The following is a 72,089-nucleotide window of genomic DNA, read 5'->3' as shown; positions in this document are numbered from 1 at the left end:
GTACATAAAGTTTATATCCTTATACTAAACAGGCCGGCATAATTGTGTCGACTGTTGAAGGGTAACCATCTCTCGTCAGTCGACACAATTGGACCCAACTCCGCTTTCCGTCAGGTGCAGTGGGGTCACTTTGTCGAGCCGGCAAAATAAATGTATTTTTAGAGTTCCTACTAATTATTTCTGGTAGATATAAGCAGATCAGGTATTTGAATCTACAGGAAAACATTCATTAATTTAACATTCGACTTTAATGACGTCATGTTAACCAAAACGACTTCTCATCAAATTATGTTCCAAATTCAAACCCATAACAATTTTACAACTATGGCATAACATGCGTAAAATATGAAAAAAGATAAAATTTTTGACCTCCGACCCGAGATTCTCAGACACGACCTATCGATGTGCCGGGTCACCTTGAGATTATAATCACTTTCATTGGGACTGTATTATGCTGTATGTAGTCAGCGATATGAGTTGTAAATTTAAAAAAATACCCTCGTGTTTTAATATTCTCATACGTGGACTTGTTTTTGTGATATCATCAAGGGTTTTTTTTTAATACAGACCCTGCAGTTAACCCCCAGAGAAACCTGCGAACAGTATACTGGTTCTCCACGGCTTATCTGACTGTAGGGTTCTGGGAAGGGATAGATGGGAAGGAAGTTTGGGGGAAGAATAAGGAACCGTCTTAGGATGTGCTGAGGGGACAGGGCCAGGGAATGTTCGCGATCCTTATAGACCTCAATGTGAAGTTGGCAACCAAGAGATATACACATTCCACTATGTGCCTATGACTGCGGCATAATGTCCCGCCCGTGCATGGGCGTGCATTCAGTATGGAGACCGAGCGCAACCCAGCGAACCCGGTTTTATCATCAAGGGTTGCGAACGCCTAAAGCCTTCACCCAAAAGTCCGGTGTGTTTATATAAACCGGCTCTTGCCAGTCTAACAAATGTACTCAGGACACGGACCTCAAGACGTGAGAGACGAAGTGAGGATTGTTAGACTTCACATGCCTCGAAAATTCTTCGAAGAATTCTTAGGTATGTCTATCACAACAGTTTCACCGCTAAAATGAGCCATAATTAACAATACTGCATAATAATAAACTTTGTTATTTTTTTATATTCATTTTCTGCACCTGTAAATACCATTAGGTATGTAATCTTAATGTGAGTCCATTCAAAATCATTTTTAAATGTTTTTTTAATAATATTGTTTCGGATATTTTTACAAACAACCCATATTATAAAATAAAGCTGCAACATAGATAAAACTAATAAAATTTAAGATGTCATTATAATTTAACGACGTCTAAATAGTTGTCAAGTTAATTTATTCTCGGTTATTCGTGCTTCGTTGTCAATATTTGAAAATTATAATATTAAAATAATAAATCATAGGCACACGAGCTGGTTATACACAGAAGATATGGAGTAGAGCAGGCTTTTGACTATAGATTTAAAATTTACGAGGAACATTGAATATTTCAATAATGAAACTCAAGACGATATTTCGGAAGTTACAAATATTGAATTGGAAAACAAACTCTCGGCCATTTCTGCCGCAATGCTGGTTGACTAACGTTCTTGTATTAATTTGTTAGTATTTATGCATACCAAACTATCTAAATGACATGCATTGGCTTTTAAAAGTCTATTCGACTTGATTATTATTCAATATTTGTATTCCAGTTGAAAATTTCCAATTAATTATAATAAATCAGCATGTCATTATAACTATTTTGCATACCACCCGCAAAAGACCTATCTGTCATAAAAAACAGATTACCTCCTATAAGTTGTAGGTTTTCTTTTGAATCAAATGTTTTTTCCAACAAAAACTACTTTCAGTTTCATTGTTTACTAATTACACTATAAGGTGCGCGTAAAGGTCATCAATTTGTATTAGCTAGTTCTCCTAGAACGTTGCATAAACAAAAATGTATTTAAACTGCATGTTATTAAACTCAAATTTACAACGGCGTTTTGAAATCTATGACGAAGATAAATTGTCCTCCAATGTATTGAGGGCGATAAATATATAGACATAGTTATAAATCGTCTGATTTGAATTAACTTGCAGAAAATGGCTTATAATAATTTTATATATTATTTGCCCTGTATTATATACTGTCCCACTGCTGGGTACAGGTCTCCTCTACTACTGAGAGGGATTAGGCCTTAATCCACCACGCTGGCTTAGTGCGGATTGGTAGACTTCACACACCCTCAAAATTCCTGTAGAGAACTTTTCTGTTATGCAGGTTTCCTCACCATTTTTTCGTCCATCGATAAAGCATGCGATAAATCACAAAGAATACACATCATTTTTAGAAAATTCAGAAGTGTGTGACCTTGGGATTTGAACATTCGTCTCAGCAGTCCGCACCCAACTAGGCTATCGCCGCTTTCATACTGCAGCAATTGAGAATTTATAAAACAATAAAAAAAATTATTAAAATATGCAGCAATTGAGCGTTCAAAATTAATGAGGTATAATTTCTTTAAAACTATTTATTAATTCCAAAAATATTTATCAAACAGAACATGAGCTAGTCTACCAAACTTTTCTCCACTATTATGCTAATCGGATGAGAACTAGTTTTTTTTAAATATTACTAATTAGCTAAGCGTTTACGCCTCACAATTTAAGACTTCGCAACAAATGGCTGGGACGGAGAGAAACGCAGTGGTGTTTCGTGTAGGCTGTTTCGCTACGTGTGATTATTTTGAGGAATACTCATTATTTGTGAATGTTAAGAAATGCCTGTAACTAGCATCATAACAGCCAACTGTTTACAAAGTTTTCTGTACTTAAGGATATGTATATTGGTGTACCATATTAAATAAATAAACAGCGCCTTTGTAATTTATTTAGTCATATAGCATGAACATTTTTTTTTTTATAATAGAAATTATAAATATTATTTTTGTACCTTTGTACTTCATTGTGGTTTTCGTAATAACTCCTAGAATAGGAAACATATAAATATTTGTTACTAACTTGTTCATTATCGTTTAAAGCATACCATGGATATATGACGTCTTCTCAACATAAAACGAACACGTTTTATTTGACAAATAAATTTTATTATTTCATTTGAACTTCCTTCATTATGCCGTCCAGTTAAACTAGTTCCAAATCGTTCCGTACAAAAAACTTTGTCTACGAGTTGTTTGTACATCATTTTTTATATCCTTGCTTTTTATAACATGCTAATATGGATATAGTATGCTTTAATCAATATGAATAAAAAATTAAAATCAGTTGCAACATTGTACAGGCATGGAAAAGTGGTCCTACTACACCTGATAAGTGAAGTAGGGTCCAATAGAATGTCGACTAACGAGAGATGATTACACTGGACAGTCGACAAAATTATGGCGGCCTGTTGGAACCGGATAGACACAGGCTGATCCCGGAACGCGACACACTTACGTGGCCCACTGATTCTTTCCCAATCGAATTTCGGCCACGGCAGCCAATTTCAATGGAGATCAACCAAGTACGCAGGAGATATTATAGTGCACAAGTGTGTGCGCAATACACAGGTGTACTCTCTGTTCCTTTAATCTCATAGTCCAGTGAGACGGCAACCTGACATAATCGCAGAGAGATCAGGCGCAGGAACAACGGCTCTACGTACTTTCCGAGGCACGGAGGTTCCACTTCTGTTCTCTGCACCTCTAGGCCACTATGGCGGGTTTTAACGCCTCGTGTACGGTGTTCGATGTTCGGGCGGATATAAAATATGTCCTACCACTAGCAAACATGTATGTAAGAGCATCGCTAGAGAACGTGCCAACTGGCTTGACTGATTCCTTTTTCGTTGCGTTCCTAATTATCAGTACTTGTATTTTTTTTTTGGCCATGCACTTTTTTATGCTGTCATGAAAAGGATATAAGCATTTTAAATATTTGGACTGGTTGATAAGCAATGAGAAACGTTGCTAACATTTCGTTTAATTTTAATTCTAAAATTCTAATCTCTATTACCAGGCCCTATGGAAGCGAAGCCAAGGGAAAATCTAGTATAGATAAAAACCAATTAATACCTTTGTAATAAAGAACGACATAATGCCCGCAACGAACCAAGACCAAATAAAAAAAACTAGTTTATTTAATTGGTTATTAATTCTACATCTTCGCATTGTGGTCGTTTACATATCAAATTAGACTTTTCTTACGTGTGGACGTCGAATTGGTAATTGCTTAACGTTTTGTGAGGTTTTCACAATACATAGATCTATAAGAGGTTTATTACACTATTGCTCGTGGTATTGCTTGCGTGAGAGTTTTCTGGAACAAAAGTGTCCTTCCCAGGGTCTCAAATTATCTCCATACTAAATTTCATAGTAATTCGTTCGGTTTTTGAGTCTATAGTGTTCAGGCAAACAGATGCAACGGGACTTTGTTTTATAATATGTAAAACTAGGTATTGATCCCGGCTTTGCCTACGTGAATCTGTTAATACTGCCTTAAAGACCATCTGTGCAATTTGTCGAAATTATCAAGAGCGTATTTTGTTGGTATAGGATTTGTTCTATCTGTCGGTGCAAAATTACCTAAAGGCGGGCCATACGTATAACATTCAACCTAGAAACCCTGCTTTAGATGCGCTTACTCTTAATTTAATACAAAACAATCACGGGCCATAAACAGAACGTTCGCGGGCCGCGTGTTACCGACCGCTGCTCTAGGTGGTTAGTCTGTTGCAACCGTGTCTGCTTTGGTAGGCAATATTTCAGCCTCTCAGCAGTAGGTTTTAAGGATATCAATCCAGTTATACTACTGGAAATTTTTAATAATATAATTCTTTTTACTGGTGCTAAGGTCTCTCATATGTAAGAGTCCGTTTGGGTAGGTACCACCGCAACGTTATTTTCTGCTGGCAAGCAGCAGTGTATCACTGTTGTGTTCCGGTTAGAAGGACATTTTAGCCAGTGGAACTACTGGACATAATAAGACTTAATATGTCTGAGGATGGCGAGTGTAGTCGAATAACAAACCATAGTTTATACTTCAAGGTATTGGTTGGTGTTTGTGCTGTTTATTGGCGGTCGTATCGCTTACCATCAAGCGAATGGCAAGCTCGTCTCGTCACTCAAAGCAATAAAAAAATAAATCTAAGGATCAGAATAAATCTTGGCGACGTGTGTAGTGCCTAGGTAATTTTGTAGACGATTTAATAAGCATTACATTTTACTAGACAAGTGTACTGTTATTACGGCATCCTGTTTCTCAAAAAATGTGAAAACAAAAATATTGAGCCATGATATTTCATTAACTCTCCCAAATCATCATTCCCTCCGTAAAAAATCGGTAACATGACCAACATTTATCTTGGATTTGTTGGTAATTCTCATGATGAGCGCTTCACAGTAGTCTTGCAGAGATCTTCCTTACCTTCAAGCAATCGACCTGCTAATAACGTCATAAAAACCTGCATAGTAAAAATATCACCTCTAAAGAAAAGGTTATGATTTTAGCATTTAAATATTTACATAATTAGACATCGGAATTCTATTTATAGCTCCGTTTCTTTCCAATTTATTATTTTATGTTTAAACATGTAACTTCCAACAACAAAAATCTTTTTTTATATATTTGGATTTGAAACGCTTATGTGCTGAACATTCTTCTTTTTAGTTTTTATCTTGAATGAACATGAAACAACCTTTGTCTAGAAGGAATCAGTGAAGCCATACCGCGTATTAAAACCATGTAGTATGGATTAAACTTCTTTTATGATTTTTTTTTACATCAAAGAGTTATATTATGTTATTATCATGAATAACTGCTAGCAATTTTAACACTAAATGCTATATCCAGCTGTTTATGGCATAATTCACCCAAAATATCCATAAGTGTTTAGCTAAGTGTTTGGAGTTTTAATAAAGCGGGATAAACGAGGCAGTATGATATATCTGGTTAATACAAACTTCATGAATTATTCCTATAATAACCCCACCCTAGGGGCAAGTGCCCATAAATTGTTTCATACCGTGGAGTACTTTTTGTAATTTATTAATGTTCCGGTTTTTGTCTTTAAATAAATATGTTGAAGCATTTAATTCAGTTTAGAGACTTTGATTTAAACTTATTCTCAGATGATCGGAAAAGAGACGCGTTTTAAAAAAGCGTGAGTGTCTTTTTTTTATTATAAGTGTTTATTATTGGATTGCATACAGTCGTATAGGTATAGTTCAACTAGAATTCATGGAAACCGGTCAATCTAGACATTTAACATTCATTTTATTGTATCTATTTATATAATTTTATTGTACAACTAGTTTTATATTACTAAATATAAAAAATTGCATTATCTGCTTCCATTAGTGAACACATATATGACCATAATTAATATGTAAAAAAGATTTTTTTTTTTTTTAACGTAACATAGATTCATAATTTTGTTTTCTACCGTCTATTATCCAAACATCGTATCTAATAGTATTCACTGTCTTATTGTAATTCATTAAATTATTATAATCTCGTACGTATATTTTGTATTTTTTTTATACGTACACAACAAAGTAACCCCACTACACCTGGTAAGTGGAGTGGGGTCCAATAGAATGTCGACTGACGAGAGATGATTACCCCTCGGCAGTCGACACAATTATGCCTGTTGGAACTGGATATACACAGGGCAATCCCGGATCGCGACACACGTGGGCCACTATGGCGGGTTTTAACACCTTGTACGGTGGCTATACGGGCGGATATAAAATATATCCTACCACTAGTATATATGTCAATTCATTGATGAACGTCAATCTGGCATATGATCTCCATAGTATCTGATGTATCCATAATTTGTATGCAAGATTTATATAAATTTCAACTCGTCATATCTTTGCTATTAACATATGAACAAAAATTCTGACTTACCACCGTCTTACCACTTCTACATACCTTATTTATTTGGGGCAATCAAAACTATTGATGCATAGAACTAGACTCCAAATTCTACGCCTTATTTAAGTCTATTTTCCTCAGGATATAGCCTAAATGACTCCTCAATTTACACATCAGGTACCAACTGTATTTAACATGTAGAATATAATCATACTGGAATTTTTTGTGACAACGTATTTAATACTTCGCTAAGGTGAATGACTATATAATAATAATAATAATGATATCAGCCCTGTGTTACATACTTGCCCACTGCTGAGCACGGGCCTCCTCTACTACTGAGAGGGACTAGGCCTTAGTCCACCACGCTGGCCTAGTGCGGATTGGTAGACTTCACACACCTTCAAAATTCCTATAAAGAACTTCTCAGATGTGCAGGTTTCCTCACGATGTTTTCCTTCACCGTTAAAGCGAACGATAAATTCACAAAGAATACACACATGATTTTTTAGAAAAGTCAGAGGTGTGTGCCCTTGGGGTTTGAACCTGCGGACATTCGTCTCAGCAGTCCGTTCCACACCCAACTAGGCTATCGCAGCATGACTATAGAAGGTGGCAAGTAATTGGATTAGTCTAAGCAAAGGTTGAGCTCAATGATAGCATTTTAAGAAGCCATGTATGCGGTGCGAAATTATATCGCGGCTAAAGTAGACTACAACATTATCTGCAAGTATTTATTTTAATTTGGAATGATCAGTATAATGTATAATTGTAATGTCAGTCCTGTATTATATACTGTCTCACGGCTGGGCACGGGCCTTAGTCGACCACGCTGTCTTAGTGCGGATTAGTAAACTTCACACACCCTCGAAATTTCTACGAGAACTTCTCAGATATGCAGATTTCCTTACGATATTTTCCTTCACCGTGAAAGCAAGTGAACATTTAAAATATATAAAAAATCCTTAATAAAAAAATACAAAGACGAAGTGTAATAATTTTGCTGTGACACGTAAAAAAAAACTAATTTCTCGATGGAAAAATACTGTATATACAACACCAACAATTATAACTCGGTTAACATAAAAATAACCTAAATGTTCAACGAACAAAAGTTACGTTTCATAAAACAAATTCTATTCATGTTTATGACGTTTGAAAAACTGTCCCGCAAAAAGGTAAGATTTATCAAAGAAAGAAAACCGCAAAGGAACAATAATTATTCAGTAGCATTCAACTGAAGTCAGCCGGAAGCGTTATAAATCATGGACAACAAAGGCGTGCGTTCGAAAACCATTGTTTTGACAAGTGTGGCATAGACAATGGTTAATGCAGAAGCACTGAAGAAGGCATTGTGTGCCGTTGCTTTCTTTGCTCTATGGTGTGACTTTTTATTTTTTATTCGTTGAAAATGGCAAAGGAATTCTCGTTGGCGCCGCGTGACCTTTATCTATTACTAGCTTTTGCCCGCGGCTCCGCCCGCGTTACAATGTTTTTCGGGCTAAAGTATTCCGTTATAAAAGTCACGCTATATATTTTCCCGGGAGCCTATGTTCTTCCCAGGGTTTCAAACTGTCTCCATAACAAATTTCATCTTAATATGTTGGGTAGTTTTTGAGTTTAACACGTTCAGGCAGTCGGATGCAGCGGGGTACTTTGTTTTATAATATATTTTTGTAGAACTTTTTAAGAGATACAATCCCGTCATACATCATTGTTGCATAACTTTAACTGTTTACGCAGCGCACGCAACGGAAGGTCTCAAAACTAATAAATTTTCCCCGTTTTTGCAACATGTTTCATTACTGCTTCGCTCCTATTGGTCATAGCTTGAAGATATATACCCTATAGCATTTCAAAAACAAAGTGCTATCCAACACAAAAATATTTTTTTCAGTTCCATCTGATAGTTCCGAGATTAGCCATTACTGCTCCGCTCCTATTGGTCATAGCGTGATGATATATAGCCCATAGTACTCCACGAACAAAGAACTATCCAACACAAAAATATTTTTTCAGTTTGAACTGGTAGTTCCTGAGATTAGCCATTACTGCTCCGCTCCTGTTGGTCATAGCGTGATGATATATAGCCTATAGCACTACACGAATAAAGAGCTATCCAACACAAAAAGAATTTTTCAGTTCGAACCGGTAGTTCCTGAGATTAGCCATTACTGCTCCGCTCCTATTGGGTATAGCGTGATGATATATAGCCTATAGCACTCCACGAACAAAGGGCTATTCAACGCAAAAAGAATTTTTCAATTAGGACTGGTAGTTCCTGAGATTAGCGCGTTCAAACAAACAAACAAACAAACAAACTCTTCAGCTTTATATACTAGTATAGATGTGGTACGTGTTTTGTTGAATTAGTCTAAGTATGATTTTATTGTTCTAGGAGTAGTTATGACGATAATTATAATTTATGGGGACTATAAATATGGTTTCTGGTGGGAAAACAATAATGAGTTCTTATAATATGAAGGTGTTATAATAGGTCAAATTATTCCATTTAACAACAAATTAAGTATTTAAAGTAATTTTGGTATTAAAAACAAAATTATTCCATGATCGTTTTAATATCTGCTCACAGTTCGTGTTACGCATGTTGCAGAATACAACTACTTAGATTAGTTTTACATTTGATTAGTCGCCTGGTCCTTACATCCAATGGATAATGCCCAGGGAATCTTATTAGAAAATAATATTTATATAAAATTATATAAAAATGCTAAATTATTGTATCACCGTTTAATATCGTCTCACAGTTCGTTTTACGCATATTGCAGAATACATATAGGTTAGTTTTTACTACTTAAATCCTTTAGACAATGGCTAATATCAAGGGAATATAGGCTAATATCAGAAAATTATATAAAAATGTTAGACGTCTAAATCAAATCCACTACAGGCTGCGTTTTATGTTGCCACCTGATATTAAACCAACAGGTAAGGAGGTGAAACCGTATTTCCCTAAAACTTTATTTTATTGCATTTGATGTAGTTTAATATATTATGGACATATTTTCGCTAACGATTATTATAAACATTGGTGACAGATTGACGCAAAAGCATCGGTTTCGGGACAAGTCAATAAACGCCTACACTATTTTGTTAGCAATGTTGCAGGTCGCTGATTATCTTCAACTAAAAAAAAGTTCTTAATTACTCGTAGGAGTTTCTAATGGTTAGTAAGATGAGTGTAGTCATTAAAATATTACATTAGCTAGATAGCTTTATATATATTGTTACTATATTTCTTCTTGATGAAGCAATGTGAAAGAACATGAACTATGTGAAGGAACATGAACTGTGGGCAGAGATTCCCGAGATGTCTGGGCTCGATTCTTGCCGCAGGTACGACTAATGCATTTTTCACATCCTTTTTCTTATTGGATCTTTTGAATATTGAAGTTAAGAATAGAAGTGAGGCCAGTGCCCTTGAGCGTTGACCTTGGGCGCTACACCAAAACTAACTAGATGGCGGTACGTGTAGCTACACAGTATTGTACAATTACATCCTTGATTGACAAAATATTAGGTGTGTCAAAGTTACGTTTGAAAATATTATCTATTAGCTTTTGCCCCGCCCGCTTTATAAAGTTTTTCGGGCTTAAGTTTTCCGTTATAAAAGTCACGCTGTATATTTTCCCGGGAACCTACATTCTTCCCAGGGTCTCAAACTGTCTCCATACCAAATTAAAAATCCCATTTGTATAAACTTATAAAACTATTTCCGCTAAGATAAACGTGTCTAAAAGTTCTTGTGCAATATAGTAAGTACTGCGAAAACTTGCTAGTCTAAAATCGGCTCTAGTGTGTATTAGACTCTCGTTTTGTGGTCCAAAACATGTCCAGGAATCGACTTTAAAACGGAGCCCAAAATAATAATATTTAAAATGGTGGCCAGCAATACCAAATATAACATATTTTTCTGTCTAGTGACCATTGATCCATAATATCAATATTTGTAATAAAATAATTCAAACATCCACCCACACCCAAATTCCAATTATTGTAATATATCGCAACACCGAAAATTACTCTTAGTAACCGAGTGACAAAATATACATAGTTACCTAAAAATATTGAAGTTTGTCAAAAACCTTTAGTATGGAAGGGTAAGGCATTTAATATAAATTAGACGAAGTTCAAATCACATGTTAATATTTTTTAATTCTTATTTGTGTTTTTTAATTTTACATAGAGTGTATACAGTATTTTAGAATATTTTATGTTACTTAGTAACATAAAATATTTATATAATACATGTTTGTTTGAGTAGGCGTTTTTAAAAATAATTAAATATTTTGTTACATATAACGGTATTAAAAAAAAACAAGATGAGTGTATTTAAAAATAGAGTATAGTATTATTTCAGAATATAGTTAACTCAAGTAAATAAGAGAGATATCGTAATGTTAACGATGTAAAATTCTTACCGTTGAGCGATGTTTGGCAGATATTATTTATGATTTTATTCACGGTATCGTGTTTAATAAAAAAAAAACCCTGCTATGCAAAAGACCAAAAGCCAAACTACTTATTTCTTGAAAAATATTTACATAGAATGCTTACATTATTTTTTGCAGGACGCCCAAAGTGGACATAAAGTTGAGTTTTACATATCTTAACCCCTTAATAAGACGGCTAAGCTTAAATTAATTTTGCAAAGTGTTTGTGTGCAGAACATTCCGTACAATACAGGAAATAGGAACACAGAGGTTTCGACACCCGTGTGACGACAGATATAAACATTGACATTTAACTACGTACTTAATTAATTTCCCATACGATAGATCTTTTACCTAATAACCTATCGCTAAACAGAATAAGGCGTTTTCAAAAGACATTTGAATACTTAATTAAACACTATATTCGTTTAAATGTCAAACGCGACGATGAAACTATAAACAACAACGTACAACCTAATAAAATATTCAAATTATAGATATATTTTGGAGCTAATAATCTATCGTGGGTACCTGTTTCGAGTTTTATAAGGCAAATATTTTAACTACGTTTATAAATATACCAATAGTTACTAGGTAATAAAATACGAATTGCTGAAGTATAGTTTTAATCGTCTTGTGATTAATTAATACATAGGTTGCAAATATCAGTAAATTGTTAATGTATTTCAAAATAAAGAGGTTTGCTAGGCTCCCAAGACAAAAAAGTCCAAAAGTTCCAAAATTAATATCACGCCAGGGTAACAAATTTGTGGACTAATAAATTGAAATCAAATAAAGGCACTGAAGATGATTACTTTTTGAAACTTGAGATACCCCAAAAATTATTAAATACATTCGTAGACAACGGGCAGCGTCGCTCGCTCCTTATAAGTCTCATTCACACCACAATTCGCTGACACAACATTCGTATGAATGTAAGTATTTACATTGTCCCTACAGTCTCTTACCCATATCAATTTTATACAATAACTTCCACACAAATTAAAAACTAATAAAATACAATTACGACACCACTTAAAAATTACAACGTAAAATTTAATATGGGCCCAATTAAAATTCAACTAAAACGCCAAGCCTCTGTAATTGATACAAATTCAATAAATTGACGTCCTTAGAATTCAATAAGAGTTTAAATTGAGACCAGTGGTGTAATATAATCAGAAAGGAATTTATTCTAATTAGGGACGAATTCAAATTCAAATGGGAATTAAAAAACCTTCACGTTTCTATTGAGAATACTTGAAATTGCTATCGGGTACTTTCCACGTTTAATGGTGCGATCTTGCCTTTCGTAATCTTCTATTTTCGTGTGTTATGGTAAATTAGATTAAGTTTAGAGATCTGCGGTATTTATAGGTATATAAATATACTAGCTTTTGCCCGCGGCTCCGCCCGCGTTATAAAGTTTTACAGGCTAAAGTTTTCCGTTATAAAAGTAGTAGTTTCCCGGGAGCCTATGTTCTTCCCAGGGTCTCAAACTGTCTCCATACCAAATTTCATCTTAATACGTTGGGTAGTTTTTGAGTTTAACACGTTCAGGCAGACAGATGCAGCGAGGGACTTTGTTTTATAATATATTTTTTAGAACTTTTTAAGTGTAACAATCCCGTCATACATCATTGTTGCATAACTTTAACCGTTTACGCAGCGTAGTTAACGGAAGCTCTCAAAACTCATATTTTTCTCCGTTTTTGCAACATGTTTCATTACTGCTCCGCTCCTATTGGTCATAGCGTGATGATATATAGCCTATAGCACTCCAGGAACAAAGGGCTATCCAACACAAAAAGATTTTTTCAGTTCAAACCGGTAGTTCCTGAGATTAGCCATTACTGCTCCACTCCTATTGGTCATAGCGTGATGATATATAACTTTGAGCACTCCACAAACAAAGGACTATTCAACACACAAATATATTTTCAGTTCGAATCGGTAGTTCCTGAGATTAGCCATTACTGCTCCGCTCCTATGGAATATAGCGTGATCATATATAGCCTATAGCACTCCACGAATAAAGGGCTATCTAACACAAAAAGATTTTTTCAGTTTGGACCGTTAGTTCCTGAGATTAGCCATTACTGCTCCGCTCATATTGGGTATAGCGTGATGATATATAGCCTATAGCACTCCACGAACAAAGGGCTATCCAACGCAAAAAGAATTTTTCAGTTTGGACCGGTAGTTCCTGAGATTAGCCATTACTGCCCCGCTCCTATTGGGTATAGCGTGATGATATATAGCCTATAGCACTCCACGAACAAAGGGCTATACAACACAAAAGAATTTTTCAGTTTGGACCGGTAGTTCCTGAGATTAGCCATTACTGCCCCGCTCCTATTGGGTATAGCGTGATGATATATAGCCTATAGCACTCCACGAACAAAGGGCTATCCAACGCAAAAATAATTTTTCGGTTTGGACCGGTAGTTCCTGAGATTAGCGCGTTCAAACAAACAAACAAACAAACAAACAAACAAACTCTTCAGCTTTATATAATAGTATAGATATGGTAATATATGCGGTGTTATATACCATATTATTATCACCATCGAAAGCAGTAAGAATAAAATAATTGCCTAAACCAACTTTTAATTTGAAAGATGCAAATTTATTGCACCCTACAATCATTTTCTACTAAAGATGTTAAATTGAGACACACGTGACATAATCGTGGACCTGTTCGGGACGGCGAAATTTCAAGAGAAGAAGAAATTACAAAATTAAGGACTTATATTCGGTGTATGCCGTTAATGCATATACTTTGTTTAACTTACAACTGATAGAACATGACACGATCCAAATGGGTTCTTATTTTATTTGCATAATAAATATATGATGAATCACGAGACGAGCATGGTGCTCGCTTGGTGGTAGACGATACGAATATCCATAAACAAAGTACTGCGTGGTACTCTACTGTGCTTATCATCCTGAGATATAAGATGTTTAGCCTCATAATGCCCATTACACTACACTGTACTTCAAGCTGGAACACAACTGTACATTCACTGCTTGGTGATAGAAATAGACATTGCGGTTGTACTTACACAATCAGCACCTTGCATACAAGACACCTCCGTCACTACACATAAATAATATTATAGTTAACTTCTAACAAAATCATGAAGCTACAATCATGATAAAGAGGCGGGTGACGTCACAAAGCGAGACCTCGTTAACCCCTCATTCGTCCTATGTAAAAACCTCCGCTTTTCATGCCAAATTGGCTATTCAAAGCAAATCAATGATACCAGTAGAGCGGTTACCGTAAATGCCTACATTCACATTGATTGGCTTCGATATCGGATTGTCATTTTCTGGATAGTTTATGACTTGCAATGATGACATGTAATTTAAAATGAAGAACTTTATTGTCTGTTTTTTTTTGTTTGGAAGTACGGAGACAGGACTGATCTTATAATTATGTTATTATATTTTTTAGCACACACATCTGAGTAGCCAATGTAAATAAAACTGACGCGTGATCGTTTATGACATGGAATCAATCAACGTTTAAAGAAAAAGTGTGTGCTCATTCTAATTAATAATAATTTTATACGTAGTTAATCTGCTTTGAGGCATTTTAAAATGCTCTTTGACACTGACTAACAATACGATTAGCCGAAAACATCAGACAGCAACATATTAAATATGTTTATGGAGTATTTTTGAACACGTTTGTAAATATGTTAAACTGTGATTATGTGAACCACTGCTATAGGATGCATGCTCCATCATGAAGATTGCAGTAATGGACTCATGATTTTGAATTACCCTACAGTTGTTTTACTAACATACGTATTAGCATCGTTTTACTAACCCAAATGAGTTTATGTTACTTGATTAATAATAATAATAATATAGTAAAAAATACAACTACTAATAAATGCGAAAGTATGTGAGGATGAATTTTTGTTCCTCTTTTACGAAAAAACTACTGAATGGATTTGGATGAAATTAACCGTAATATTGGTTATACATCAGAATAATACATAGGCTACAATTTATAATGATTTTGTTGTAATTTGGTCATAATGTAACGATACATATCAAATAATTCGGAGAACAATCTACCCCGAAAAATTCCTCCACGCAGGCGAAGCCGCGAGCAAAAGCTAGTCCATTATAAAAATGAAAACTGTAGTTTTAGAACTATGTACCGTTCCCCAAGGATCACGTTCAATACTAGCAAAAGTCATTATCTGAGCAAAATTATAGCCTCAACTTAATTATCCAATAATCCATTTATAATAATAACAAAGAATACTACCAATATAAGCCAATCCTCCTTAACGAGATCTGGGACTCTGATACAATTGTTATAATTGACAGGGGAAAACGGACAGGTTGTGGTTTTAGCTCAGAGCAGTTACATCGTGTAGATCAATAATATTGTATTAAAGAGGTGTAGATAAAGCAATTAGGCTCGGCTTCCAAATTTTATTATTGCGCAAATAGATAATTTAATATCTTTATAACAAACTGGGTACTCCTTTCATTCCTAATTATTACACAAAATGACTTTTTTCTCCTTTCACAATGCCCATAAACAGTAGCAACGCCATACTGAAATAAAACTAAACTGAACTGTTATTTTTATAATATTTTCTTACGTTTACGCCAATGTTATACATTCAAATATAAATAATTTAAATGTTTTTATCGCGTTTTTTTGTATTATAATGTTCTTTTAATTACAAAGTATCATTTACCAAGTAGGCTTATCTCCAGTTATGTTACTTTCATTTCCATTAAATTATAACCTATAAATCTATTCATTTTATATCCAGCCAGCCATCTGTGTTTAATGTACACAATTTAAGATTCCCTTTTTTCATATATAATGAAAACAACCTAATTTGTCTTTTCTACAGCCCATGAAAACGTATGACAAAGATCGCTCACAAACAAATGTAACATCTTACTAGAATTTCTGAAATCCTTCTCGAATAATCCACCAACGTTCTCTGGTAACAGGAACTGTTTCTAGGTTAATTGGCTCAAGATGATATCAACCTACAACAAGAAAAGGTGAGGCCTGTCTTGCCCGAATAAATTACGCTCCGACCTAATTAAACCCAAGTAAATTAATATTTCAGCAATTTGAGTTTGTTGAAATTAAGGCAATTTTGGTTTCCATTGGTTTAGAAGTTTAAGACGATATAGCGAAAATTAATAAAACGAAACTTCAAACTCTGAGTAAACAATAAAAGAAATCAGAATTGCAAAACTATAAAAAAATACTGTAAGTATATTTAAATTGGTATGTGATATCATAAAATAGTCAAAAGACATTATAAGGTAAATAGCTGTGTAATTATTAGATCTTTCTATATGATCAATGAATGAATACGCGATTTAACTTTCACTTAACAAAAACCAGACACATACCTAATTTTTACATAATTCAAAATTATCGTAAATGCAGACGTGCAAGGCACACAGATATACCGTATAAAGTAAAATTTGATAATAAAATCAGTCCGTAATTTCATGTTCGAGATACAGAGCTACATTAGCGCGACAGGTGCAAACGTTGCTGTTACGGCGGCGTATTCTCGAACTTGGGACATTTGTCGATCACTTTTGCTTAGACTCGTGACGTAACTTTCGATGGGGTTGAGTTGTTAGTTGTTTGGAGCGACCTAGATTGTCACTTGAAACGTGTTGGCTTAGTTGCTTATTCGGTTGTTTGAAATTATTATTTATATGGCTATAATAGCATTGCTTAGGTATCAAAAATATCTTCTTGTAAAAGAAAAAGTGTTGTAAAGTTTCATATTTTTATTTGGATTTCTGTACACCAAAGACTATTACATCTACACCTGCATCGTAGAGGAGGGGCAGCCCATTATTCTTCACTAAACGTGTTTATCGGATATTACATTGGCCGTCTTGTGGCAAGGTGAATTGACGACATTATTAATATAATAGCGGACCTACTTGAGCACAGTACTCAACACGCGGAGGTGTTCTCAAGTTGTTTGCTGGCTATTATGTACTGCGACATCGTAGGTCGAACCTAGATAAGCCCGCATCTATACCATGCAGAATATAATACAATAAGATCACCAATCAGGTCTTACGGACTTGAGATGTCCTTTGGAGAAGAAACCTTATTATCACGTTTACCCACTTGATCACCTATTTTACTTAATATAAAATAAACCAATATACTTTTGGTTTCATTGGAAAAGTAAAGTAGGTAACTTATTATAATCTGTTAGAAAAAAAAACTTACTTTAAATATATTTTTAAAATAATCATCGTCATTAGTCAAATGATGTCCAATGCCGAACTTGGACCAATTTTATACACCTGTAATAAAACTGAAACATAGACAAACGAACTGGAAACAGGTCGTCAACGATTTCGTCAAGACTTTTCAAGACGGACATGACCTTCAGTGAAAAAGAATACAGTCAAGAAGAAGAAAACTTAAAAGTTTAACCAAAACATTTTCTTTATATCCGATACAAAGAACATAAAAATTTACATTAAATTGAATGAATGTACCTACTTTCGCAAACTTTCGTGAGATTCAATTGTTCTCCTTTCTATGGAACTAAACTCGGTCTAAAGTATTGTAATTACAGAGACATCTGCAGAAGCCGCGTACACCTAAAGCCAAACTTAATCCATAATGGGAAAACATTTTGCGGCTCTAATGTGCTTTATCTTAGCAATTAACCTTAAACGACAATAACAATTAGGGAGATGTGGGTCTTAGCAAAGTCCTTTTTATAAATTAAGACCTTTTTGAGTGAACAAATCTGAAAATCAAAGGGAAGATACATTATTTCGGAGTACTGTAGGATATTTTTTATGCTGAGGAAGAACTTTATCGTAGATGGAATCGAGAGCAGCTAATGTCAGGAACGAACTAAATCAAAAGGCCAATGTGTTATTCGACAAAATGTCGCAAGCATAAAAATATTTTTCAAAACAGATAAAATATACCCCCGATGCATATTTTAATGCGCAGCCGAATGCGACGAAGCGCGAAATGGAAATCTTTCTGAATCGTAACGGCGCCGCCTTAGACTGCGCAGCAATATCGAAATAATATATTTTTTTTTTTCAATTGTCAACTATGCGGGTTTAAAATACACTTACTAACAGTAATATTGAGATTTTAAACAGAAGATTAAAGGGAGAACTCATTGGACCTGAAACAATGTCACAAATTTTAGTACATATAGGTATGTATGCACATGTACTATAGGTAGTGGCTTGCTTATTAGACCTTTATTTACGTCAATTTTCAGTAGCCCTAAACTAGAGAAGGCCCTTTGATCTCTTAATAGTGTTTGGCTTAGTTCGCAAATCAATCCAAATAAGTCGTGTTACAAAAATTGTAAATTTTTTCCAACACTGAAACAGTAGCAGTGCACATCCATGTGCACTGCTACTAATTAGCAAACAAATAGACAACAGGATAATCATACTTCATTTGGAATACCAAATATTCGAATTTATATTAACTAAACAAATGGAACACGTCATTGTATTATAAATCGCATGGCGGAATTGAAAATTAAATGCGATTTCAAATGTTCATTCAATTTTAAACTATAATCCTGACAATAGGCAATCTGGTATATTACCGCATAAAGCTTCTAACGATTTATAACTGAATTCGGTTATTATTTGCTTTAGTTAGAATGTGGTTTTTCGCGATACTAATAATTGCGTATGCCTTGTGTTGTTTTAGTTAAATAGATTTACGTTAGTTGATAGTCTCCCTAGAGAATGGAACTAAGTATGAAATGAAAGGCTGCGGATTCAATCTACACGTAGGTAACATAAGCTGGCATGTGTACAGTTAAGTACACACCTATACAATTTTACACAGAATGTTAAAAATGTATATTATTGTTATAATTCACGGGAATAAAGGTGCAAATAAAACATCATGCTATATTTTTTACTTTGTTGATGGGTGAGTATTGCGTTGTCATGACAACTGACGTTTTTTTCGATGCTTCACTCACCCACTATGAGAATGTGTTGAACGCGCCAGTTTTACAAACTTGTTTGAATTGCCCACAAATGAGTTATTTTTATTGGTTCATCCTCGGAATCGAGTTGAAGACTGATTATTTTTTTTTTCACGCAAAGAAAAAGTGGGGTCACCCACTGCACCTGATGGTAAAAGGAATGGGATCAAATAGAATATCGACTGAGAAGAGATTACCCTTCAACAGTCGACTCAATTATGCCGGCCTATTGAAACCGGATATAAACAGGCTGATACCGAAACGCGACATACTTACGTGAGCCACTATATCGGGCTTTAACACCTAGTGTACGGTGGTCGCTATCAGGGAGAATATAAAATATATCCTACCACCAGATTGTTATCTAATAGTCAATTCACAATACTAACGTTGATTCTAAAATTTGATTCCGAATACCATTATTTATAGGACGTTACAATAGAAATGATGTTCCATTAATACGTAAATCGCATAACAGCCACTAAGCTTGTTAATCCGACGATAGATCCATTCATATTTATGTTTGTGCCGAAACAGAGCATCAAAATCATTTCCGGAATTCATCACTAAACGTTGCACGCAATGCGATTAGCGCCGCAAATGCGTTTCCCGAGCCCTGCGTTGATTTAAACCTAAACACTTGAACGATAGAGTAGAATTTCAAATGTAGCCAAACAGTTCGTCTACAATTAAATCTGCCGGAACGGATTGATGCGAAATAATAGAAATACGTTCGAATATGTAGATGAGTATCATTTAGTGCTCCGTACAATTATACGTTATACTTAATGGACTTTTCCTAAGTACTTTGGTTAGTACTTTTAACGTTAAATTGGTATACAAAAGTCGATACCCTGATTAGTGACATTATTTTATTTGTAGTTTTAAGCTATCTTGTAAACTTATCTTAATGTTAATGTAAATAAAACATAACTCTTATATTTATATGTTAAACAACAATTACCTTATATTGGCATTATATAGAGATAAGAATATAATGATAAACAGACTACGAATTATAATGAAACTGAAGAAGTTAAAGACCAAGTTTTAACTCAGTGAAAATATAAATATTTATATTTAGCCGTCCATAAAGTAAAGCCACACCAAGTAATATAATCAATTTTGATTTCTTATGTTTACGCGAATGTTAGACATTAAAATTAAACTAATTTTCGGATTCTATCGCGGTATTGGTCAGTCAGTCAGTCCCCCCCTGTGACCATGAAGGCTGCAAAGTCTTCGAAACGTCGGATCAATTTTGTTCGGAGGCGTGTAACGTCAAAACATAGGTACAGTTCGAATTAAATCAGTTACTCATCCATACTTCCATAATTATTTTATAAATGCTAATAGAACTTTGTCTATTATGTATCTCTGCTAAACCATTGCACTGATTTTGATAAATTTTGGTATGGAGATTGGATGAAACTCTGGTAAAAATAAGTTAATTTTTAACCCAGGGACGTATTCCCGCTATATATAGCGGAACGTTTTCGCGGAAAAAGCCACGAGTAAAGCTATTATCATATTATTCTATAAGAGGACGCGTCTTTCGTAACAGTTGGTACTTTATACTTGACTATTAATACTGATAATATTTTGATAGCTTATAAGAATAATTTAATAATATCAGGTCTGTAATATATACTGTCCCACTGCTGGGCATGGGCCCCTCTACTACTGAAAGGGTTTAGGCCTTAGTCCACCACTAGACTAGATTGGTAGACTTCACATACCCTCAAAATCCTAAATAAACCCGCATACCTGTGAGGGTTTACTCACAATGTTTTCCTTCACCGTTAAAGTAAGCGATAATTTACAAAGAATACACACATCATTTTCGAAAAACCAATGTGCCTTTGGGTTTTTGAAGCTGCGGACATTCGTCTCGGCAGTGTGTTCCATAGCCTACAAGTCTATCGCCGCTTTTTTTAAAGCTTTATTTGATAATATTATACATACGTCTAGAAAATATCTTATAAAGTCACTGTTACTACTTCAAGGTAACAACTTATATTAGCAACCGTTGACCGTCACAGTCTGCCATGTTTTTCATATATTTCCATGCTCCAATGACAACTTAAATAAACGTATACTGAGGGTTGATTTTCAATTCTCAGATAATAGGTACTTATCAAATACATGAATTGAATGAGCATTAAAGTGAGATAATTGAACAACTGTAATCATAGAAATGTCATTTTTAATTTGTTCGTTTGTTTTAACGTACGAATAACTTTTATATTAATTGAAAAATCAGCCATTCATTGATTTCATTTGTCTGTATTTCAATGAACATGCATTTATTTTTCTGCGAAAACAATATTGCAGGAATCAATATGATAACTAATGCAATCTGTTATCACCGATATGGAAACGTCGAGAGTGATGCTAAATTAAATTGATAAAAGAGAAAATAAATTATGACCGCCTTTTTGACCTAGTTCTGAATTATTTGGGGTCGGTGCGAGGAATTCTTCCGTCATTTCTTATTAAAGTCATAATATTATCTGTTTGATTTCCTTTATTTAATCGCCTCTGTTATCATCTTTTCTTTGATCTTCTTATCGTCCTTTTCGCTGTTTAAATAGATTTTAAATAATTAAAAAAAAAATCTCTTGCTACATCTGTTTGAACGCAATAAATTCAAAAACTACTGAACATATTTTAATACTATTTTTCAATTGGATGAAGTGATTCACGAGGTAGGGTTACTGTGTATAATACATTAATATTTGTAAGACAAAAAAAATGTAAGCATAATATGCCCTGCTGCTTGCGTGAAGCCGGGGCGAGTCGCTAGTTTTATTAAATTATTGATCACTGTTCTGGAAGAGTGACTTTCATGTTTTTAATAAAGAGAATGATTTATGTTATCTTACTAATATAAATGCGAAAGATTGTGAACATATTTGGATGTTTGTTAGACGTAAACGCAAAAACGGCTGAACAGATTTAAATGGAATTTGACACATGGGTAGACCATGACCTATAATAATAATAATAATAATAAATGTTTTATTTGCACAAACAAAATAACAAATAGGAACACATAAATACTTAATTAAATTATTATTAGTATGTAATGTTAGTGCTTATAACTAATTTAAAACAAAACAATTGACAGGGGGCCCCAAACTAGGCAATGCCTGTATCTTGGGGACCAAAATATGAATATAATATAATTTAAATAATGTTCTTTACTTTTTTGTTTTTATATTTCACTTAATTTATATCTATTTTAAATTTATAATCCTTATATTAAAACTAACATAAAATTTAGGTGTAAACTAATATATATCTATCAGACTTATTTTGAGATCATTAAATTGCTTTTAAAGTTAAATTATCTTATGATATTTAAAATATTTTCAGTTTCTGTGTAGTTTAACGACAATAGCCACTTTGTAATCGTTAACTTAGCTTCTCGTGTTGAAATGCCTTTAAGATTGCAGTATCCTAGTACTGAGTTATAAGTGTGAGCTCTAAGAAACTCACCAAATCTGCGTCCAAAGGAAGTGTGTACGCTAGGCAATGGCAATCGAAAGACTCTTTTCTGAGACAAAGTGGGTAAACTTTCTAATTTTGAAAGGTGTCTATGGGTATATAAACAGTTTCTGAGGATAAAAGTTGACGCACAGTTAAGACCTTCGCTTCTTTATATAAGCTTTGAGTTGAATATCTGAAAGGTTTCATTAACATTATTTTAATAACTGATCTTTGTGATCTCTCTGCAAGAAGTAAGTTAGATTTAGTGGCACTTCCCCAAATAGAAATACAATAGGTGATGATTGATTGGCAAATGGCTGTGTATATAAGTTTAAGTGTTGTGTGGCTAGCATAATTTCTAAGTTTTTGAAAATGGGTGATGTTTTTCTTATACGTTTGGATAAGTTTTCAATGTGGGCCTTAAAATTCAAGTTTTTGTCGATAACAACGCCTAAATATTTTATGGTGTCGACCTGTTCTAATGTGTCGCAATTACAGTTGTTGATCTGTTTACAATTATTGTGGATTTTTAGGATATTTGACAAGGACGGTTGTGAGGCAGCGGTCTTGTGAAAACATAAGTATTTAGTTTTTTTACCGTTGAGGGTTAAGAGGTTCTGTTGCATCCAGATGTTAATTGTAGACATACCATTTGTAGCGGCATGGAATGTGCATTAACACATGCATTATCCCGGTATTTTTCCTCCCATGGGTATAATAAAAGTTATTTTTATTATTTTTTTTGGCATCGTAAATAAATACAGATGGCACCATCTGTTGCTACAGAATTTAAGAGACTGCAAGCGGGAAAGACACATCACGTCGCCGAAGCCTATTATATTATATTGTTATACCTAATTATCACAATACTAATATTATATTATAGTATACTACTATCATAATATGTGTGTATTCTTTGTGAATTATCGCTTGATTTAACGGTGATGGAAAACATTGTGAGGAAACCTGCATACCTGAGAAATTCTTTAGTAGGAATTTTCGAGGATGTGTGAAGTCTACCAACCCGCACTAGGCGAGCGTGGTGGACTAAGGCCTATTCCCTCTCAGTAGTAGAGGAGGCCCGTGCCCAACAGTGGGACGGTATATAATACAGGGCTGATATTATTATTATTAATATTATATTTAATTATTTCAAACGTTGACTTGCCAATATAGGGACATTTATAACTTCAGTGGCACATTGGCAGCGTACTTGGTCTGTATACCCTAGCTCATAAGGTTCCAAATTCCACTCTCAGGCTGAGCAACAAAAATATTTTTTGAGAGAATCCACCCGTTACCTGGAATTGCTATTGTAATCTAGTCTTACAAGGAAATATGCGCCTTATGTAATATTATGGGACGGATTTATTTTATTTGCCTATATTGGATGTATGTGGACTACTTCGGCCTCTGCCTTCAGAGATTATTATAATTATTTTGTATTAATGGAAATATATCTATGTATATTTATTAGACATTTACAAATTAGACAATCTTGTGTAAAAGTTAAGAAATCAAATAAATATCTTTGCTAAATCGTACCATAGATTATGATATAGGTTAATTTCATAAACTATGAAAAATATTTTTACAATTCTGATACACTCAATGTTCGTTCTAAATCCTGCATTACATTCACCTCGCTATTACTATAGTATTTTACATATACAGCAGACATAAACATTATCTCATAAAGATAAAAATCTATAAGAATCAAAAGCATCATATCTGGTTAGTGTTGGTGTGTACAGTAGCCAACACAAACAAAGTCGTCCCTGACGCCCCGACCGCTTCGCACATGCGCAGAGGGTGGCTCACCTCTACAAACCGCGACATCACACCGCCAACCACTTACACGTCGCAAACATCACTAAATACACGTTAAAATACCCACAAAAACGTAAAAATAACATTAATCATCCATTTCCCACCCGCTTTTAAATAATATCGGGCAGTGAGTGAGCAGAAACACGCACGCGCGGTTCCATGTCAAAACAAACCAGTGATTCTGAGATGTAAACATGAACGAACGCAGGGTATTCCTCTTTATTATATTCGTTATCGTATACTGTATGTACAGTGTTCAAATGTGGCTTATGAAGCAGAATGTGCAAGAAAAAGAGATCGATAAATACGACAAAGCGGCTGTCACCCCATCGGAGGCCAGAACGAAAAACTTATCTCAGGTAAAAACTCAAGCGAAGAAAGCCATTCCATTGTACATTAAAGATGCATGCAGTGTTCTTCAAATATTCACCGAGAAACCGGATATAAAACAGAGAGATAAAAGAGAACAATTAAGTGCCGACAACAATACCATCACGGTCATCGGCATCACGGTTTTTCTTGTTATTTTGGTACTGAATGCCGTTCTAGACGTACTGAAGGTGAAGGAAGAAGAAAGAGCTAGAAGAAAATTGCACCCAGAAGGAGAAAGACGGCAGTCATTGGCGGAGTTTGCTAACAAGAAAACTTTGAGGCGTGAATCGAGCAAGTTTGGTCTTCAGTTGTTTCAAATCGCAGAAAATATTGTGAATAATGAGGAAGAGAAGAAGACTCGACGTCAAAGCAGGCCGTATACGCGAGGCGAGTCCATAAATTCGTATCTGAGTGACAGGAAGAGCCTGACGGAATCAGCTCCTGCATCCACCGCCGAGACTGCTGCGGAACCAAGGCTGGTCAAAAGACAGTCAGTAGCCAAACTTTTCGGTACGCTATTAATTTTTATAAACCTATTTATTTTTTATATCAACGTGTATCTAAACTCGAAAGTAATTTATGAATTCATTGCAAGTCTGCTATTTAATTGATTAAATAATTAAATCGAATAAATGTTTATTATTTAATATTTTTCAGTGTCTATCTCTTCTGTCACTATTTTAAATTCTCTGTTTCGTAACAAGGTCTGTCTGACGACTGAAAAAGGTTTTCAGGTAATCAATGTTGCTCACACTTGTAGATATAGCTGCATATTTGTTTTGTAGTTTCTTTTAGTGTATATGCTATGTTAAACAGTAAAATATTTTTTTTCTTGCTTACGGCTTATTACAATATATTTTTACTCAAAATGTTTTAGCTGTATATACACAACATTGTGTTAGATGTTAATTTTTTGCTTGTAAACATTTTTAATCAGTATCTGCAAAAATACACATTCATAAATGATTTAATTTATGAGAATAAACTCAACATACAAAATGTTTACAGTCAAGGTAGATTTAAAATTTTAGCTACATAATATCTGTACTACTATTTCTAATTTATATTGCAGACACGAAAGAATTTTCCTATTGGTAGGGATATACATATTACATATTTATCAATAGTATGGGGATATAATATTTTATTATATCGCTATCAAAACAACCATTGCACATTGCTATTTGCAATATTTCACAGCATCAATTCAAACCCTTTGTTCTTTGATTACCCACAATCAGTGACAAACGAACGCTTCTACAGTTCTATTTTGTAATCAATTTATATCAGCCTATTGAGCAAATGACCTTCCAAATGATTAATCAAAGGGCTCATACACAGACACATTCGTATAATTATCTGCTTTAGATATAACTGCATTATCCAATAGCTTGAAGGGATTTGAAATGTATATAGCTTCATATATATATTTTCTATATAATGGGGTAAGTAATAGTCAATATCAATATATCAAACTGAAGAGTTTTTGTTTGAACAAACTACTAAATCGGTTTAGAAAATGTATTCAGTAATAGCAAAATACATTAATCTTGAGTGCAATAGGTGAAAAAAATATAAAGCGGGACTTCCATCTAGCGGGAAAATCATTTTCACGTGAGCGGAGTCCCAAGCAAAAGCTAATTAATATAATTGAGTAGAAAATGTTCATCTGAGCCGTGGAAGCCAGCTATAGTGATGGTTAAGTTTTAATACTTGTCTTGCAAATGCTCAGTCGTATCTATAAAAAAATCGCAAAGCTATGTTAAAACACAAATTAACTGGATCAGCTGTAAGTCAAAAGCCGCCATCTTGCCTCTTAATAAGGTTTAATAGGAAGCCGGTGATGTTTTTGACAGATATTTAAGCAATTCTTAATCACCTCTTCACAAGTTTATAAGTAAGACTGGCTAGATAGCCAATCCTAAGGAGATCCTTAGATTAAATTCACATGCCTTAAATAGGTACAACCATTGTTTGTTGAAAGGTACCATAGAAAATACATTATAGTACTTAGATTTGAGGTTTTGGAAGTAGATTTTAAGAGCATTATTTTTATTAGTAGTATAAGATCTCTCAATTCATAAAAATATGCATTCATTCAAACATAGTATTCATTAGCAAGTCGCATATTTGCATTATGTTCTGAATTCAAACTCAAGAACACCAATTACGAACCTTTCTAGCTAAAGGCTTAAAATAAATCATAATATTATCCAATATAAGAAGCCTTCAACTTATACAAGTAGGTGATTTTTTTGTTCATTCGTATCAAGTCTACCGTAGACATAACCTTAGTGCATACCGCATTTTTTTACCAAAACCAAAATAATATCTAGCCATAGTAGATTCCAAAATCTTGATATAAAATCCTTTATCCCTATTTAGTGTACTTTATATTTAGTACAATGGTAGTATTAGCTAATCAATTTCGTAAGTCATTTCTAAATTACTTCTCTATCCCAACAATGGTAGTATAATGGTATATTACAATTTCGAAATTCACTTCTAAATTAGTTCTCTATCCCACAGGAGCTCGTCCAGTACCGATGGCTCGCCGCTCATCGTTTCCAGCCCTGCCTCTGAACCCTGACATCCAAGCCCTGATGCTGGGACACCGGCAGCCCTCCTTCGACAGCGATGACGAAGATGGCAAAGGTCGACGCGTAAGGATAATCAGACGTTTTTAAATCTATATACCAGTTGGTAACCGTTTTAAATTTAGTTTATAAGAATACTTTCATATGGGCCGGCATAATTCTGTCGACTAGGTAGGGTTAATTTTTTTGTGAGACACTATCTGGAAGCTACTAAGCTTACCATCAGATGCAATGGGGTCACATTGCCGTGTTTGTATAGAAAATGCGATCAAAGCCATTGTGATAGATTCGTAGATAAATATACTTGTAATGAAACTAGATTCTTGTACCAATATAGACATTCTTACTAGGTTATGAACTTTTTAAAGCAAGTTTACGTCTGAACGTTTTAAGAGTAAATGATTTAGCATTGGTGCAAATATTTAGACTAGTTTACGATTCAATAGAATCCATCAACGCTGTTGTTTTGGCTATAACTGACGAGACGAAATATTGGGGGAAATCGTGGAGACCATCGTTCTTGTGAAAATGAAAAATTATGTTATTAAGAAGTTTTTAATGGTTTAACCTAATTTCATTACAATGAGGTCAATGTAACACGTTTGTATATTATAAGAAGTATCGCACCGTATTGCACTTATGGATTTTTTATGATAGATATATTAAGGACCTTCACCGACTAAATAGCCTTGAGCATTCCTTCCGTACCTAGTGGCTTACACTTTACAAGCAGAAAATACACAAACAAATAATTTCTTTAAAAAATAATTTCACGTCTTTGTGAATATTTTAAGCTAATAAAATATTCTTCAATAAATTGTCTGTCTAACAGTATTGGCTGCAAATGAAAATAATGTGTATTTTAGGAGAAGCACGAAATTCAAAATTTGAGTGGTATTTTTATTATGAATTTAATGTAACAATATCAAAGCAAAGAGATATTGCAGAGTTATGATGTGTAATTTTATTTCTATACCTGCGTTATAAATTTTGAATATTCGCGCGACGTTTTTTGATGGAAGGGCCTTAATGTAATTGCTTGTATCTAAATCTTTTACAATCTTCTACATGAATTTAAACGCCTTAACTTCATATTACAGCTATGTGTTAATTGAAAACCATATAGTCGATTTACTCTTCCTTCAAACATTAAAACATTTTCATGTATAAATTTGGATGTTTGTGTGTGTTGTAATTTATTCCAATTTGTGTGCACACACGACAATTTCTCTATATTGACGACAGATATGCTATAATTTTGTATTATTTAATTTAGTTGACTATATACCTATTAAAATTTGGTTGCATGCACAACCTATTCATGCATAATGAAAAGAATTATCATAATACATACTTAATATGAAATAATAGTCACATAATATAATTTTGCCAATGAATATCAATGTTTCCTAAAGATTAAAATAAGTTATTTGTAAGCATGTAAAAATCTTCGTTCTGATTGGTCCTGTTCCACGATGGATCGGAACAGCGATTCGGATAGTTTATTAAAATCGGCGGTGAGGCCTTCCTTATAATATCTAATGGTATAAAGACATTGGAATCTAGTCTTTTAGGTAAATAGATGTGTATGTAAATACATTTTAAACACTATATACTTATAAACACTAAGCATTAAAAGAATCAAAATATACGGCACTAATATATAATAAACAATATTTAGTGTTAAATTTACAAGACCTCTTCATATTACATACTTTGGTAAGATTCTGTATACTAAATATAATACAATATCTATTGTAATAAATACTATTGAAACAAGTGTAAGAATTTAATACATATTTGAATTTTAAATATATGTATATAAATACGTTTTATATGTAGATACAATAGGTATCATAATAACTTACTTACACAAGATTAAGATTTGTTAATAAAAAAAATATCTTATTTGACGTTAAATTGAATTCTAAATCGATAAGCATTGATGAACACGTATTTCATAAACATATAGTACAGTTACTATACTACTACAAATAATTTAGACTTCTATCGCTAGTCATTATAAGCTCAAACATTCATTTTAAATGTAAATCTGAAAATATTATTTTAAATTTAAATGTAGAATTTCTTTGTAGAATTTAATTGTAGAAGAATGTATTGTATCTTAAATAATATAAAGTCTCATTTAGAATGCGAAAAGATTGTTAAGATGTAATTTATAAAACGATTTTAAAATATGATTGGAATTTGGGGACTGCAATTGAAAGATTTTAAAATGAGTATGGATAATATTGTATTTCAAGTACGTACTTATATTAGATAATTAATTATTTCAAAGTCTGAAACTCTGTACTTACTGTAAACTCATAACTTTATAGTGTCTAGTATGTAGATAAGATTCAATGTCTATATGTAAATTATTTATGATTCAATAAAAATATTCTTCAATTGATACATCTTTGTTTTAAATGAGACATGTCATAATTTAACGATTTTGGAAAATTTTGACATGATTACACTCTCGTCAACTTATCTAACCACAACACAACAACTAACCTAACCTAACCTAACCATCGATTGAAAATACATTCACAGTTCAAAGTTTCCTGGACTGAACTGTGTTATCATAGACAAGATGCCTTTCTACAATCTTTTTAAGCACTTAGGTAGCTAGTATACTAGCTAGCACTTAGGTAGGTTAGCTAGGCTAGAGCTCATGTCCTCATCGGTGAGGATCGTGACGAATTAGCCTTAAATTTCCCTCTACCTGCCAACCTGAGCTAGCTACTTTGTTTTACCTTACACCTTGTATCCCTAATTTAAATTGTTCGTAGTTATAAAAGTGATCTTAAGTGTTATTCAATAATAATAATAATTAGTCTTATAAATTGTTTTCACGTATCATAAGTGCAACTTGATTTGCCTACGTGATAAACAAAGTTTTTTTTTTAATTTTTAAATCGTTTAGACGCTAATAGAATATAAAAAATGGGTATGACATCAAGTAAAGATAAGTCTATTGTTAGGATATGTAGTTTGTTTTCTATTAGCATCAACGATTGTAGAAACACATTTTGTTAATGAGTTTGGTTTATATCATACTAGTTGACCCGACAGACGTTGTCCTGTCTTAACTATGTGCACGCGCGCATTCTGTCGATCACTGACAGTTATTTCAAACCACTGACAGTTATGTAAAATTAATATTGTCGTTAAGTTTTCTTAAATTTTCTAATTTTCCGCGCAATTTTTTGATTTTTTTCTTTCATAAGAACCTTCTTCTGACAATAAAAAACCCAACAAAAAAAATAGTGAAATCGGTCCATCCGTTCACGCATGATTGATTATTTTTTTAACATCAACGATTTTTATTTTTATCATCAACGATTGTATAAATACATCTTGCTTACTGATTTTGTCTTATATCAAATTGTTTTTTTTTAACCTTGAATATTTACTTCAACGACCACAATTTATTATCAATATTAATGGTGTCTGCAATGTTACTACATAAGCTTCAATGTCCTCGACCTGACGAGGTTCATTTACTGTTTACTGGACGAGTGCCAGCATTCTTTACGCATTTTCGTAAAATTAATTACCGATATTGTTTATTTTCACTCTGTAAAATAATAAAATTAAATTTTTCGATAACCCTGCGCACGTTTTCAAGTATGCGAATATTTTCATGCTTTCCGAAATTTTTATGGCCGTGAGATAGCTGAAAAAAATTATAGGAAAATTTGGATTTTCAAAACTGAATAATTGATTCATGGTGTTCTGTCTGCAATAACATATGTGTCAGAAGTATTAATAATATGTTTATAGATATTATTTATGAGTAAGTAATTACAATAGCGCACAATAGTTGTACCTACTAACTGCAACTCTGCCTTCCTCCTCAAAGATGCAAGCTTGAGTATATGACGTCCGTCCAATAACCAATTTCATTATGTAACTAATTCGGGAGAGTAATAAAGAAAAGACCTAAAATAAACGTTATCTTAGCAAAGACCTTGTTATAGTTTTAAAAATAATTCACGCACGCTTCGCTCGCAGCGTGATGCAGTCTTCATGAATCGGGATAAAGGGAAACCCGCCGCGTATTTGTCGAATTCGTCCAATACATTTTGTTTACATAACAATTTGTGAAGATCCAAGTGTTAATTATATTAAAAATGGTGTTAAACAAGAATTAGAGACAGTTACAAACAAAAAACAAAGACTAAACAAACAATGAATAGAAAATCTTCGCAGTAAACAACCAAATCTAAATTAAATAATGAATTACGAAGAAATAATACCGAGCACAGTACTCCACTGGAATTACCGAGGCTTCACAGAATTTCCTATAGAAAAGATACGAGGTGAAGAATCAGCGATAACTGATATATATTTAAAAGAAAATCTTATATCTCATTTGCCGAGGGATATTGGACTCTTGGAACATCTTGAGAGTCTATACATAAGCGGTAATGATATAGTGGAATTGCCTAAGGAGATATCTAAGTTGCGGTGTCTCAAGTGCTTGGATGTTAGCGGGAATAGATTGAGGCGGATACCCGACGAGATTGGAGATGTGAGGTGTTTGAAATTTCTTATATTGGATGAGAACGAGCTGAGCGAGCTGCCGCTAAGGATTGCGGAATTGAGATATCTGCGGTACCTATCGGTTTGTGGTAATTTGATGGGTTTATTTATTATTATTCTGAGATGGTAGCTCGTGAGTTTTATATTGCTGCGTGAAATTTGAAGTTTGAAGAACGAATAAGTAATTTAAATCTTATAGTTAAATGTTATTTAGATGCTTTTTATCTTTGAGAGGTGTTTAAATATTATATTTATTTCACACATGCAAATAAAAAATTACTACTTTATTTCAAGTATATTGATTACCCCGATGGCGTAGTTGTATTACGGTACGACTGTAGTGCTGAGCTCTCGGGTTTGATTCTCAGGTCGGGCAAAGTGAGCTTAAAATTTGTGCCCGATTTGTTGATAAGCTCGCTCCCTATCACATCATGGGACAGCATACACGCGGCGGAAAGTAGGTACATTAGTTGCGAATCTGCTTACCTTTCGAGCATAAAAGGCGTGAGTGTGTGTGTAAAATTTATTAGGACCCACTAATGACGTTTAAGCAATTCGATTCGGTAGCCAGTTTTAGCGTGTTCCTCGTAAAACATCGGAAGACTGTAGTTACACCGCGCCGATAACCAACCGAACAGTAAATCAAGTTTAACGTTTCCTTATTGTATCGTTTGACCTATTTAAGACTGAGGCAATAGTTGCTGACCACTATCCGCGAGCCATCAAACAATGCTTTCGCAGTATTTCCTTCTCATTACCTTTGTAAATAAACAAGTCTAAAACAATTTCCACTGAACAAGACTTGTGTGGGACTGTAATAAATACAATCCATTTTGACCTGTATTTGTTAGATAATAATGTTTGTTGTGCTGTTAGCACATTCAGCCACGAAAATAACTGAACAAATTCAAAAAATATTACATTTTAAGTCAAATTGAAAAATGTTGTTTCTTTATATTTTATTTTTGTTATGAAAATAAAAGTGTTGACAAGAACACAAAAGTGTACAAGCGTTTTAAAATTTTGAATTGTTCAGCTACTTATGTGGGAGCATGCTTATGTACAATCGGCCAAGTTCCCGCTCGACCACCCTAAGGGTGAAAATAACTTGGCAAAAATGTTTTACTACGTTTGGGAGGTGGGGCTTGGGATCAATTGCATAGATTGATATTAGTCGTTGGCCTGCTGGCTACTTGCAATGACGTTACGTAACACCACCGAACCGCTGCTGAGTGTATAATAGAAAACGAAATTAAAATTGATGCGCGCACGTCTATGCTATGACGATAATTCCTATACTTGTAAGATGCATATCGTCGGCTTAAAGAACGTAATAACAAAAGTTTTATAGTTTGGAGACAATCGCGATTTACAGTGTTTTTATTGTTGAATTTTTGGCATTATTAATTCTTATATCCCTATTCGCCGCAATGGATTATTATTTTCTAGTAAAACCTTCATTTAGATCTTTTAATTTTGTCAAATATAAACGAATTAATTAAATAATTCATTACCTAAATTTAAATTAAGAACTCACACTAAAGACTTTTATCTCCGAAGGTGTAGGCAGAGGCGCAACTATGGCACCCACTTTCAGTCATGTGTTTTCCATGGTGTGATAGGGGGCGAACCTATCGCCATATCGGACACAAATTTCAGACTAAAATCCAATACCACTTTTCTATAATAGGCTTAAGGGCATATGTTTATAAGCAATGACGTTTTACACATATTAGTTTATAAGAGTAAGTATCTGTTGCGTTGATTTGCAGACAATAAACTCCAATGGCTTCCACAAAAGCCGGTATACAACTATCACCACTGCGAGTTCAGATTCTGGCGAAACTCTGAGCTGACTCACATGCCTTACTCACTGTGGTATCATATGTTTCGAGATCAGCAAACTAGAAGTCTTAATATAGGGTAAGTTGTAAGGTTAGCGGAAACTTGACACGACTTTGGGATTACTTGCCAAGCTCGCTTCACTATCAGAAGAGGTTTATTAACATTAAGGACTAACTTTGAATTTTGGATTGGATTTACTTGGCAATTTTGTTTTATAATTAAGATATTAATAATAATATCAGCCCTGTATTTAATATACTGTCTCACTGCTGGGCACGGGCCTCTATTACTGAGAGGGATTAGGACTTAGTCCACCACGCTGCCTTAGATTTAGATTGGTAGACTTTACATATCCTCAAAATTCTGATAGACAACTTCTAAGGTATGCAGGTTTCCTCACGATATTTTCCTTAACCGTTAAAGCAAGCGATAATTCACAAGGAATACACACATGATTTGAAAAATTCAGGTGTGTGCCCTTGGGTTTTGAACCTGCAGACATTCATTTTTCGTTCCACAACCAATTAAGCTATCGCCGCATTTAGTAATTAGTACTACTTGTTTTCTGATTTTGTATTGATTTACTGAGGAACATAAAGATTTTTTGATTGAAATTATAACTATAAAAGCTAGAAATACTGCATTTGTTAACCTGTTATTTCAGCTGTTTGAAGATTAGAAAAGGTTTGAACTCAAGAGGACATGGTTGCCAGTTGAAAATTCAAGACTCAGACTTGACTATAAGGATAAATTTACCACCACAACATAGAGTAGTAAAACATTCTAAGAACTCTTCACCGCCTAGTCTGTTTGAAGTATGCAAAAGAATATTTTATCAATACTTATACGACGAGGCTAAAAGTAACAGCAGTCAGCCTTTTAGCATCTATTCTAACAACATGGAGCATAAGTATGAAGATAACAACAATTTGAGTAATTTACAAAATAACTTTGAAGGTTTTAATATAAATAGAAACGAAAAACATAATTTAGATAAAAGAAAACACAGCGGTGAAATCAAATCAGACGATTACACAAAGTTCAAACGAAGAAGAAATTACTTCACACCCGATGATATTATTGAAGAACATTTTAATTTTTTACCGATATTTCTGAAATCTGAACTTATGAATGGACCAATAACAAGATGTGAGAACGTCGACTGCAAAAAACCTATATTTGACTATGTTTATTACGAATTTTGTCTTGGGTATGTATTCTCTGCGTTCCTAATACTTTTTTTTATTATACACTAAAATTGCAAGAGTTTAGTGCCACGATGGTCGAAATTTCGATAAATAATTGTGGCTCTCAATTTCATGATCCTAAATTCAATATAACTACCGGATTACACAAGGTTTTTAAAATTCCCTAACCATTCCCTCAAAATTAGTTAGACCTCGACCAGATTTTAATGAGCTATAAATCAAAGTAGATAAATTAAACCATATAATTAATGTTCGTATCGGAGAAAATTTATTATAATTTGTTATCCAGTCGATTGTACAGCAAGCGATGGATTAATAATAATTCGAATTAATACGTTTTCTCTTTTTTAGAAAAATAATACTCATTGACAATACTGAAGAGGTGATACTCAGCGCTGCTTTCTGTTCCAAATCTTGTGCTGATTTATGGAAATGTGGAAAAGTAACGATACCGTGGACATTATTTGGAGATTCGTGAAGTATCTGCTACCAGGAGAGAGCAATGTTTCTTAATGATTTTGGTTGTTATAATATGATCTAGTCTACGTTTGTTGTTATTTAAATAAATAAACTATTTTAACTGAGTTGTAATTTGATGTGTTATGGTGTCAATGTAATTACTATTTTTAATTAACGACATTTGAAAATGAAATCGCAGAAATATTAATTCCAGTCGCTACATTTAAGAAGATGGTAGGTAGGTATGTCCATAATTTTTTTTTTAATTCATGACACATTAAAACCTATTTATTGTAAATTTCAAAAAGGGAATATCGGCATATTAGTCTGTAATTCTGTCATCATTCTAATTAGAACCCTTGTAGTGTGAGATTTACAGGGGACGATTTTTTAGGATCTATTAATGCCAACAGTCGTAAGTAAATACTATATTGTCTACAGGTGACTAAAATCTGGACTCAAAGTTATATTTTAGAAGAAGTAAAGTAAAGCGAACGACTAAATTCGGGCGCTATCTGAACATGTTTATAAAAGTTTTTTGCTCAATTACAAAAAAGTGAACTTGTCGCATGCGGTATTTGTGGACTGTGAAAATAACATACTTAACTGTACCTTTTATAAAGATTATTACACGGTAAAAGTCTGACCAAGTAAATCCTATATTAAATTTCATGTCTGTCGCTCTGTCAGATTTAATTATTGTTCTGAATTCTGTCATTTTAACTGACGTGAGCACTGAGCATCGTGAATTTATTTTTTACCAAAATATTTTTCCAAAGAGCGTTACAATTCTACGTATTTTCCCTTCTGTTCTTCAAACATTGGCAAAATTGCCTAAACGATACGACTAACCTTTCCTCATCTATTATAATAAATACTCATTGCGTCAAACACAACAAATTGGAATTGCAATACATTTTGCTCCTAGTGATGGATTCCGATAAAACTGAAAATACTAAAACTGAGAAGAAAACCGAAGAGAAAGTAAATGTAATGATATCAAGAGGTTATTTCCAAGGACATCAATGTAATCTGAGTAATGAAAAACTAACGCCTTTTAAATTCAAATGCAACAAACTCCGGAAGTTATATTTGGATGTGACCACCGTTGATGCTGACGATATTAGAGCTCAAAAAATGTACAGGTATTTACTTATTTAATACTATATTCGCTATACACATTTATCTGGAATTATACATTTTGATCGAACACTCTGAACCCAACGCTTTTCCCGCTATTTAGTAGAAATGTATATATTCCTAGAAACTACTGAGTGTGCTTGCATCATTTACGAAAGGAAATTACACGATTTTCAGATCGTACGCAGCGTTATGTGCGGAGAAATATCGTCAATATATGTTTTTCCCGTTTTCCGTGCATCCGTATAGCAAACTACGGTTTTGGTTAGAAGCTGTGTTTGTTTTTTTTATGTTGTCGTCCAACGCTCTCGTGGCAGTTCATTATAGCGAGACGGTGCCCGATGACGAGGTAATAATTACATAAATTAAGGTTTTTATGTGATACTCAAACGATGTCTGATAGATCTTCTCAATCATATTTATTGAAATTAATATGAATATCCTCTATATCTCCCGGAGTTACGTAAAAATCGGTTTAAAAATCTCTTCAGTTATTTCAACATATTAGCACAAACAAAATTATATATTTTTTTATTATAAGAATGGTCCCATAAAAATGAATACTGCCAATTTCCCATGACGTTTCAATTATTCAGTAATAGTTATAGCTTGGCTATGTTAAAAAATACATAAGCCCAATAATAATAAAGTATATTTTAAATAACCACTTATAGGATTTACACGATTGTATGATGATGATCCTGGACATCATGTATATCTTGAATGTGCTCTTTAACTTCTTCACCGGGTATGTGGAAGGAGTCTCGTGCAAGCATACGGTGTTGGACCTAAAAAAGATTGCTCGGAAGTACACTAGCACTTGGTTCTTAGTGGATCTGATGTCATCAGTCTGTTTCTTGCCATCACTGCTGGATATGAAGAATGTGACGCCGCATTTGATCCTTGTTTCTATGAAGGTTTTACGGATGCCGATACTGATTATGTATTTGAATAATGTTTTGACCGTTATGAAGATAGAGGTAAGTCTATGTCTTAAAGTGATTTTGAAAAGCATAACACCTTCTCGCCCGTTCTTCTCTGGTGAGAGTTTGCGAACTGATGGTAGAGTTAATATTGGCATCTCAATAATGTATAAAATTTTACAGGTTCAAATTAATTATTTCATTTCAATAAGAATTATTAGAAACGTTTTATTGATTATGTACTGTAGTAGGATTCTGTTCTGTTAAAAACTTTAGCATATTCAAAATAATTTTATTAAAATTTACTAAAAGATATTATACAAGATGTAAAAGAAACGCACCAGAAGAGGCTCGTGTAATTGTTTTCTCGTATTATATATTTTTTTTTCCGATGTACATGTCAACAAAAAAAGTTATAAATAACTAAATATAAATAATTTTCTTGGCAGATATTCAAAAAATCAGTAATTGAAATATTCGCCTTTATAATTTCATACTTGTCATGGAATATTTACTACCAATTCGCGACGGAGTACATAATCGAAGGCACATTTGCACCAATAAGTCCTAGGGCTTGTTCATGGATATCTATAGGAAAATTGTGGAACGCCACATCAACTACACGATTTATTTTTGCTTTTGACAGAGCAGGTAATGGAAATTTCCTATAATTTTTGTTATGCGTTTGTAGTTGAAGTTTAAATGGAAGAAATAAGAATTTATGTCGACACATTATCTAGTTGAGACAATACAGAGCAGACCAGAGACAATGTTTTTTTTTTTATAATTCTGTTGTTACGTATCATTGAATTTATCTTTGATATGACAGTAGTTATAAATATTGGCTATAGTTTTATACGGTATCTCTTTTTCTCCGTGAAATTGCTTAACCAATAAGTTGAATAAAAATGTATTAAAGTTAAATTCATACCATAGACTCTTTTTTTTATGGTAGATGTTTAGGTTTGATATACTTACATTTTCAATAAACAATTCCAATCCTTTTTTTCAATCTTTTTAAAAAATGGACCAATCAGAACAACGCTATTTGACATACTTACAAATTATTTATACATTGGTTCATTCTCGTCATCGGATTGAACATTGAAATTGGGATCGTTTATTGAAAACGGCTGTAATTCTAGCAATTACCCTCTACAATTTTACAAACCCTAATCTCTTTTAATATTAGTTTACCTTCCTCAACTAAAATGCACAGAAAAGAAAATGTAATTCCTATATAAAAATATTTCCAGTTGGTTTGTTAAGAAAGAATTCAAATCTTAACCTTTTAAAGCAAGATGGATGTTTTGAAGATTTTTTTGTCGTGTCTTGGCTCATCGCTAAGGTAATTTAACGTCGACTTAATTTAAATTGTTTTAGAGAGACAGAATAATAAAAACATAAAAATTCCAGCTTCTAGTATTCCACTGCGCCTTAAAATATGTGGTATCGCTTTTTGGATTCGAATCAGCGCGATCCAGATACTATATCATGACGAAACAAATTGAGAACTACATGAATCAAAGGAAATTCCCGCCGAGAATTAAAAGCAAGATACTAAAATTCTACGCCATACGATTCCAGTCTAATTTTTTTGTGGTAAGTAGCAGAGGTTTACTAACAACTTAAAATTACGTACTATAATACTTCGGAAGCGTACGGAAAACACTACACCGATCTAATTGTTCATAAAAAATCTCTACTATATAAAACCTTTTGATTCAGTCATTTACGGGCACATTCAGTAGGATTTCAATCTTAATCTTCAATCCGATCCCATGAAACCAATCAAAATAAGTCATTCATAATGGTGTCAAAAACTTCGTTCTGATTGGTCCATTTTCGCTATCGATGAAAAAAGAGCGATGACGTTTTTATATTGCAATAGGCGGTTAGTATTTGATTTACCCAAAATTTTATATGTAACCTATACTTAAAAGCTGTTCTGCAATCATCTTCGACAAAACAAGGGCAGTAATAACTTACATCGCTCAGGAGTCCCGTTTGTTAGCCTGCGTGTCTGGCCAACTGCGCCAGGACATTATAATGCACGCCGGGAGGCAGTTGGTAAGCGAGCTGGAGTTTCTGAAGCAACTGCCCAGGGCTCTGCTTCTGCAGATCGGGCTCAAGCTACGCATCGTTATTTTCATCACTGGCGATATTATATTTAAAATAAATACTGTTGGTGAGTGTGACTTCATCTGTTTCTTAGTTCAATAGACTATTTCTTAAAGTCAGTATATGAATCAAAGTAACACACCCTAGCATGTTTAGTGTTTAGGTAAATAGATACTTCATATACTTTGATTTTTATATATTAAACGATTTATGTTTCTTCTTGTCTGGTCGATAAATCCACAAATAAAAAGCATTAGTCAGATTTAGATTTAAATAAAGAACAGTCTAGGAAATTCATGAGTAAGTTTATGACAATGAAAAGTATTTTTTTTTAGGTGATTGTCTCTACTTCATCGACAGAGGAACTGTTGCAATATACTCAGAGTCCGGCAAAGAAATATGTCATCTAGAAGATGGGGATTTCTTCGGCGAGATTGCTTTAGTCATGAAGCATCATTTCCGAACGGCTTCAGCAGTCGCAGTCACTAATTGTGAACTCTTTAGACTCGATCGAGAAGACTTTGATAGTTCCATCGCGTGCTACCCAACTGTGTATGAAGATATAAAGAAAGTAGCGACAAATAGGTACGAAAGAACTTGTGTGCTGGATGAGCATCATAAGACTGAGATCAAAATAGGCCAGGAACGAAAGATGAGAGAATGAGTTCTTTCTGAATATTATGTAACGAAGGGTAATTGTTTGATTATGAAAATATTGGTACTAAGCATAGACTTATAGCTTGTTTTTTTATACCCATATCGTTTGCTATATCAATTAACGATAAAATATTGACACTAAAAAAACCTGTGTCAATTTAAACATTTTTTTTGCCAAACGTGTAAGCCTTTGGATTTCTACTTTTATACACACACGCATCACGCATTTATCCCCGAAGGGGTATGCAAAGGCGCAGCCATGACACCCACTTTTCGCCTATAATGTTAGTCCCATGATGTGATAAGGGCGACCTATCGGGCGATATACTAATATTCAACTTCTAAAAATTATATTTTTTAATTTTGCTCAACAGTGTATAAATAAAGGAATACTCCACATACAATAATACACATTGATATTAGTATATTCTCACTCCTACAAATAGATTCTCAGGTCTGAAAAATCATGCGTTGTAAGATGAATTTTTGCTACGCACATATCGATAATAATAGTTCCACTATATACACGACGTGAATAGCCGTCAACGTCCAAGGCCACTATTCTTTCGCGAACAGTACGAGTTTATATTTGTTTTTCATAACGAATTTTCGGTTTAGTTATTATAAGTACCTCTTTATTATGTTAGTTAAAATGTTATAAGCATTGAAATAGATTTTCTTTTTTTGTTTTATTAAGGGTAACATTTTATTAGTTATTTATTAAAACAATATAGTTAATTTAGTTAAGGAACTATTATGTTATACTACGTTTATAATGTATATAAATAAAATTGTAACATCTCTCCCAATTTACATTGTTTCGTTTTGCGTCTTTTTGCGTCAATATTGAAATAATTATGTATAATATGTAGGTTACTTCTGCAATTAAATGTGTTAAATTGGATGAGAAATAAAAAACATATTTGATAATTTGACTTTTATTTAAAACCAGCCACCATTTTAAGCGGACTAAATTGAAAAATAGAAAATACTGTGATTAAAACTTACAATTTAATAAATGCTGCCGATCTCATGTTCTAAAAATATTTCCTCTTCGCATCAGCAGTCGTTTCTTTTATTACAATAATGTCATTAATTTGAGTATGAGAAATTGTAATATCACATTTAATATGTTTTGTCTTAAATATAAACTTTGTGAAATGGAACGTGGCCTTGACAATGCATCGCTACATTAATTAAAAATTATCGACACTGTAGCTTCGTTATCGACATGTTTTTTTACATATTTATAAAGATGCGCATTAGTTCACAAATAACTTAAAATTCAACTCTAAACACTATTAACAGTACAAAAAAATTGATCGAAATTACAACCATAAATTACAAGACTTATAATTTAAAAGATGATGCAAACATTTAACCAACATTCCATTTCACTAAGAATGTTTAAAAAAAATCTAAAGGTGAGAGTCTACTGCAACCACGAACAAATATTTATAATACATTCTATATTAATGTATATTCGCATTTTGAGCGTATAGTAACAATTCGACAACAATAAAAAATAAATATATATTTCATTTAACTTTCATTATAGGCATATTGTCTTGTATATGGATAAATAAACACTTAACACGAACAATATAAAACGTATACCTAGTAGTAAGCATTTGCGCAAAGACAGAGCATAAGATATCTATCATATGCGACATCTGTCTGGGTGTCACCGATTTGTCTATTTCTGTCAACAATCAACAGTACTTGCACTGTCAGGTACGAGCATCATGTATTTACTGGACACTTACTACCTAACACTAACGTCTCAGAAACACCAGCACAGTGCAGTAGCATAAATTCAGTCCTGGGTTATTTAAACTTACTGCTGGGAGCCTTTCAAGCATTGCGTAAGCAGAATTTTAGTATTATGAACCCCCATGTCCCGCTTGTCAGCAATATTACAAACTACCCACTTCCCATTCTCGTCTCCCGTTCTTACATAAGCATAAATGTAATGTTTACGAAATTAGTTAAATTTTCTTTATTGTTATTTATTTATAAAAAAAACTATAAATAATTAAATAAACATTGCTGAGGAAATAACTATTCAGATCCCCTTGCATCGTTTTTAAAAATATGCAAACCATAGACCCCCCCCCCCCATACATACACACACACACATCTCTGCCGTGGTTACGTAACACTTGAAAGGCCCCTTGAGTCTTGAATAAAACATAACTATATAGCATTAAGTAACTACTACACCTCGCGAAATGAGGTATCCAAATAGGCAGATAGCCGGAATGTCAAAATATAAAGTTTATGACTATTATTAGTTAGCCACATTAACATTATTATCGATTGATTTTATTTCTATATACGTTTAGCCACAAAAGTGACTGAACAAATTCAAAACTACAAATCGCCTGTACACGTTAAGTTTATTTTTCTTTCGGTGAATTGCAGATATATTATTTTGTAAAGATTTTTTTTAAGAAAGAAAACAAGTGAATAGGCTATTTGATTTTTTTAATTTGTTTAGTTACTTATGTAGCTACCTGTAGGACATTGTATTTCTATTCACTGAATGACTTTTAGTTATTGAACTGAGATTGTAATTATATATTATTTATTTGATTTATTGCTTTTACGTTTCACTCACTTGATAAAAGAGGTAATTAGATGTAGAAACTTTATTGATTAAAATACCACGGTTTTTTTGTATCTATTAGTTTGTTCAATAAAAATGAATCAATAAAATCTGATTTAGACTATGTTAAAGTTTATCTTAATTATATTTCAAAACTACTGTATTTATATTTGTTTTCATTATCTAAGATCTTGTATACATTGCAATTAGTCTTTTAAATCCATAACATGGCACGATGCAACGATCAAATTTATTAAATTACTATTTTAAGGGCATATTTCACCACGTCCGGGTAAACGTTACTCGGAAAATAGTACAAGATTCATCATCATCAGCTGCAGGATATCCACTGCTGAACATGGGCCGCCCCCAAAGATTTCCAGATCGATTTATTGTAACCGACCCGCATCCAGCGACCTCCTGCGATTTTTATGAGGTCATGTGTCCACCTCGTGGGTGGACGTCCGACGCTGTGCTTGTCAGTTCGTGGCCTCTACTCCAGAACCTTCTATCCCCATCGGCCATCAGTACAAGATTACCAAATGCAAAAGTCACAATTGGTAACAAAAAGTTAGTCAAATGAGTACTATTTATAATTTTGCTATAATTCACGGTTAACGTTTACTTAGACTGTGAAACAGGTCCTAAATATTCTCATATGCATACTGCAAAACGAAAACAATTGCAGTCATATCAATTATTTCTTACGCTAATTGGTGTTTGAATTCGTACGATATACAGTTTCGGATTGTTATATAAAAATATATCTCAATATAACAACATTGATATTATTTGTAAAGCATAAAAATATAAGGCGCATTTGGCTTGATTTCAATAACATTTTTAAGCGTAGCTTTGTTCTAAACATTTAGGCAATCTCTATTTAACCCGATATAGTAAGTTGGGATAAGATTTAACAGGGAGAAAACAGTTGGTGAAAAATTACTGTAAAAGTAATTCAGGATTGTTGAAGATCACAAAATAGCACTTCAACCCGTGTTGTCTAAGAGTAAGGTTGTCCGCTTTACCAATAATTTTGAACCATCGACTTTCTCTCTTATTCGAACTTACCCCAACGTCATATACTATTTTCTTGATAATTAATACTTCTTTACGATTTAATTATGCTTATTTTCACATTCATTCATATCTGGGTATATTTTATTGAGTTGAGATTATTGTCAGCTAAGCATAGCCTACGCCTGTTTGTTCGCATAATTGTTCGCGGGTGTAGTGGACACGCACCTTAATCTCTCATTATTCCCACATAATACCGTCGCTTAAGAAACAACACTGGCCACTTACAAAATCCAATATTAGTAACTTGCAGTTTAAGGAAGTATAGTGAATAGAATCAATGGACGCGCACCTGCAGTTAAAACAATGGACTTTTAATCCTATTGACAATGACTAAGGGTCCATGTAAGGTACTGTTCAACCTCCCGCGCCTGTAACGTATTGTAATGTTTTACAAGATCCCACTCCCCTCCAAATTGCGTTACGTAACACTTGGAAGGCCTCTTACCCGATTCATGCCGGTTTCCCTTTATATGGAATCTAATTGTCATTACGATTTGCAAATCGCCTTCAGACATAAGACCTATATGTTGTGTCGGGTTCCTTTTGAGAAAATTTCACCATTCGCCACTGCACGACAATGCTCATGAGGGTGCACACTTGCTGTTTTTCCTTACAATTGCCATATAAAAATTGTGGCAGCTTTTCGACTATTAACCGCCCATGCGCGCCATTTTTAATAATACCGCAGATACTATGAGGAATATTTATGTGCGCAGTATTTTTTCCTCAGCGACGCGAAAACATGATCATTTAAAATTTTAAATAAAGACAATTGAACCACGAAAATGAGATCACGTTGTGATTTTACAAAATCATAACTAATTTGTTGAATGTTGGAACCGATATATATACGGGAGTCATGTCTGAAACCACTAGCTTAGCAATAAGGCGGTATTGCACACGTTGTTCGCATTAAATGTAAATTGGTATCTTGGCAACTGCTAGTTTAATAGCCGGCAATCATTTTAAACACATGACCGTGCATGCTGGTGGTAGGATTCTATATTATCTCGGATAGCGGCCACCGTACAAGGTGTTAAAGCCCGCCATAGTGGCCCACGTAAGTGTGTCGCGTTCCGGGAACAACCTATGTATATCTGTTTCCAACAGGCCGGCATAATTGTGTCGACTCCCAAGGGGTAATCATCTCTCGTCACTCGACATACTATTGAACCCCACTCCACCTACCATTAGGTAGTGATCGCATTGCCGTGCGGTATAAAAAAAAATTGTTCATAATGCTGTGCCAATATAAAAAAAAACGTATGTTAATTAACGTATGTTCTGGGACACTTAAAAAAATTTCCCCCACCACGCAAATTTTAGTTTAAGATGTTTGCCGACTATTGTAAAGACTTGAAAGATGTAACAGGGCAATTAGAATGAGCACCAATATGTTATTTGGCGGTTGACCAATTGGAATACTCAATAAAGGTTCAGTGGAATGTACCATTGATTGCCAATTAGCATATTGTCAAATTAAGAATAACAAACAAATACTTCTATTATTTAAAACCATAACGCTAAAAATAATGAGCCTTATGAATTATGAACAATTTTTGAAGTCAGGTATGTTTAATCAAACGGTTACTTTGAAATTTCGGCACTATAAAAAATATATAAAAATAGATATTTATAGCAAAATGTAGTTATTGATTATCGGAAAGTTTGAAAATCTTACTATGGTTTTACTAGTAGCGCGCAATTTACACCTCTCAGGCTTTAATAACACGGATAATTTTTGAATAACACGGTTCATTATTGCTTTATCAGCCAGTAATTTCAGCGATGAACTCCTTATATTCCTTGTTTTCATATAATCTCGCACAGAATATGAATAAGTCTCTTATGTAAAACGACATTAAAAACTAGTTTCTTTCAAAATTTTGAACCTGGCTTATTGCAACGTCTTTATGGGCCGTCAGCGTACCGATACGGCGTTGACATGAATTAAAAAAAATATATACATTAAGTACTTTTGAACGATAGTATAGAAAATTTTATATTGAATCCTATTTGATACTTTAAAAATTTTTGCTTCACTTAAAACGGTACCAGTTTTAACATTACAACTAAAAAATAAATTAAACCACCTTTAAAATTTTCTTACCAACTTTGGCTGGTTTTTTTCTGCGCATACGCAGCACAATCATGTAAGCCATCGGCATACGCTGACGATCCCCAACCTTAACACATGGACGTCATCACTTCACACAATACAAAATAAACTTCCCATCCGCATCACATGATTTATAAATATGCATTTGTTCACATAATTTTGTGCTTGGAAACATCACATTATAACTAAGAGGAATTCAAACGTAATTGTAACGCGTTTCTGTTTGCGGGTAGTACCCGTTCATATCGTATGAGCCAATAGTGCTGAAAAAAAAAGTATTATGTTTATATTCTGGTATAAAATAAACGGTTTTTTATGTACCGTTTTTTTTTTATTTCTGATTACTCTATGCTACCTTCTTATTTCAAATTCAGAAAACGTATTAAAATATTAAGGACACGCTTACTTTACTTCTCCGATATATTCAAATTTTTAATGGTCCTTCGGACCGGATAAAAAAGAAACTACCTTCTTAGTATCATCAAACAGTCTTAAAATGTATCTTAAACATGATTTCACAAGTAAATTATTTCTTTTTCAATATTTTCCGACTTGGAACGTATACTTACCGTTGACTATAAGACTCATACAAAAGCGTCGGCTATGACTTGCCCTCGTCGTTGGTTACCCTAGCTCTCGACGACGAGTAGAACAGAACGCATGGCGATTTCCACCACGCGCCGAAGTGGACCACCTCTTCGGCCGTTACCGGGACTATACTGTGGGTAAAATATAAGTAAAAATAAATATAATTAAAGTCAAACAATATCCAGTAATTTATATTTATGTCGCACCTTAAGCTGTGGAACGGTTTGCCAGTATACATGTCTCCTGCTTCCTATAACTTAATAGGACCGGAGATGCTTATGTCTTGTCGGTAGACATGTTTATGGACTTCTCTTCACTTACCATTAGGTGCAGTGAAGCTACTTTGCATTGCCGCCGATTCAAAAAACGATAGGGAAAAATTTTAATTGCTTCACTATACATTTCAAACTACTAAACGGGTTCGTCTTTCAAAAATAAGAACTACACTACTCTATTATTTAATATATTCGCATGAAACATTCACTTAATAGATCAGATCAGATGTCTTCCTTACAGTCCTTATTTAACATATAAATAATCATACAAAAAAAAAATACAAACTCACCACAAATCATTGAACAGGTGCCACCGCGGATCGCCTTCCTTCTGCGAGGTTTGTATGTACGCGACTAAGTTCTTAGGGTTGTCGTCCACGCACACCACCGCCGCGGACAACGTGTACTCCTCCTCGGATTGTGTCGTCACGTGTTTCTTTTTATGTTTGTTCGTATCAGCCCTGTTGCTTGGCGAGTTTTCCGTCGAGTGATCATTCTGTAAATATAATACATCCTGTATAGGTTAGGATAAACTCGTGGCTTAACCTTAAGTTGAGTTTTACTTATAATACGACAGTTTATAAAGATATTTGTTAGAAGTAACCACCGCTGAAGGCCTTGGGATGAAATTTGACACATTATTAGCCCATTTCCAGGATTAAGACATAGGTTTTTATGCCCAAAAAACACAGTGGACTTTTATGCCGAAAAATATTTCATGAAACGTAGTCGCGAGAAATAGCTTAATACAAAAAAAAAATACCTTCTCATTGATTAAGACGTCACCGTCCGATTGCACTCTGATAACCAACTGCAGAGGCAGAACGCAATGTGAGTCTTGTGTTTTGGAAGCATTGGACGTTGAAGAGTTCGGTCTGGAAATAAAAAAAATAAAAAAAAGTTCCCTTAACGATTTCATATTGTCTAAAAAAAATGAAATAGACGCGAGACGTTTTTTCTTATTATTTTCTTGATTTTTTCTGCAATGATATCCTAAAAATCTAAGAAAAAATTAAAAATAAAGTCCTCTAACCTGTCTGGATGTTTAAAATGACACCCTGGCCGCGCGCAATGTAGACCGTACCGACACGGCTTACCACTACCGCCTCTCTTCGCTTCTGGCTACAGAATATTTGTATTAGGAATTTTAAATATCAAAACAAACATTAATATTAATCTACACGATCGATTAGTTAAGGCAAAATAATCGAATTGAAATTCACATCGGTTTATAATCGATACAATAAATTATGAATGGTGGGTACACATGTAAAGTTCTATTTAACCTGTACGGCGGTGCAGACATTTTTTATAAACAATCTGAATCTGAAATGGCCTAGATGTCGTAAAGTTAAATACTTCTTAGATGAACAGTAGATAAGTTTACAGTAACATCGCTAGCAGAGGAGAGGAATGACAAAATGACTGAGTGTACATAAAATACGTAGAACTATAATGTTGAGCTTTCTTTTTATTTATTTAAAAATAAATAAATAAAAAAGACAACCCAAACCTTCTCTTTTCTTGTTGAGTATAATCAGAACACCTACTGCCAGACTTTTTCAAGTCACTATGCAGCAACTGCTCTACCCTTAGCATTAATCATTCCTCATTATAAACAAGTCTTATCATTCGATTCTGCAATATTATCTAAGTACTCGACCTCCAATAAGGTTTATTTTAATATACATCTATAAACATACCATCTCTCTCGTCGAGCCTTTAGACCAGAAAGCCTTCTCCCGCACGGTGACGCCGCCGCAGTTGATTGCTAATATCGGCGGTAACCTGAAAAACATTATCACAAATATTATGTAGTTTATTGTATCTGTAATGTCCTTTGGAGCGTAAAGAAACACAGCTAATAGTTGATAGCATGGTTTATTTCCCACTGACGTATCCAATGTCATTCTTACAATCTCTGCTCATAGTTGCCATAATATTCCGCATAGTTTGCATACACTACAGTATCATAATACTCTGTGTCCGCATGGATATCAGCCATCTTGTCAATTTATAATATGCTCTATAAATATTGTTCGGTAATCTTATCAGTCACTTATTTATAAAAACACAAGTAGTTTCTAAACATTATTAAATATTTAAAAAATATATTTTAAGGTGTTGTATATGTATAATATTATGCTACATTGTATCCAACAAACACAATATTGATAAAATATATAACAGCTATTTTAATATACGCCTTATTCATTCCCACTTGAAGTAGCAAGTTACCAAACTATATTCGGCCATTATTTTTTAATATATTTTGAGATTTTTATGGTCAATTCGCTACCAACATCAGCAACAAATATCGCGTATGCATTAAAAATATAGTCACAGATTAACAAATTAAACATGACCTTTTATACAATTATGGCAATATTTTTTGGGATATACTATATACCTTTATATAACCTCTACTAAATCTTGAGCGATGCTGCATCAATCGAAGTTTAAGATGAATATTTCATGTCATCGGCCTCAACCAGTCCTTGAACCACACGAAATTCGGGTGCAAGCAACATGGTCGAGTTCAATGGCAAGAAAAAAACTGCAACTCTTCATTCTTCGCATTTGAAATGCAATAAAACAATCATAATACTGTTGCGAAGAAAAACAAACACTACGAAAATACATTTATGATTAATAAAGCATACATATCATGAATATCGATATTTTAACAAGATATTTCTTATGTTTACGCAAATGTTACGACATTGAAATATATTTTGCGGATTTTATCGCAGTTTTCAATCTTTTATATTACCTTTGTTCTCCCGACATCATTCCCCCCGTGACCATGAAAGCTGCAAAGTCCTAAAAACGTCGGGAGAAAGTGATAATATAAAAAGCCGCGATTAAAATCCGAAATATAAAATATTATTTCTAGTCAAATATTAAGTTAACACGATTATAATATCGATACTAACAATCGAAATGAACATAATAGTATTGTATAACGTGGAAGCATTTTCTTTATTTGTTTTAGTTACATATTGTGTTATTGAGGGTGCTTAAAAATAAAGCAAATCTTTTGCGAACTTGCGATATGTTCACGTGTATTTGCATTTCTATTCACGCACCTTTTGACAGTTTGCATGAGCAGAGCGTGTTACTCGCACGCACTTTGTTTTATTTGCCCCTTATACACCTTGACCTAGGGTTGCTTTTGATGTCACAATTACTGTAGTGCAACTCGCATGAAGGGGCGTTAAGGTGCTTAAGAGAAAATATCTGATTTTGACATACCTTTAGAGCTATACAGATACAAAAAAAAATTACATTTATTACACAATCAACACATTTTTTTTCTACATAAGTATATACTTAATATGCGCACACTAACGCCTTTTATCCACAAAGGGGTAGGCAGAGGCGCAACTAATGTACCTACTTAACGCCGTATGATAGTGGGCGAGCCTATCGCCATATCAGGCACAAATTCCAGACTTCGGGCTGATACATAGAAACGCGATATGATACTTCAGCACTGCGGTCGTACTGTAATACAAGTACGCTATTAAAGGCTTCAAATATATCTACCATTTGCAGGTTGACTTGACTTGAGCGACATTTATTTAACATATTGTTTTTTTATACATATTTAGAATTAGCAGATTTTTCTTCGTTTTTTCGAAAATAATGTTGCTAACCGCCATTTTCAATAAACGCCAATTTCATATGGCGAAAATGGACCAATTAGAACTTTTTTTTTTACATAAATACAGATGACTTATTTTGATTGGTTCTTTCTCGGCATCGGATTGAAGATTGAAATTAGGTTCGTTTATTGAAAACTACAGTGAATGAATTAGCCAGCTAACCATGGGTAATATATTGCATTCTTAATAAAATAATGACCTATTTCAAAATTGATAATTTGTGGCAGTCATCGGAAAACCAATTCTTGTTGCTACCTTTTTTTTTGAAGTTACTATAAAATTTAGCTTATTAAAGATAGGTAAAAAATTAAACCTATAGCATGAAAAAAAGGTAAAAAACTAAAAGGTCGCAAACACAAATTGGTTGTTCGACGATTTCCACAAATTGTTAATTTTGGAATGGGTCATTATTTTATTAAGAATGCGATATATTACCCATTATTAACTGGCTAATTCATTAACTGCTGTTTTCAATAAACGAACCTAATTTCAATCTTCAATCCGATTCCGAGAAAGAACCAATCAAAATAAGTCATCTGTATTTATGTAAAAAAAAAAATGTGCAGTGTATTAAAAGGCGATATACGAGTCCGGGTACCTGACGAGCCGGCCGCGCTGCGTGGTGGGCGTGAACCGCTCGCAGTGGTCGCACCACGCCGGCGTGCTGCGCCGCGCCGACAGCGACGCGCGCACCAGCTCCAAGAACACCCAGCGCGCCTCCGCACCCGCCGCGCCCCCCGGGTACTGCAGCGCGCACGCCAGCGCCGCCGACTCGCGACCCTCCTGCACCACCACACGTTAGGTTCGACACATACATGGGATCATCGATATATATGTACTACGTACTAGATTTGGCGTTCCGAACATTCACTGTGTTCAACTGAATGGAACTGCTATCCATTCAAACTGACTTTAGTATGGTCAATATTGACAGCTTGTGGTTGTTTACGGAGTGGTGCTCATGATATAAGAACTCGAGTCTAAGTGTAAACCTAAATTTGAATAAAAAATATTAATCAACTAAGTAAAATTATTTCTTGTTCAAGTGAATAAATAGGTTATAACAGTGACGCTTTGGTTACCATTTTAGTTCAGATTTTGAATAAATAGTTTATATGGACGTTCGTGTCTACAGAATATACGTCAATGTTTATAAAAATATTGCTTGAGTAAAACAACATGTTTTCTTAGATACTATCTTGCGCCTGCGGCTTCGCCCACGAATAAATATTTTCCTCGGCTAAAAAGTAGCCTATCCAGCACGCGGAACAACTTCCTATTAATAAAAATAACGTTCTATACATATAAAATTTCCAAAGAATCATAGATAAGATGTGAAAACAGAATCTGTTTGCCTCATTTCCGCGCGTCTCATCTCATCTCAGCTCTACCATAGTCTTCTTCAATTTCAATGAACTCACTCTAACTTTGTAAATGAAACTCACCTCTTTATTACACTTGAGACATCTATTCAGCTGATGTCTGCCGATAGCGAACAGGCGCGATATCTCGGACTCTTCTCTGCTCGCGTGCTGGTTGTTCAGCTCGTGGTTATCGTGGTTCTGAACTGGTTCGCCGTCATTCGCACCTGATAAATTTATATTAATAGTACGTCTAAGTTAAGTGGCTAACTTCATGTCGATTACCATAAAAGGTCGTAAAATTGTTTTTTTTTTAATATGAAATAAATAAAATGGTGACCATTCTCAAATATGAAATAAATGTTATTAAAAATCATATAAACTCACATCCACCTCCAAAATTATTTGCATAAAGGACTGCGTGGAAAATAAAAAATATTTTATTATAAATATACTTACTTATTCATAGGAACGCATAAAGTATATTTTTAACATAAAACTATTCTACACGCCGTAATAATTACATTATACAGTACTCTTGAACTTCGCAATTAATTTATAATGTCTATGACAGCAGTTGTAGAAGTGGTATGTCTATGACAGCCGTTACGTTCGTTAACAATCGTCACGTCATAAGTTAACTCAGTTACCTGTTTACCTCCTTTTAAATAACAAATATAATAATATATATGTACCGTCATTCCGACCTTGCCACAGTTCATCCCCCCCATCAGCGCACTCAAACTCAGTCGGTCCGAGGAACTCCAGCTCCGTGAACTGATATTCGTCCGAGTACTGCCCGTTGACTTGTGGCGCACTTCTGCTCTTAGCTCGCGGAGTTTTCGGCGGACTGTTCGCTAGTAACGCTAACTCTTTCTCTTTCTTCTTCGTTTCTAATATTTCGTAGTGTATTTGATGGAGGATGAAGCGGTTCCAACTCTGGAAGATAGCATATTTAATGTCATAGTTATAAGATTTAATGAAAAAAAAAATGAAACATTTTTATTAGATGTGTATTGTATAAGTTAGAGGATCAAGCACGCCTATTTTGACACCGAATAGTAAATCTCGGCGATTCTCTAGGACCTGTAAGCTGTCGTGTATTCTGTCCCCTATCTACACCTTTACAAAAATTATTGAAAGAAACATAGGGAACGATTATAAATGTTAACAAGTATCGGTACAGATTTCATCTGGATACTCTGATACAGCCTAACCTTCTGCTTAACAACTACAGCAGCCCAGGGAGGGAGTGATGGAAGTAGAGAAACGTTGGTTTTTGCTACCATGAGGAATTTACGCCTATTATGGAAGTAGAGAAAGCTGGTTTTTGTTACCAAGCGAAATTCTTGAATTCTGTAAAGCGTGAGCGTGTATCGTATGTTTTTTTTTTTTGTTTTTTTTTTCCTTTTTTATATAAATTTTAATACTAAGTTTTATTACTTATTTATGTTTACCGCCCAATTTGTGGCCAATAAATGTTTTTCTTCTTTTTTTTTTTTTTCTTTTCTTTGTATCTGTGTAGCTGGTTTTTGTTATCATGGGGAATTCTTGAATTCTGTAAAGCGTGAGAGTGTGTCGTACCTGTATGAGCGGCAACAGGTCTGCGCCGGCGGCGGGCCCGCGGTCGGGCAGGATGAGGCCGAGCGCGGCGGCCTCGGGCACGGTGCGGAACGCGCGCAGGAAGTTCGCCGCCGCGCACGGCGCGCCGCACGACGTGTCCAGCATGCGGAACAGGAACCCTGCACACACAACCTCCATAAACACTGCGCAGAACAGGAACCCTGGCACACCACACACACCACACACAACCTCCATGAACTGTTCTGCACTCATCTAACACACAAGCTTGTCCAAATTTCAGGGGTTTCAAACCGTCCATAATTATGTATATATTAGTGGCGAAGGGTGAACTTTTCCTAAAGGAAACCTGACACAACATGTAAGTACTTATACTATGCATAAATGCGCTCTGGATATCGTTCAATTGATGGTTAGATTTTACATAAATTACGAAACGAAGGCCAGCGGGAATCGAGTTTTATGAACCTTTCGCCATTGGTATATATAGAAACCCCCGAAAAAAAAAAATCGTCATCGAACAAAAAACCCACCAGACTACTAAATACGCTGCCAATTGCCACAAAATCAAAACTAAACTAAGATAAAATATTTCAATAAGTAAATAAAATGCTTTATTCATCGCCTGCGAACATAGTTGCACTTATGATAAGTCAAGGTACATGAGAATATTTAATTATTACTATTTTCTTTTTTTTCTTTTTATTATATGATTTTTTCAACTTACCCAGCTCACAACTAAGACAAAATTCTTTTGCACACGTGTGCGCCAACAACGTTGCTTTCACTGGCGGCGTGTAGTACAATACCTATAAGAAATACCCAGAAATTATTACCCATAGTATTAAAGACGGACGCGCACGTTGCACTTCGTAATACGAACTTGTAAGCCCGTATACATGCTATCAACAGCACATCGAATTCTCTACCGTTTACGGACACTCACGTACTAAAATGCGCATGAGTGCGTCAATATAAGAGCTTATACGCGCCTTAAATACGTAATTGCCGTAATTGTCTACAACTCGACTTGCTTATTTTCATCTCCATTCAGTCTAGTATCGTGTGGCAATAAAGTTAAAATATAGTTTACCGAGTGTTAAAAAAACCGATCTCAAGAACAAAGACAGTTTATGACGCTGCTGATTACTAATTTTGAAAATAGAAAATGGAAAAAAAATTACTAATGAATTGATACGCCGCACCCTCTGCTCATTTGTTATTTATGTTACATTGGGTTTCCGTTTCAACACATTGTTGTTGTTCAAGCTTTGATATCACAATATGATGCTGTATGAAAAAAAGGACATCAGTCATTTTTTTTTATTATTGATGATTTTTTACCGTCCTTGTATTAGGAATTATTAGCCCTAAACCTGTTTGCATTTTCGGGAACGTTTATCTTACACCCTTTATAAAGACTGCCAAATTACATTAAACAATCAGAACCCACCTGTAACATTGGATTACAATAGGAATTAGACAACGTAGCCTCCAGCCCGGGCATGCCAGTCTTGTTGCAGTTTTCAAATTCTGCATCGTTTGGGCCATGTTTGTTGTATCTTATATCCATCTGTAATACAAAAGCATCTAAATCGCCAAAATTACTATTATGGAAAAAAATATGAGAATAAAATTATGTAATTATTTTTTTTGGAAAAACTGCCAAAAAAAATTGTTCTTACTAGCTCACATCCAAGACAAAAAAATCCATACCTTTTGATAATGCTTTGGGATCGGTTGCATCACATACTTATTGTCGTTCTGTCTCGCCGCTTGCACATCTTCTAATTTCTCAACAACGTACGGCAACTGAAAGTAATTACAATTATAATAGAAACCAAAACGAAATTCCTATACTCCATAGAAAAAATAAGTTTGAATCACGTAACATAACAGATTTAAAAAGAGGTGCCGTTAAGGCATGAAATCTTTGAAAAAAAAAAATTAAAAACCATAAAAATACAGCTGACAAACATCGTTTATTACTTCTATCGATTTCAATACCCCCCCCCCCCCCCTCCAATTGTTCACAAAGATCATACAAAAACAATGTAAGTCAACTGTAACATGTCAAGCAAACTTTATTCTGATTGGTCCATTGTTGCTATCCATAGTTAGTTCAAATGTTTATTCAAATTGACCGTAAGTGTTAGTTACATTTAAACATACTATTATTATAACAATTGCTTATGATCATCTATGCTTTGACAATATATATGAAAGACGCAATCCGAAGTTCCAGAGGATTTCCATAACCACTTCACATCGACGCAAATCGTAATCAGCCTAAATAATACCTGATTTCTCCTAAAAGTTTTAGGATTAGGTGCGTAACCTATAGGACCTTGCATTTTCATCGTCCTTAGTACTTCTGGGTCGATGGGTTTTGGTTTTCTGAAAAAAAAAAATATTTTTCTATACCTACCTACAAATACTTAGTCTGGCCATAAATACTGTTACACTTAATTATAAAAAAATATTACATTTGAATTTCGAATCTGTCATTTTTATACGATTGTTCATTGTGTTTTCTCATTTTGGCGCCAATACATTGTAAAATATTTTGCGATATTAAAATGGTGTGGGGTGATAAAGAGAACCGAATCGCTGTGATAGCATTACACAAAGTAGGTATGGAGCCAAATGCAATTTTTAAAACTCTCCATACACTTGGTATTAGTAAAATGTTTGTGTACCGGGCTATTAATAGGTACAATGAGACCTCCTCTGTTTGTGACAGAAAAAGATCTGGCCGTCCACGTAGTGTTCGTACGAAAAAGGTGGTCAAAGCAGTAAGGGAAAGAATTCGAAGAAATCCTGTCCGAAAGCAAAAGATTTTATCTCGGGAAATGAAGATAGCACCTAGAACCATGTCGCGTATTTTAAAAGATGACTTAGGACTTGCAGCCTATAAGAGACGCACTGGCCATTTCTTAACTGATAATTTAAAGAAGAATAGGGTGGTAAAATCGAAACAACTACTGAAGCGGTACGCAAAGGGAGGTCACAGAAAAAAATTTGTTTACGGATGAGAAAATTTTTACAATTGAGCAACATTTTAACAAACAAAATGACCGTATTTATGCTCAAAGCTCTAAGGAAGCTTCCCAATTAGTCGACAGAGTGCAACGTGGACATTATCCGACTTCAGTGATGGTTTGGTGGGGTGTTAGCTATGAAGGAGTGACTGAGCCATATTTTTGTGAAAAAGGTATCAAAACATCGGCACAAGTGTATCAAGATACCATTCTTGAGAAGGTAGTTAAGCCCCTTAACATCACCATGTTCAATAACCAAGTATGGTCCTTCCAGCAAGACTCGGCGCCGGGTCATAAAGCTCGGTCCACGCAGTCTTGGTTGGAATCGAACGTTTCGGACTTCATCAGAGCTGAAGACTGGCCGTCGTCTAGTCCCGATCTTAATCCGCTGGATTATGATTTGTGGTCAGTTTTAGAGAGTACAGCTTGCTCTAAACGCCATGATAATTTGGAGTCCCTAAAACAATCTATACGATTGGCAGTGAAGAATTTTCCCATGGAAAGAGTGCGTGCTTCTATTGATAACTGGCCTCATCGTTTAAAGGACTGTATTGCAGCCAATGGAGACCACTTCGAATAAGCTTTTTATATTTTTAATTGTTTTATATTTATGTATTAAACTGACACACTGTAAAAGTAATAAATGTTATTTGCAGTTAACAATTTTCTTTTTTCTTTATTACAATATTTATGGCAAGACTAGGTATAAATTAATCAGTTTATCAACAAAAAAAAAAGAAATTTTTTTTTCGCCTCCGTATTCATCAAGACGACAACACAACAAAACTTTGTAAGTATTTTAAACTCTACATCAGTGGCGAAGAGGAAAATTTACAACACACAACATATAGGTATCAATATGCATAAATGGTCGGCAAATAGTTCTAATGATAATTAGATTTTACATTACGAAAGAGAAGCCGGTATATGGACTCTTCGCTACTGCTCTACATTATTATCGCTATTAAATGTTGTAACAGGCGTTAAAGTTCGACTTATTTTTATGTTTTTTACGTTTATATCACTTTAAACAATGATACAATTACTAAAAAAATTATAATTTTTTTTTACCTGTAAACCTTTTTGAAAAACTCCTGTGGTAGCTCGTTAAACCACTTCGTGCCTGACGATAGTTGTGGAAGGGGAATGGAAGAGAACTGGAATGTTGTGTCGTTAAAACTAACGCTTGGTATGCCGACCACTGGGTCCGCGAACTCGGTGGCTCTGTGGAGAATATTCTAGAATAAACAATCTGGTAGTATACTGTGGAATTTAAAGTCGTTCTTAATTCCAAATACACGTATCTTCAGATGTTTAGAATTAACTTTTTTCAAAGTCCTAACGATGAAAAAAGATACAATGCGCTCGTAATATTGGCCGACTTGAATTACTGAATTGGACCATGAAGCATCTAACATATATCTTTTGTATTATCATCTCGAACAACTTTATGTGTCAATAAAGTTCATAAATACCTTGAAAAATTGTTAAAAACAGGATCATGGTTGTGCTGCGGTGAGAAAAGGTGAATATGCCCAGACTGATCGCCGAACACTAACGCTTGACTAGTGGAAGACACATCCATCACACTGCACTGCGAACTCTGGGTGTCCACCTACAATGGGGATAGTGTGATTTATATATATATTTTTTTTTTGTTTGAACAAACGAACTTGCCGTTCGCCCGATATGTGATACGATCGCCCATTAGAAACACCATTCAACACCTTGAATTATAAAGTATTGTTTGGTATTCCACAGCGCTCGTCTTCCTCGACATGATATGTAAGTCTCATTATGTCCAGTAGTTACACTGGCTACAATGTCCTTCAAACCGGAATACAAAAATGACAACACAATGCTGCTTGGCGGCAGAAAAAGACATTGCGGTGGTACCTACCCAGGCGGACTCTCACATATGGGAGACCAACCGCTAGTCTACTATATACTACTATACCTAATCATTTTAATAATATTCTGCTATAAACCAGTTAGCAAAACACTTTTTTCCGCGCATAGAAAAATAAGCATCCCAGACACGGTGGTAAGTAGTTTAGTCCAATCATTAGTTATATGGCTGCTAGTATTATTTAAAAATATATATATCTCACCCGAAACACAGACTGCTTCTCATCTGGCGCGTTGACATGGAGTAGGGCCACATGTCCATCACCGGCGACGGCCACCGCCCTGCCAGAGAACGCTGGCAGGAAATGCAGCAGAAGTGGAGGGGAGGTGGTGCGTATAGACCACGCACTTTCTCCCTTACCGCGGCGGATGCATCTCACGTCCCACACCACTACATGCGGCTCTGGTAGAGCTCCTCCGACTCTGAAGGATAGAATATTGAAGTATTTTTATTACAAGGTCCACGCACAGGGTCGTCTTTAGCGCTTGGTAGCAGGGGCGTTAATCGTCATGGATGCTACCAACCAAATAAATAAAATATAAGTAATAGTTAACATTTCAGTGAGTAAATTGGATCAATCTAGTATTGTTGTCATGTCTTTGATGCCAGAGACACGAAGTAGGCAGTTTTTTTGCAAAGAACATCCAAAAACAGCAGTACGACAGCGTGGTGGATGAAGGTATAACCCATTCAATAGTAGAAGTCCCTGCCCAATAGTCAGTTTACAATACAGGATCAGTATTAATGAACTTACGACTGCGTAAACCCGCACGTGATCAGCAGATCACCTTGCATGTCCAGGTCGGAGAGGCATGCCGTGTGTGCCCTGAATGTGTGCTCGGCGTTTTCGGGGGTTCGGATGTCCCGCAGCGCGACCACACCACTCGCACTGCCGCACCCGACTAATGACCCCCCACCGCTCCTGAGTACGGCGCAGCCTTCTTCTCGTATTGGCTTGAATTTTTTTTTATAATTCATATGTTATAAATTATGAAAGATAAAATGAGTATAACTTTGCTTAAAATGAAATTTTTAATTAATGCAATTTTTCTCTATGTTTACTTGCTAGCAATGGGAAAATAGTAAATAACAATTAAAATGTATATTTATTTTAATTACAGAAAACAAATAAATAAAAGTAAACAGATATTACTACTCACAATCACAGTTTCGGTCATCTTATTCAAATCTAAATTAATAAGTTTGTCTTGATGCCCGCCCATCAACAATTTTGATGAACTTAATTGGAAAAGGCATTGCATGTCGGTCATATTATTGGATCTGAAATACAAAAATAGCAAACACTCCCATTTATATTAAATTGAAACAAATATTACATTTATTAATGAAGTTGATATTAATACATCTTAACAAGATCTCAGAATACGGTCTCATGACAATATTTTTTTTTTTCTAATCTATCCCAAATTTTTAAACAAAATCCCAATCCTTCATTTGCCTGTTAATGTAACTTGTTAGCTAAAAAGCGACAGTATTAATTTGTTATAATATGGCATAAATACCACTTTGTCGGATGGGCTACGTATCAAATAGCGGAACCTCGCCCCCATCCGAAAGACAAAGGCATTGTTAATTAACAATAACAAAAATATATGACAAATTGTGTATCATTTGGAAATAAAAAAATACCACTTTATCAGAGTGACAGGTCAGTTAGTACCATAGAGTTTTAAAAAAAGTAATGCTTGTCTATGGGAATATTTTAGTGCTTTGTAATGTAAAGTTCGGATAGTGTTATCACACAACCTGCTTACTGTAGTAGTTTCGCTATACAAAAATAAAACAGTTATTTTTCCAGGTCTAGTTATTCAGTTGTATATGTCCAGATTACTGGTGGTAGGTCTCTGATATGTGAGTCTGCCTGGGTAGGTACCACCGCAATGTCTATTTCTACCGCCAAGCAGCAGTGTTTACTCACTGATGTGTTCCGGTTTAAAGGGCAATGTAGCCACAGTAACTACTGGACATAATAAGACAACATCTCATGATAGCAAGCGCAGTGGAATACCAAACAATACTTTGTAATTGTTGGATTGTGTTCCTTCTGTTTATGGGCGGTCGTATCGCATACCATCAGGCGAACGGCAAAGTCGTCTCGTCATTCAAAGCAATAAAAAATAATAATACACTTTGGCATAATGACTTCGGGCTCTGGGTTTGAACACAGTTTTGTCTCGGAAGAGCCTTTGTAAACCAAGACTCACAATAATAGTATATTTATATAAGTAAAAATTACCTATAAGTGTGCCTTGGGAGCCCTCTCCGTATTTGATGCCTCAACACCGTCTTGGTCAGCACATAGATGCCTTTTTCGACGGTGATAATGTCTCTGACTTCATCAGATTCGTGTACTTGAAATGACGTGTATTTTTGCATTCCGGGACCATAATATGATGTCACATGACCCTAAAATAAAACATGCATTAAGGATAACATATTATGAACATAAGCTCGGTTATTTATATCCAAAGACATATATTTATTATACGCTTTAACATTATATGAAAAGAGAGCCAATCATATGATGTAAAACTGGGGCGTGGCTACTGCTGCGTCAGCTGGAACAATGATACGGGGGTCCTAAGCTTTAGGGGCCCCTCTTGGCCCATAACAAAAATAAACGAAGCAGGCGCTTAAAAGTTCGCTCTGCCCTGAAGGGCCCCAAACAAATGTGTTATATGGCCTTTCTAGAGCAAGTGACGCCACTGTGTAAGAATTCTGAAGTGAATTGATGTCCTAATCAAAAAAAAAGGAAATTTTAGTAGTAAAATCTAATTTAATTTACTTAAAAAGCAATAGTTTTGTATCCTAATTAAAGCAAATTCGACGTCAATACTCATACAAATAAATAACTGCCATAACTATAAGTTTTAATCACTTATTTAAACTATAACTAGTCCATACTAAAACCCTCTAAAAAGTAAATTTTGTTGAATGATTAATGACATACATAATACATGACATGACATACATAATAATAGTGTATTAATTAACATTCTCAAGGTTCAAAGACCTGTTAAACTGTATATCATTTGAATTATTAATTGAAATTGAAATAAATCAGACTGGTTTGTTTCAGTTACATATTTCCTTATTTATTAATAGTTTACTGTAATTTGCAATTGCTACTTTATCAATTAACGAGCTATGGCAGCGACCCTACCTACATAAATTTATATACATACTCGAATTATTAAAATATTAATGTTATTGTCATTGGGTTACACTCATAGTTCAGATTTTATAATTTATATTTTATTTTTACTTAAAACTTTAAGAAACCCTATTAAATTTTGAAATGAAATCATTGAATGCCCTATATTTTGTAACATTACAAACCTTATTAGTTTCAAGACATTGTAATGCATAAACACATATTGCGAATATAATATATTATAGTTTTCACTTACACCTTGATTCCCCATCCAAACAAGCTCCTCATATTTATCAAAAACAACTGCGGACACTCCAAACCTGTCTCCACCATCAACAAGCACACTGCTGCGGACTTCATACTCAGCCTCTTGTGATGGTACCATATACTGGGGGGCAAAGTCCGGCGTGTATTGGCCTGTAAGGAGTAAAATCAAAATTATAAATGGAAATAAACTGATACAGTTCCAAAAACATCTTGTATGCATAACCATCCAGTGTTAACGAGTCAGAGGCGAATGCTGCCTGCCCAAGACTGGGTTGGTTCAAACTTATTTAGGGAATTCTATGTTCAACAGCTAAATGGCGATAGGCTGATTGTGTGACTTATGAGATCATTTAATTTGCGTTAGCAATAACCTATTAATTATTGTTTAAAACAGAACTATTCAAAAGAGGCATCATAACATTTGAGTCACTTAATTATACTATTTAACTTTATGTACATATTATAACTGGCATTTTATAAGTAAATGATATAGAGGAAAATTATTGTTGAATATTACTTATCTGTAGTTTAATACTTTAATATTTTCCATGGAAAATTGAAATGGTAGTATCTTACTGACTGGTGGTTTTAAATACAAACTTTAATAAATGGCTACTTGTTGCAATTCTTGTTAATAAAATAATAAACATGATTACATGTTGTTAAGTTTCATCTTCTACATTTCAATATACTAATCACTTCAAGATTCCGTACAATATCCAGGAAAAAGTATCATTGCCCCATTCTACTATGCAGTGGCATAAAGGAAATAAAATATATTACTTTAAAGTTTGTTATCTCTATTTCCTTAGTCACGTCATAACTTGAGAATGACTTAAACAATTTCAATCATCTTTTTTTTAGTTTTCTAGTACTTTGTAGAAGCTCCTTATGAAAGGAAAAATTATAAACTGGAAAACCTAACAACTGTTTTATCTTCGCGCGTTTGATGAAAGTGAATGTAGCACACAGCTTTTTTATATACATATAAAAAATACATGTATAATTCTTCTGTATGTGTATGTTACTGAACTCCTCCTAAACAATTGACTGATTTTGATGATGTTTTTTTAATGTTTTCAGGTGAGTCCTGGCTTAGAATCAAAATTGCACCCAGTAGTCATCACTGTATTCGGGTTCAAGGATCTTATCTCCTTTAGGCAGTAGTAATATAGATACAAAACCAGTGGATGCTATGTTAAATCACTAAATCTGCCCATTTACAACAGACATTACATCTGAGAAACTAGTGTTGAATAGCAACAATATAAAATCTTATAATACTGAACTAGTTATACACTATGAAATAATATTTGTATATTATTGATAGATATCAAAGAATATAGATATATTACTATCAATATGGGAAAGGTATAAACATGCTAAAGCTTAAGAAACTACAATTAATAGGCTATGTTGATTACAAAACACAAAACAAGAGAATAATTAAACTGGTTAAATGTTTCAATTTTCCTGTTTTCGAAGAAGGTAAAGAAGTTTTACTAGATTTTTTTGTTGTTTCCCTTTGAAACTGTAATATGTGTACAATCACAGTACAGGACCATGTAGTGCTCTATGTTTCCAGGTTTAAAATATAACATATGGTTTCAGGCCAGATGTGACGCCTAACATCAAGCAAATGGCTTGCTTATTATACAATTTAAATAAAGTTTCAATCTTCAACAATTAGTATTTAAATTCATTGACTATTACAAGTTTAATAACAAAACCAATAGGTCTATACACATTCAAAATTACCAATTCACCTAATAAATGATTTGGCTTTGCCATTCAAAGAGGTAAGGAAGGAATGAAACAGATATTAGGCCAAGCATTGACAATGTTATTAAGGAGGATAATAAATAACTTGTCCCAACATAATTAATGACTTTGATACAAGTTTTCTGAACTTTACTAGATAACAAGCTGTATTGTTAACTATAACTAATTGAACTTTTACAGTAAGCGACCAAATGCCAACATTCCACTAGTTTTCCACCTGTAGGATGTGCTAAAATGCATCTTACATGAATCAATACAAAGTGGTATTTCATTTAAATACCTAATGCTTTTTTAGTGTTTATTCTTTAATAACTTGTTTTGAGTATTTATAGAAAAAAATATACAGTCCTGAATTTTCAATAAATTTGTTAAATAAATAAAATTGTAAAGCTAGTAATATAGTAGCTAAGATAAACAGTATCATTCCAGAATATATGGGACACAATTAACAAATTCAGTTCTCTTTTTTTTTATAAATTACTTCAATGCAAGGAGATAGTTTAAGTTATCACTATATTCAAATTGCATTAAAAATCCGAGTTTATAGAAATTTAAAATATGTAGGTAAATAATGCCTTCAGGTTTTAAAACTAAAAAATAAATGTAAATGTCATACATAACTAAATAGGATCAAATGACCTTTGGCATTTCAACCAGTAACATATATTTTTTAATCTAGGTCACTTTCAGTGATTTCTTTTTTGCAAAGACTATACGTGTACATAATCGTCACATAAAACAAGCTTGTATTATGCACCTACATCGTACTTTCCAATAATTCGCATAATTTGTGACTATGCTCACAATATTAACTTCGTCATATGAGAGACTGCATATAAAACAACATTATTCTAAAATTTCTGAAATATTAAAAGCAATTTGATTGTAATTTATCAGTAAAATATACTAACCACTAAGTAGATGATCCGTGGGTATGCATAGATCCGAATAATGATATTCCATATTTGTTATAACGTACTAATATTATGACCCGGCATTTATTGTTTGTATAGTTTGTTAAAAATTAATAATTATTTTATAATAAACAACATAAAGAAGTCGGATTAAACGGTTGTGGTCCGAGCTACGACAGCAATTTTTTTAAAGGCACTAACTTTGACACGTTGGTGAGATAAATTCTTTGATGAAATAAATCATCGTACCAAACTAGGCCTTAATGGGTTGAGATAAGGTCCTTGACATTGACATTGTCTCGCTCTGTGTTCATTTTGGAAAACGCTTCGAGATGCAAGCGAGTCTTGTCATTGTCAACAAACTGTACCATTGTTCCGTTTTACGCAGTTCAACCAATCTTAGGATGAACTTACTTATGAATTTGGAGTTCATTTTCTTTTATTACTAAGTACTGCGGTCATCCTAAAATGGTATTGTACATTGTTATGTAATATAAATATTGTGTATTGTACTTTTATTAAAATACCAGGCTTTGCTCACAACTTTGCCCGCTTAAAATTTAAGTTTGTTAGTAGTGACAGATATTTTAAAACAGTAGCTTAAATTAGTAGCAATTTATTATGGAAGAACTTTCTATCCCAGACGCGTTTATAGTACCCGGCATACAAGTTAAGCACAGTACCGCATAGTTATTTATTATTTTTATTATACTTATAGCAACAGTAACATCAATATTTCAATAGTTCTATACACATGCGACTTGATGCAAGTCCTGCAAGCTTCAAAATTTACAAGTCGGCTTTCCATGATTATATTTCTACATTCAAAATTGCTCTAGGAATTAATTTCTGCAATTTCCTTGCTGGTCTAAATATCGCTTATTCGTGTCGTACTTATATTTTTATGTATCCAGTATTTCCTGTTATGTCACATTTTAAAACAGTCAGTAGCATCTTGCATCCAACATTTATTTTTATCTATAACTAGCTTTTGCTCCCGGCTACGCCCGCGTGAAGTTTTCCGGGATAAAAGTCCCGCTATATATTTTCCCGGGATAGCAGCCTATAACCTCCCCAGGGACTTATACTATCTCCATACCAAATTTTGCTTTCTTATACCACGTCTTATGTCACGTCCCTTTCCCGTGGGAACGGGATAAAAAGTATCCTATGTCCATCTCCTGGTTCTAAGCTATCTCTCCACCAATTTTCAGCCAAATCGGTTCATCCGTTCTTTAGTTATAATTAGTGTAACTAACACCACTTTCTTTTATATAGATATATAGATTTTGGTATTCATGAGTACATAACATTTATATTTCCGACAGTTATAATTAGACATTAATGTATACTTCACGAGAATTACCCATTTTACCGCAAATAATAATACAACATTTGCATATTAATAATGTTTTATAAATGCAATATTTATACATAAAGGTTTACTTAGTAGCATGCCATAATAAATAAGAAAATGTGGAATACATAATAATTAAGCTTAAAACTATATTATTTCTTCACATTACATGCCACTAATTAACAGTGGTTGGTAAGAAGTGTTGGTAATAACTCTTGGTAAATTCAGTCATCAGGTCAGGCAATGCTTCTGGTAATGTGGTGATGAGCTTTGCAGGGCTGCCAGAATATCGTGCAAATGATGGTACAACAGTTTCGGCTGGCAGGACTGAGTTGTCTTCTATCATGCAGCAGTCTTTCAGAACACATCTCCTGCCCTGAAAGAAGAATGTTTATTTATATTTAGTTTTAATTATACTCTGAAGGCAGACAATCTAATGACCCACCAGATGGTAAGTGCTCATTCTTACCCATAAAAGTTGGAAGACTAGCAGCAAACCCAAGCCACTCGCTACCATTAAATACTTTTTAGTCTCATTTGATAGGGTATTTCATATAATTATCTATACTATAAATAGAGGCCGCCTTAGGGGGAGGCGAACCGGGCCACAGGCAGTGCAGTGCTTTACCGTTTTTACGATCTTACCAATGAACTGTAAAAACTGAGGAACTTTTTATTGCTCTGCCCAGAGTGTCACATCATTTAGGGCCACCACTGTAGAGTTGGGTAGGACATGACATGAAATAAGAGTTTGTAAGAGTAGCCTCTTTTTAGCATTGAGCCGGTACAATGTCCTACTTCAAATGAGGCGAGGCCGTAGTGAGGCTCGGTGCTTCAATGCTTATCTTACAGTATTTTGTAATGTTAACCCTCAAAATGTTTCCCTCTCGCTCGCGACTCGAAACGCCGTAATGTAATGTCCATTGTAAAATAACGTCCTATTGCAATTTGTAGCATGCGGTTCTCTACCTCATTGTCTTCGTCCTACAGTTTACCAGAGACGGAGAATAAGTAACGCGACTGCCGCGACATAAAATTTGAAGTAGTACAATACATAATTATGAGCCACTCTTACATTTTGACGTCATGTCCCGGACAAATGTACCGCCTCTTGTATGTCCTACTCAACATTACACCACTGGCTTTACAAGAAAATGGACTTACAACAACAACATTTTTTCCAATGTAAACATAAGATCCTACAACAGCAGCATTGACTACTGTATTTTCACCAACAAACACATGGTCGCCCATCTGAAGCGGGAAGAACGCCACACTGAAATGGTAACATTATTATTCTATTACAAATTCTTACAAAAATAGGTATATCAAACTAATATTTTGTCACCAGCATTTGGTTGAGTCTCCTCTTGCAATTAATGACAGTTTGTAAAAAGAAATAGTAGCCTTTGATATATTAACCCAAAACATCCATTATCTGTGTGCCAAATTTAATCCAAATGTATTTGAATGTTTATGTCAGAAGGACTTCGTGTTTTCAATATTTAAATAGGATAAATATTTTAATATTCTTTACTAAAGGCCTAGTAAAGTTTAAAGTAATTATAATTATAGTACTCAAATATAGAAATTTAAATGTGACTATAATTTAAGGTTTTGCAGAATATTTCTCAGTTAATAGCTACGTAAGAGCACAATAAAGTAACCACTAAAATAAGTAGGAATCATAAAATAGTACCCTTTGCTGAATTTCTTGAAAGGAGGCCGTATGACAGACCCTTTGCTAATTATACAGAATCTTCCTGTTTTTACATTTGCCAAGTCGCCTCTTATGATAGCATCACTCTGTACTATCACCTTGCCGTGTAAAACAATGTTTTGAGATCCACAGAGTACGGTTTGCCTGCTTACTTTGTTTCCGGAAGCCTGTGAAGAAAATATGAGGTTGCATGTGCATTAAGTTGAATACTTTCAAGAAAAATGGATGAATTTAAATCCACTTACAGTCTCCACGTATTCAGACTTATTGTAATAGATGTCTTGAAGTTCCATTTTTAAGTTTATCGGTTAATTCTAAGTTTTTATATGACTCAGACCAAACATGCAAAGAGAATTCAAAATGTCAAGCAAAAATGTAAACTTGTCAATGTCAGATTTTATTTGTCATTTGAAAATGACATTATATTTGCTTTTTTAGAGTTTGTTAAACAAAAAAAAAGTTCGATAAATTGGTTCAAATGAATGATTATGGTGTTTTTTAAAATAATACTATTTTATTTATTCATAATTAAATAAATTAAATATCAATTTTATTTATAAGTAGTGGAAATTAATACCCACATTATAATAAAGTTTATAATGCAGTTTATTTAAAAAGTGGCTGCATGTATTCAATTGACTTTGCTTTAAGTTGGATTAGCATTAAAAAATATTGACTATTGGCGCGAAATATAAGTTATATTCTCTTCACGTTGGTGAAAGATCTCTTAAGGATAAAATATAGGATTTTAGATTAGTAAAAAACATGGAGCGTTACATTATTAGAGAACCTCGGGCTAATGCAGGTAAAGTTTTGATTTAATTTCACTAAGCATAAATCAATTGTACCTACCTACTTACTACGTAGGTAAGTTACAAATTATAAAAATATGTAAGTCCTTTTCAGAGCATCCTCCGGGAAATCAAATGATAGCAATTTTAGCGAGCGCTGGTGGGAGTAATGTGATGTAAGTAATTTAATCATTTTTATGCCTTATTGTTACGATATTATACCTATATTCATAATTTATGTAGGTATAGCCTACCTTAATATGTATCTACTTACCTAGATTGTAAAATCGTAATATTCAACATACTTAGTACCTACAGCTAGTCCCGTCAATGCCTCTATTGAGTAATAAGTAAAACAATAGGTTCTGTTTAACATGTTTACTTAATTAACATTATCTTCTGTAATAGTTAGATAATCACCTTCTTATGGAAATTAAAAGGAGATTACCTATTTTAATTTGACGTGGTTTTATTCGAATAATATTTTGAGTAGGCAAGTAATAAATTTATATGTATGGGTACATCAAAATAAATAGGTTTACTTAAAATATAAAATTATTAAAATGAATGTTAGGAAATTTGGACATCTTTCCAGTGACGTAACACCCGTGAAGGCTTGAGGCAAATTCATGAAACTCTGCAAAATATGGCGATCTTTTTTTTATCACAATAAGACTATTTTTATTTGTAGACCTAATATATGCATAATAGCTTGAACGCCAAGCTTCCTCGTTTTTTTCCTCTGGGGTCCCCCTCAAGCCGGGGCCTTAAGCAATTCGCTGTCATGCCACCGTGCCAACTTCGTGAACGTGCGCTTTATAATAATAGAGTACTTTAGACACCTGCAAAACAGTGTCACGAGCTAATGTCCCGTGGGGGTGGAGAAATAAAAAAATATATACTGTAATAAACATACGTTGCTACCTGCTTAGTTAATACCCAGTGGCGGACTTAGAGTATGGCATGCTATTCTACGTAGTCTTCTATAAAGCTGTTTTTTTCGTCACTGCTTTGTTGCTAACGAAATTGAATTTTTTTTTACTACTCTGCCTTATGCCTAGGAGAAAGGGGTTATATTGCTTTGGGTACCATTTATTGCCATTTATTTTGCATGCATTTGTGATTTTGTGTTTGATAGCCCCCTTAACCGCCCTAGACCCTGGCCAAATAGGCCAGTATTACAAATTATGTGGTAATATTATTTTAGAACAGAAAACATTTATTACAACGCACCTTATAAGCCAGAATATTCTACTGTGCAACATGTACCTGCACCTTACATGGGAATTCCGCAAAAGAGCAGTTTATTTCCACAACCGATAAATGTAGGTACCTACGTTCACGTCTCTTTTATGTTTGTATGTATGTATGTACATTTTTATCCAGTTTACGTTGCCATACCTGCTTGCTATCATTTATTTTACCTTTGTAACTAATAAGATAATTAAAATACTCTTCTGAATTCGAGATAATATACCAACAATTACACAATTCATGGATCATCATAAGTCCTAATAATCGCCATCAATTATAATTCGTTTTTAAAACCATAAACATAAGTTAGCTTATCCATGGTTTAACTTTCGATCTCAAAAAACAAAACAACATGTATCTAAGAAATATAAACTGTTCCAAACAACAAACAAACTTTAATTTTGCAAACGCCAATAGCACCTAATTCGTTGTCTATTGTGAAGATGAAATTTCACTTCACAGCTGCTGGCAGGCCAAGGCCAAATGTCTGGCATCGATCCTAGATACTTGGCCAGCTTCGGCGACAATACCGCCCAGTTTATAGTAACAGGTGGGCTGTATTTGATTGTGGTATAAAACTTGTAAGTTTAAGCTGTCCTTTTTGTTACGACTGGTGTAAAGTCTTCGGGAGAGACATCTGTTTGATGGTTTGGTGGATAATAGGCTGTAAGAATGTTGAAATTTGTAATCGTTATTTTAAGATTAAGTCTCTCTTATGTCACGGAAAGATAATTCTTTATCAATTTTTGGAGTTTGATTTGCGTCTAGCCATATTTAATCCAACATATTTGATTGCACGTCCGTCTTGTATCGTTAAGCATTAATCAGTATCAAAAGCTTATCTTGTTTTGCGAGTCATAAATATATATTTTTTTGCTATGCATTTGTTTTAGAACCATTATTGCATGAGATTTCATCAAATTTTTTTTTTAATACGAGTATTTAGTAAGTTAGTCTTGAACCATATCATAGGTAAATAAAAACTTAAACTTAAAAGATAAACAATGAAGCATAACGTTCACAAACAGGTCCACCAATTCATGGCGGAAGCATGCCTATGCCAAATACTAAATTCGGCATTAACTATGAAAATCGGAATGTTGTGGCACCAGAGAGGAATAAACCGAAAAACTTCATACACCAAAGAATGATTGTTGGTAAGATCTACTTGTATTTATCATATAGAGTAAATTATGAATATGGGCTACAAACTATTTATATAATTATATAATATAATTATACTAGCTTTTTCTTTCGCGAAATAGGTTTTCCAGGATAAAAGTCTTAAGTAGCGTATTTCCTTCCTAGGGTCTGAAACTATCTCCATAGAATACTTCATCATAAAAGTAAATCCGTAAAAGAGTTTTATTTCCATTGTTATTCGACTGTAGGTTTATTAGTATTTCTATGTTTTGGACCTAAATCTTTTAAAACAATTCGAAGTTATTTTTCTTTATAAATTCAGTTTTTTTAAGGGATTCCTTAGTTTATATAGTTGTCGATATCTTTATGTATTCAATTATTCAAAAGGTTGTTTCCAGTGATTTTCCATTATACCTCGATATTCATGAATTCAAAGTAGACAATCTATTTTTCTTATCTCTTTGCTTGCTGGTTTTAGATATCACCTAAACGTATATATCGATGCTTTTAAAATTATAATCAACTATGCTATTCTGAAAAAATCTTTGAGCAATATTTTCTTCAAAATCTTAATATTAATTGGTTGAAAAAACACTTCAAATTATGTTTTAAATAACTTTTTCCACGTCGCTTTTCCATAAAATTATATACATTAGAGTACTTACACATTATTGCTAAAATCACACATCGATAGTCTGATGTCTTCTATTGATTTTTGACATCTTTAGACAATATAGTCAGTTCTTAGAATTCTTTATCTTTACTGAAATCAAGAATGCTTCTCATGACTTCCTATCTTTTACCATGTTATCAAACACTATTTAATGAGTTTGATTCTGATCAATCCATGCCAAAGACACTAGGGCACAGTGGCGAACCGTCCATACAACCAGATTCCTACCGGCTTCCCTTTTAGGT

The 72,089-nt window shown here is 34.1% G+C and overlaps 5 protein-coding genes across 7 annotated transcripts; 3 read left to right on the top strand and 2 right to left on the bottom strand.

The window, feature by feature from the left end:
- The first annotated feature begins 24,663 nt into the window (after positions 1-24,663).
- On the top strand, positions 24,664-30,049 carry LOC115440154. The gene is made up of 2 exons (XM_030164349.2): positions 24,664-25,547; positions 27,567-30,049. The coding sequence occupies exons 1-2, from the start codon at positions 24,860-24,862 to the stop codon at positions 27,722-27,724; spliced, it is 846 nt and encodes a 281-aa protein (XP_030020209.1). The 5' UTR covers positions 24,664-24,859; the 3' UTR covers positions 27,725-30,049.
- A 1,570-nt stretch (positions 30,050-31,619) lies between these two features.
- On the top strand, positions 31,620-35,822 carry LOC115440302 (leucine-rich repeat-containing protein 39). Its single transcript, XM_030164558.2, has 4 exons — positions 31,620-32,274; positions 33,958-34,108; positions 34,695-35,240; positions 35,590-35,822. Exons 1-4 carry the CDS (start codon positions 31,878-31,880, stop codon positions 35,714-35,716), a joined length of 1,221 nt encoding a protein of 406 aa, XP_030020418.1. The 5' UTR covers positions 31,620-31,877; the 3' UTR covers positions 35,717-35,822.
- Positions 35,823-36,005: 183 nt separating this feature from the next.
- Positions 36,006-41,173, top strand: LOC115456215 (potassium/sodium hyperpolarization-activated cyclic nucleotide-gated channel 2). 2 transcript variants are annotated; one of them, XM_030185184.2, is made up of 9 exons: positions 36,006-36,112; positions 36,626-36,842; positions 37,015-37,186; positions 37,512-37,817; positions 38,210-38,411; positions 39,017-39,108; positions 39,177-39,362; positions 39,759-39,948; positions 40,217-41,173. In XM_030185184.2, the coding sequence occupies exons 2-9, from the start codon at positions 36,628-36,630 to the stop codon at positions 40,543-40,545; spliced, it is 1,692 nt and encodes a 563-aa protein (XP_030041044.1). In that variant the 5' UTR covers positions 36,006-36,112; positions 36,626-36,627; the 3' UTR covers positions 40,546-41,173. The 2 variants fall into 2 exon arrangements, with proteins under 2 accessions (XP_030041044.1, XP_030041053.1); XM_030185193.2 differs by lacking the exon at positions 36,006-36,112 and having other exon boundaries at positions 36,136-36,842.
- A 287-nt stretch (positions 41,174-41,460) lies between these two features.
- Positions 41,461-65,143, bottom strand: LOC115456207 (PAN2-PAN3 deadenylation complex catalytic subunit PAN2). Of its 2 annotated transcripts, none has more exons than XM_030185173.2 (22): positions 64,904-65,143; positions 62,200-62,360; positions 61,026-61,195; positions 59,929-60,049; positions 59,523-59,722; positions 58,971-59,190; positions 58,335-58,474; positions 57,931-58,083; positions 56,119-56,215; positions 55,535-55,630; positions 55,272-55,391; positions 54,546-54,627; positions 53,822-53,979; positions 52,933-53,176; positions 52,322-52,464; positions 51,475-51,659; positions 48,912-48,996; positions 48,242-48,330; positions 47,972-48,083; positions 47,499-47,704; positions 46,915-47,064; positions 41,461-46,608 (listed from the first exon to the last, which is right to left on the bottom strand). In XM_030185173.2, the coding sequence occupies exons 1-21, from the start codon at positions 64,953-64,955 to the stop codon at positions 46,947-46,949; spliced, it is 2,952 nt and encodes a 983-aa protein (XP_030041033.1). In that variant the 5' UTR covers positions 64,956-65,143; the 3' UTR covers positions 41,461-46,608; positions 46,915-46,946. The 2 variants fall into 2 exon arrangements, with proteins under 2 accessions (XP_030041033.1, XP_037294341.1); XM_037438444.1 differs by lacking the exon at positions 64,904-65,143 and adding an exon at positions 64,273-64,392.
- A 1,245-nt stretch (positions 65,144-66,388) lies between these two features.
- LOC115440172 (dynactin subunit 5) lies at positions 66,389-68,371 on the bottom strand. The gene is made up of 4 exons (XM_030164369.1): positions 68,229-68,371; positions 67,963-68,150; positions 67,428-67,539; positions 66,389-66,639 (listed from the first exon to the last, which is right to left on the bottom strand). The coding sequence occupies exons 1-4, from the start codon at positions 68,274-68,276 to the stop codon at positions 66,439-66,441; spliced, it is 549 nt and encodes a 182-aa protein (XP_030020229.1). The 5' UTR covers positions 68,277-68,371; the 3' UTR covers positions 66,389-66,438.
- Between the last annotated feature and the right edge of the window lie 3,718 nt (positions 68,372-72,089).

This window comes from Manduca sexta, chromosome 14 (genome assembly GCF_014839805.1).
Source record: "Manduca sexta isolate Smith_Timp_Sample1 chromosome 14, JHU_Msex_v1.0, whole genome shotgun sequence".
Lineage (NCBI taxonomy): Eukaryota > Metazoa > Arthropoda > Insecta > Lepidoptera > Sphingidae > Manduca > Manduca sexta.
The sequence above is the reverse complement of the archived record's forward strand: the minus strand, read 5'-3'. Positions and strand labels throughout refer to the sequence as shown.

Coding starts and splice junctions, on each gene's coding strand:
- LOC115456207 (XM_030185173.2), bottom strand. CDS start 64,955: ATGGAATATCATTATTCGGATCTATGCATACCCACGGATCATCTACTT. Junction 61,196..62,199: donor TTTGGATGGGGAATCAAGGT/GTAAGTGAAAAC, acceptor GTTTTATTTTAG/GGTCATGTGACATCATATTA. Junction 58,084..58,334: donor GTTTTTAACAATTTTTCAAG/GTATTTATGAAC, acceptor TATTCTCCACAG/AGCCACCGAGTTCGCGGACC.
- LOC115440302 (XM_030164558.2), top strand. CDS start 31,878: ATGAATTACGAAGAAATAATACCGAGCACAGTACTCCACTGGAATTAC. Junction 32,275..33,957: donor GCGGTACCTATCGGTTTGTG/GTAATTTGATGG, acceptor GTTGATTTGCAG/ACAATAAACTCCAATGGCTT. Junction 35,241..35,589: donor TATTACGAATTTTGTCTTGG/GTATGTATTCTC, acceptor TCTCTTTTTTAG/AAAAATAATACTCATTGACA.
- LOC115440154 (XM_030164349.2), top strand. CDS start 24,860: ATGAACGAACGCAGGGTATTCCTCTTTATTATATTCGTTATCGTATAC. Junction 25,548..27,566: donor GTCAGTAGCCAAACTTTTCG/GTACGCTATTAA, acceptor TCTATCCCACAG/GAGCTCGTCCAGTACCGATG.
- LOC115440172 (XM_030164369.1), bottom strand. CDS start 68,276: ATGGAACTTCAAGACATCTATTACAATAAGTCTGAATACGTGGAGACT. Junction 68,151..68,228: donor AGTCTGAATACGTGGAGACT/GTAAGTGGATTT, acceptor TTTTCTTCACAG/GCTTCCGGAAACAAAGTAAG. Junction 67,540..67,962: donor TTCAAGAAATTCAGCAAAGG/GTACTATTTTAT, acceptor TTACCATTTCAG/TGTGGCGTTCTTCCCGCTTC.
- LOC115456215 (XM_030185184.2), top strand. CDS start 36,628: ATGGATTCCGATAAAACTGAAAATACTAAAACTGAGAAGAAAACCGAA. Junction 37,187..37,511: donor AGACGGTGCCCGATGACGAG/GTAATAATTACA, acceptor AACCACTTATAG/GATTTACACGATTGTATGAT. Junction 39,109..39,176: donor TGTCTTGGCTCATCGCTAAG/GTAATTTAACGT, acceptor TAAAAATTCCAG/CTTCTAGTATTCCACTGCGC.